General features: G+C 37.3%; 2 protein-coding genes across 2 annotated transcripts; both read left to right on the forward strand.

The window, feature by feature from the left end:
- The first annotated feature begins 37,676 nt into the window (after positions 1-37,676).
- LOC131057126 (L-type lectin-domain containing receptor kinase IV.3) lies at positions 37,677-41,375 on the forward strand. The gene is made up of 2 exons (XM_057991313.2): positions 37,677-38,634; positions 39,673-41,375. The coding sequence occupies exons 1-2, from the start codon at positions 37,782-37,784 to the stop codon at positions 40,941-40,943; spliced, it is 2,124 nt and encodes a 707-aa protein (XP_057847296.1). The 5' UTR covers positions 37,677-37,781; the 3' UTR covers positions 40,944-41,375.
- A 7,326-nt stretch (positions 41,376-48,701) lies between these two features.
- On the forward strand, positions 48,702-51,694 carry LOC131057116 (L-type lectin-domain containing receptor kinase IV.3). The gene is made up of 2 exons (XM_057991303.2): positions 48,702-49,665; positions 50,204-51,694. The coding sequence occupies exons 1-2, from the start codon at positions 48,813-48,815 to the stop codon at positions 51,460-51,462; spliced, it is 2,112 nt and encodes a 703-aa protein (XP_057847286.1). The 5' UTR covers positions 48,702-48,812; the 3' UTR covers positions 51,463-51,694.
- The last annotated feature ends 20,395 nt before the right edge of the window (positions 51,695-72,089 follow it).

The following is a 72,089-nucleotide window of genomic DNA, read 5'->3' on the forward strand; positions in this document are numbered from 1 at the left end:
AACCAATTTTCATCAGATCAAAAAATTTAAGCACAACTACAAATCTGATCAATTGCAGCAAGAACAAAGATAAACACAATAACATAAACACACATAACACCAAGATTTTGACGTGCAAAACTTGGTTAAGGGAAAAAAGCATGGTGGCAACCTACCCATAATAAGATGATACTCTATAGTAGTATGTGTAAATATTAAAATGGGGAATGCACATTCATTCAGGCATACTACCTAGAGCTCACTGCTCAAAATACAATAACCCGGAAGGCTACAACCGTCAGGGAAGTTTCACTACATTACACTAACATTTGGACAACAATCCGGTTTATATGAGCTGAAAGAATGGCATCTCTAAATGCCTGATGATAGTTATGGTTAAGCACATTTGTTTTCTCTACAACACTCTCTGCACAACACTTCACACCGAAAAATGAATTCACTTGTCCGCACTTACACCACTCTCTGATATTGCAGACACAACACCGATACCTAAATTACATGAATATGAAACCTATTTATACAAATCATCAACCTTGACTACAAGGTCAGCTCAACCCTTAAGAACTAATTACAAAATTACATCACATGATATATAAATCAACCATCAAACCAATACAATATCGTGACGACATAGCATGAACCCAAATCAAATCCACAAACACACAACACCACCAAAAATGTCACCAAGATCATCTGCAACACACTACACCACCGAAAATATCGCATAACACGAAGAACATCACCAGACCCATAAGATCCTCAATAATGCAAACAATTATCAATGCAGACCAGCAAAAAAAATAGGACAGGATTAGGAAACACAAAAAAGCACATTAGAACCATCCGCAATAGTTGCACCAACACCACTTAATCAAATCTTCATCGATCAACACGTTGATACTTAAGAACACTTCAACATCAGCAACTAGGATTAGAAAGATAACTTGCAGAGTACTAAATCACGAACAATATGAATTGAAGATACACATGAACATCGCAAACACTCCCAAATCTGTAACTCAAGTTATAGTCATTCCAGAGCACAACAGATCAAATACCAGAACATTGCAACAGTGAACACTAAAAAACCAATCTTCATACCAGAATCCATAACTCAATCAAATCACCACATACCATCATGAAACCAACACATACTTGATTTAGTCTATCAAACAGATAAATCAACAAGATCAACTCTCTGCAATCACTGGAACATGAAAACGTGGGGATATGTTGACATCAATGACAACAACATATCCTAGCAGAAGCAATATCCAACAATCTCCCCCTTTGGTATTGATGGCAACATATGAATGTGAAAAAAAATCAATGAAAAGAAAGAAATCAACACGAGCAATCTCTCCCTGAGATCATGCACACAAATATTCCAAGATAAGGTTGTATTTCACATGCTTCTCTCCCCCTTTGACAAGAATGCCAAAGATCATACAAATCAATATTCTCTCCCCCTTAGAACAAACTCACGTATATAAATATCACACACTGACTACTCTCCCAGTGAAGCAACACTTGCTCATCAATTTGGATAAGAAAATAATACTATTAAGTCCACCGGATTTATCCATCTCAATGCATCTAGTTTTTATCAGGAGGGGCAGTGACCCCTAACTTATCTCTCAGATATATACAAATGTATTTGTAGGCAAAGGTTTAGTAAAAGTATCTATAATCTAATCCTTTGTAGATACATATTCTAATTTAACTTCTTCCTCACTGACTTTCTCCCTCAAGAAATGATACTTGATTGATATATGCTTTGTTTTAGAATGCAGTACCAGATTCTTGGAAATATTAATAGCACTTGAATTATCACAATATATAATAGTAGGCTCATCATAAACAACTCTAATGTCCTTCAACATCTTCTTCATCCAAACTACCTAAGTACAAGTGCTAGCAACAACAATGTATTTAGCTTCTGCAGTAGATAGAGAAATAACATCTTGCTTCTTGCTCATCCTAGAAACCAACTTCTTTCCCAAAAAGAATGCACAACCAGAGGTACTCTTCTAGTCATCAACATCACCTACCCAATCAGCATCAGTATAATCACATAACATGAAATAATCATTCTTCGGATACCACCAACCATAGTCAACTATCCCCTTCAAGTATCTAAAAATCCTCTTCACAACAGTAACATGTCTTTCTTTAGGATCAACTTGAAATCTTGCACAAAGACAAACATCATGCATAATATCTGGTCTAGTCTGAGTCAAGTATAGTAGTCCACCAACCATTGATCTATACCAAGTCTTATTAACTTTTTGAGATTCATCATGCTTAGACAACTTGCATCCAGTCACCAAGGAGTTCCAATAGGTTTGGAGTCATCTTACCGAGACTTCTTCAACAATTCCTTCACATACTTAGAGTGAGAAATGAAAATGCCTTTACCAGTCTATGTAATCTACAATCCTAAGAAGAATTTCATCTCACCTATCATAGACATCTCAAACTCTGTTTGCATATCATCATCAAATTTCTTACTCAAGTCATCATCTCCTCCAAAAATAATATCATCAACAAAAACTTCAACAATCAAAATGTTATCATTATCAACCTTAAAGTATAAATTACTATCAGCAATACCTTTACAAAATCCCAACTTCATCAAATACCTGTCCAATCTAGCATACCAAACTCGAGGGGCTTGTTTAAGTCCATACAATGCTTTCTTCAATTTGCATACCATGTCTCCTTCATTTGATAATTAAAACCCATCTGGTTGCTCAATGTAGACTTCCTCTTCCAAATCACCATTGAAAAAGGTTGAATTTACATCCATTTGATATACCTTGAATTTTTTATAAATAGCATATGCAAGAAGTAATCTAACAACTTCAATTCTAGCTACCGGAGAAAAGGTCTCCTCATAATCAATTCCTTCCATATGTGATTATCCCTTACATACCAATCTTGTTTCGTTTCTAACTATTTCACCGGCTTCAATCAATTTATTCCAGAACACCCATTTTGTACCAATCACATTCTTGTCTTTAGGTCTCGAAACAAGTTCTCGTGTATTATTCTTCTCAATTTGATTCAACTTTGCTTCCATTTCTTTTATCCAATTCTCATCTTTACAAGATTCAACAACATCTTTAGGTTCAATCTTGGAAATCAAACATACCTCTTCAGCAACAATCCTTCTCCTAGTCATCACACCCTTATTTTTGTCACCAATAATCTGATTTTCTGAATGATTTAATCTCACATACCTCGGACTCTTCTGATTATTCTGATTCTCAAGTTCTTGAACTGCTTCACCAACAACAACAATATCTATATTAACTGTCTCTACTATATCATTCTTCTTTAGGATCTCAGTATGTACATCATGATCATCAAACTCATATCCACATGCTTTGATCTGCTTCCCAAGACATTTATCAACCTTCACATTTTCACTTTCTACTATCTTTCTCAACCTCTTATTGTAACATCGGTAGGCCTTGCTCTTAGTAGAGTAACCCAAGAAGATTCCTTCATCACATCTTGTATCAAACTTTCCTATATCCTCATCTCTTTTGATATAACATTTGCTTCCAAAAATTCTAAAATATCTAATTGTAGGAACATGACCAAACCATAACTCATAAGGACTCTTACCAGAATCACCTTTTATATGCACCCAATTGAATGTGTATACAACATTGCTAACAACTTCTCTCCAAAAGGTCTGTGGAACATTCCCTTCAATCAACATAGTCCTAGCAGCATTTAAAATAGTTTTTTTCTTCCTTTCAACAACTCCATTCTATTGAGGGGTTCTAGGAGCAAATAATTGTCTTCTAATTCCATGTTTTTCACAAAATGAATCAAACTCACCAGATGTGAATTCTCCTCCTCTTTCAGATCTTAGATTTTTCAGCTTCAATCTCGTCTCTGTCTCCACCTTAGCTTTGAATATCTTTAATTTCTCCAGTGCTTCTAATTTCTCCCTTAGAAAGGTAAACCACATCTTTCTAGAGTAGTCATCAATCAACAACAAGAAATACATGTCACCCTGCATACTTCTTATTCTTGTAGGACCACACAAATCAGTATGCACAAGATCTAATAATCCATTAGATGTGTACAACTTACTTTTGAATGAAATTCTTGTTTGCTTTCCTAATTGAAATTCTTTACATACCATATTAGAAGGTTTTACAATCTTAGGAAAATCTCTAACATCTTGAGTAGAACTTATCCTAATCATCTAGTCAAAATTAACATGACACGTCCTTCTATGCCACAACCATCTTTCATCTATGTGAGCAATCAAACAACTTTTCTCACTAGCATTCAAATGAAACATATTACCTTTAGTCTTAGTTCTTGATGCAATCTCTATATCGGATGCATTCAGAATCTTACATTTACCATTATTGAATTGCAAATCATATCCCTTATCAACCATATGTCCAACACTCAAAATATTATGCTTCAAACCTTCAGCATATAAGACATTATTAGTATTATTCTTACCATCAACATAAATAGCACCTCTACCACGAATTACACAAGCTTTATCATCTCCAAATCTTACCATACTACCATCATACTTCTACATATTCACAAATTTACTTTTATCACCTATCATATGATGTTAACAACTACTGTTAATTATCAATTCATCTCTCTTCAATCTTAGCAGCCAAAGATTTCTCCTCAACAATGCAGCTTGTAGAATTCATGGGTACCAGATTATCTTCCTTGATAGCAATAAATATAAATTCATCGCCTGAATTCCCATTCTTAGAATATTCATCTATTACACCTACATCAACAGTACATAAAAACATTTCTTCTAATATGTGTACTTTCGGTTAGGCTTATAGGACTTATCATACTTATCATGTTTCTCATATCTATCATGCTTATCAAATTTATCATACTTATCATACTTTGACATTCTTTCAAGACACCTAGAAGTAAAATGTCCTATCTTATTACAAGAGAAACATTTCAAAGGTAAAGTTCCATCATACTTATCGGCTCCCTTAGGCAATCTCCAAGCAATAAGAGCTTCAAGCTCATCCAACTCTCTTTCCTATTCTTCCATCTCTCTCATTTCTCTTTCATAGCTAGAAACCCTAAATGAACTTTCTCCCGGATCATACTTATGCTTCCTGAATATAGAGGCTTTAAATGCAGTCTCAGATTTACCATGTGATTCTCCAAATTCACTCAACTCAAAAGTAGCATGTTTTCCAACCAGCGTGTCTCTTGTCACAGTGGTCATAGTCTAGATCTCATCAATAGTAGCAACTTTAGATTTGTAAGAAGGAGGCAAGGATCTTAACACTTTAGCAACAAACTCATCTTCTTCAAGAGTTCCATCGACATATCTGATGTTCATGACAAGTTCATTCACTTTAGCCATAAAGGATGATATGTTCTCATCTTCTCCCATCTCCAGCATCTCATACTTGTTGGAAAGAGACACTGTTCTAGTGAAGATTGATGCATGAAGAGTTCTTCGGAGTTGTCATTGATGGCAAGCCATTTTAGAATTCACATCCAGTGTATATAGATTTAATTTACCAGAAGTCATATTGTTCATAACACATAAGTCTGGAAGTTGGAACACAATAGCCGATGGAACATGAGTGCAGTGTGCATATTTTGATTTTGATTGGGTAATTTTGGTTGCAGTGATTAAGGAAGATGATTCAAGGTTTGAGGAAGCTTATCTTGTGATCTTGATATCTGGTGTTGATTCATGAGAAAGATTAAAGGTATGGTATCCGAGAATTCAGTTAGAGTAGAGTTCTTTTGGTGTAACGTGTGATGCGAAATTGTCAAGTTGATTTCGGTGATTGGTTTCATGTTCAAGGAGTTTGGGATGACTTGTATGAATTTTTTTATCATTCTATTTGGTTCTGCATTTGGATTTGTGGATGGATTGAGCCGACCTAAGGATACATATTTCATGTTGCATGTTATGTAGTTTCTGGAAAGCCGACATGGTGAATGATTCATTTTGTTGATGTGGATATATAAGACCGATCTAATTGAGAATTTTGATACATAAAAAATGAGTGAGAATTATTTATAAGAAAATTTGTGAAGGTTGGTGAATGTGATTGAAGGTTTAGGTGCTACAGTGTATGACTATGTAGGAAAATAGAGCAACGAGATAGAACAGTTGTAGAAGTTGATCTGAGCCTAATCAGAAATGTTTTTTGGCATATTTAGATGCTATACTTCAGTTCATTCATTATTGTAATTAATTGTAATTTCCTATAAGGCAGTGAGCCTTCCTTTGGGTTGTAGCCCTTTTGTATTTGAGTAGTGAGCTCTAGGTAGTGTACCTGGATGCAAGTGCATTCCCTCTATGTAATATTTACATACTTCTGGCCATATTATAATAATATTGTGGGTTCAAATCCCACCGTGGGTTTTCCCTTTCTAGGTTTCCACATAAAAATCTTGGTGTTATGGTTGTGTGGTTGATTGCTTCATATTTATGCACTTTTCTTTCATACTTATGCATCTGGTGGATAAAGAATCAGCTTAATAAGTTTATAAATTGAAAAACATTAATTCACACCCCCCCCTCTTAGTGTTCATTGACTCCAACAATACTTTCCTTTCAAACTTTGCATTTTAGCAACTCTGACATGTTTATCTCCTTCATCCAAAGTCTCTAACGTTTCCCAGATCTCATGTGCAGTCTGCAATCCCATCACATTAGTCATCTCTGAATCAGTTAGGGCACTTAGCAATGCTTCTTTAGCTCTTATGTTATGTTCAACATCCTTGATCTCATTTGTAGTAACCAGACCATTCTGAGGAAAATTGTAAGTATTCTTTGTAATCTTCCAATAGTCATCTCCAAGACACTTCAAATGAAACTCCATCTGGTCCTTCCATATAGTGTAATTGCTTCCATCAAATCTTGGATTCTCTTTCTTGAAAACATAGGTTTCCATCTCGAAACTTCTCAAGCGTTCAAGCTTCTTTTGAAGGATATAGCTCTGATACCAATTGTTGGCAACAACAATGAAGGAAAAATGAGAGGGGGGGTGAATCAGTTTTCATCGGATCAAAAAATTTAAGCACAACTCCAAATCTGATCAACTGCAACAAGAACAAAGATAACAACAATAACAAAAACACACATAGCACTAAGATTTTGACGTGGAAAACCCTGTTAAGGTAAAAATCATGATGGGAACCTACCCACAATAAGATGATACTCTACAGTAGTATGTGTAAATATAACAATGGGGAATGCACATGCATTCAGTCACACTAACTAGAGCTCATTTCTCAAAATACAATAACTCAAAAGGCTACAACCCTCAGGGAAGGTTCACTACCTTACAATAACATTCGGACAACAATCCGACTTATATGATCTAAAAGAATAACATCATCAAATGCTTGATGGCAGTTCTGGCTAAGCACATTTATCTACTCTGCAACACTCTCTCCACAACACTTCACATCGAAAGATGAATTTGCTTGTTTGCAGATACACCACTCTCTTATAATGTAGACACAACACCGATGCCCAAATTACATGAATATCACACCTATTTATAAAAATCATCAACCTTGACTACAAGGTCGGCTCAACCCTTAAGACCTAATTACAAAATTACCTCACACTATACATAAATCAGCCACCAAACCAATACAATGTTGTGATGACATAGCATGGACCCAAATCAAATCCTCGAACACACAACACCACCATAAATCTTGCCAAGATCATTCACAACACGCTACACCACCATAAATGTCACATAGCATAAAGAACATCATTGAACCCATAAGATCCTCAATAACACACACAATGGTCAATGCAAACTAGAAAAACAAATAGGACACAATTAGGAAACACCAACAAGCATGTTAGAACCATCTGCAATAGTTGCACCAACACCACTTAATCAAATCTTCATCAATCAACATGTTGATACTCAAGAACACTTCAACAACAACAACTAGGATTAGAAAGATAACTTGCAGAACACTAAATCACGAACCATCTAAATTGAAGATACACATGAACATCCCAAACACTCTCCCAAATTTGCAACTCAAGATATAATCATTTTGGAGCACAATGGATCAAATACCAGGAACATTGCAACACTGAACACTGAAAAACCAAGCTTCATACCGGAATTCATAACTCGATCAAATCACCACATACCATCATGAAACCAACACATACTTGATTTAGTGTATCAAACAGATAAACCAACAAGATCAACTCTCCACAATCATCATAACACTAAAACACAGGAATATGTTGACATCAATGACAACAACATATCCTAGCAGCAACAATATCCAACATGGTTCCCACACATGAATTTCTCATTTCCTATGTTTGTTTCACCAGTCATTCACATGCTAACCTTATGTTTTCTTTTTATTTTTTTCTAGGAATTTATGTGAGGTCATATTTGGACTAGAGGATCATGTTCATTACTTGCACACTTTCTTTGGAGCAAGTGGCTTTGATTGCTATGGATAGCTTGTTGCTTCCAAATAGTTGTAATCATCACTTTCTACTTTGGTTTGAATTACTAGGTTATTCCCTCCTCTAGATGAATCCTTTTGGTCTAGTGATATTTTTTATTGTTTTCTTTATCTTCTCTAGGTATTTTTGGGGGTATTGCATCTTAATATTTTAAATATCTAGGTGAACCCATAATAGTGGGTTACACTTTTTTCCAACTTTGACACTGAAATATTCATTTTCAGAAAAAAACTTCAGATTCATACACCTATTACTTCTAAACCGTAAGAAATTTGTAGATCATGTGAACTAGTGATTTGTTTCATTTTGTATGTAGATTATAAAAAAAAAATTGATAATTTTTGCAATCAATTTGCTTCCATTTTTCTATCTCCCTCCAAAACTAGTTTTTTCCAAAAAACAACATTTTTAAAGAGTGATACTCACTTTGTATAGCATAACTTTTTTTCTATAATAGATATGAATTTGATTCTTTTGAATTTGGTTTTGTAACATCCATATCTAGTGTTTTCAATTAGTTTTGTAACATTGTCTTTAATATTTATATTTTATTAAGATTTGAAGTCGAGATAACTGTAATTTTTACATATATCCATTTGATATTACATAACTTGTTGTATATGTAACGAAAATCAATTTTTTTTTTTTTTGAAAAGAGGACTTCAATACCTAGTGCGTAAATATTTTTTAGAATTTTTTGGGTGACGTTTACTATTTTTCCATAAGCATTGAACAAAGAAGTTCATGTTCGATGAAAACCCTACATCCATAAGAAAAAAATAAAAATAGATCAATGAAATTAATTATATTAAAAATTATTCTATTTGGAAAGAATATAATAAGGGCTAAATCCTTTAAAAAAACCTTCTAAATGAATTCATTTGACCCCCCAAAGGCTAATCTAAAGTTTGTTTTTTATCAGCATTTGATAGATGCAAAGGAGACTCCATTGCAAGTATGATTTAGAAGTAGAGAGGTTCTATCCAAGAAATTTTGATCCAAGAGCAATTGATCTAACTCTTTTCAATTAATTAATTCAAATGGTACCTCTTAAAGCTTAAATCACTATATTTTCTAAAAAATGTATGATTTCAACAAAAATTAGGATGTACGAAAAAGTGGGAACTAGCATTGTGAGTTCGCCCATCTTGGTTGTTAGTGTTTCACTCTTGATCGTGTTCTATATTTTTCTATTTTGTTTCTTAACTTTGTTTATTTTTTGGTGCATATATATGGCTTGTGGGTAATATTTAGGCATGAAATTGATATAATTTCTTATGGGTCCCCTGTTTCATACGATCGTGTGTCATTGGGTTTTGAACCCTTGACCTTCAAGTCCCTAAACGCCTTAGTTAATCAATTTTTTCTTTCCTTTTTTGGATCTTGGGTCTAAGTAGGAACTTTGCACTTGGTGTTTATGTTTGTGTCTTTGTTTGATTACTATGCCCATGTGTCTTTTCAAAATTTATTCTTTCCATCCCTCCTTCCTTCCACATTTTCATGACATTTCCTAGTAGGCCTTGGGACTTTATTGAAACCTAGAACATAGCGTCTAGGTTCTTAGTTTCCTTTATTAGCTAACTCTCACAATATTTTTTTCTCCAAAAGATACCTTCAAGTTATAGAAGCTCAAAGTAACCAAGAACTTGAAACTTTGGTTCCAAATCTACATTCTTCCCCTAAACCTAAAATCAAAATCGCATTCATAATAATCTATTTCAGATGTCAGGACCTTATGAGAACCTAAACCTTGGTTCCAAGTTCTTGTCTCCTCCCATAACCCACTATCCACTTATCTAAGAACCCAATTGGTTCATTAACCTAACAATTAGTTTTTAATTTTTTGAATTGCATAACTTGTAAAAGTTTCATTTTGATGGAATTTAATATAAGAATAAATCTTCTCATAACACAAAAATCATAAATATTCAATGGATTTTTCATTTTTTGTTTATAAAAATAACAAATAAGTAAATTACACTTATTTTTAGGAATATCATGAATCACATATAAAATTCAAAATTCTCTATTATAAATCTCATCTCATCTTGATGAGGAGATTCATATCTCAATATTTTTGTAATACAAGCTTTAAAAATAATATTATAATTCCAATTACAATGACCAATACAAATTTATGTTAAATCAAATTTGTCTCTAATAATCTGGTATTTGGCATTCAACTATAAGTAGAGCATCACCCAAGTGCTTTTCCTCCAATCACATACTAGTGATACCACACACACCTTCTTACTAAAAGTAAACCTACCCTTCAAAAGGGTAGTAAATATAGGAAAAATCCAAGGTGATCAAGCCATCTAAGAGTAGTGTTGTGCACTGACACAATTAATCTATCATATAACCTCTATATGCCCTCTATCTATGCATGATAAATATGATTAAATTGTATCTTTAGACATGGTGAACCAACAATGCAAGTAGTGATTTTACATTACTTTGGCCAAGGATTTTATATTATAAATACACATAATCTTACATGGTCGCTATGTTCACACACCTCTTTCTGAAACTAGATATCAACAAATAGATTTCACACAACTACTTTTCAAATGTAACATCTAATGTTTATACTTGAATATCATCATAAGTTTAGTAATTTCTATAAATTCAAACATAGAAGTTGGATTCGTAAATATTTGAGTTAACCTTCTAGGTAGGAGAGTGAGTACATATATATAGGTATCTTGATTATTATCCATCTCATAGAATTGTTTTCTAAGCAATCATCTACTAATATTTTTAGCTGAAAATATTAATACAACATTGTCAAAATTTCATACAATAATTAATTAATCAAATCATGAAAAATAAAAATATTCAAAGCAATGTTTATACAACACTATAGTTACATAATTATCAATGAAATCTAAATCAATGTTTATACAATATTGTTAATGCATAGGAAGCAATATCCCTACAATATTGTTATCCAAATGTATGTGTACATATGCATAAATATAAATATATTTATGTGTATACATACACACATACTTGAATCTTTATTTTGTTCTTGATGTGATAATTCACAAGTCATATTAAAGAAAGCATAAGATAAAATACACTATATTAATTGAAATAAAATATATGAGAATATCTAGTTAATGCTACTCTTACCTTGTTCTAAACTTTAAATTTTAATGCGTAATAATTGATGGAAATGTTGACATAAGTTTGTGTTATCATTGATGTCAAACTTCTTGTCATGGGAGATTGTTGGCAGTTTGCATCGTGTTGTCATTGAAGTAAGATAGTGTTGTCATTGATGTCAAACTTGTTGTCATGGTATATTGTTGAAAGTTTTTATTGTGTTGTCATTGTTGTCACAATTATGTATTAATGATAAAGGTAAAGAGGAAGATGTAGTTGTTTGGTTGTGTTTTCAATACAGTTGTGGTCATTATAGTCAATTTCATTATTGTTTGGTATGTATGGTCCAAAAATGAATGTTTAGATGTTATGGTTTTTGGTGGTAATATTGAGTGTGGTGTTTCCAAAAGGTGAGAGTAGTGGAAGATAAAATATGCAGGAAAGAGTATTTAAAGTCTTTAAGGGAGAATGCTCGAAGCATTATTATTTTATTTAAGATGATGGCTTGCAGATCTAGATTTAACATCTATGTTTTGTGTATGTTGAACTATTATGTTTATAGGTCCTTAGTTGTTCAGGTTTTGAAGTTAGTTGTTACAATGTATTGATAGTGAGGTTGTTTATCAAGACTAGTCCAAAGAACACTCTGCATTTATCTACAATGTTAGTTCAAGTATTATAGCTTGGTGGACATGTTCATATTGCTTGTGTAGTGTTCTAGTTCAAAATTCAAGTGTTGGTTTTCTTCATAGGTGAAGTTATGTTGGTCTATTGTTGGGCACTATTTGTTGTGTTGGTATCTAGCAAACTCAGTTGGGTTATCTCATTTGGATCATACTCTTTTGGTATAGATATGCATTGGAGGTTGAGTTAAAGTATTGTTATGTGTCATAGTATGGCATGTGAAGATCCACATTAAGTAATTTGCATTGGATAATATTTTTGGGTCAACTGATTAACGTGATTTATTGTTTATCTACACCTTACATTTGATGTCAACCTTGGAGGATGTGTTGGAATGTGTGGGTAGTTGGAATTAACTTATGGAGATAAGATATGATGTATTCGGTTCATCTTTATCTCCTGGAGTGGACCGTATTTGGCGTAGTTGATCATGGTGGCCGACTTTGTGTAATGTATGTTTATTCTAACTGCAACCAACCTAGTTGAGTGTTTCGATGAATAAGTTCACACAATTAGATCTACAAATGTGTGAATTGGGGTGTGGATTTATTGAGGATGATGTAGGATTATATGTGTGGAATCAGAAGTGTGAATATTAATTTGTGATGTGTTTATGATCGGGAGATCCTACTTAGTTCTATTCATCTTTTCTTTGTGCTTATTAGAAGATAGTGAGAACTTTTACCAGCTTGCGCAAATATATATCTTGCCTTGGGATCGTGTGTATCAGTACTGCAAGTCCATTATATCTTACCCTAAGGTTGTGTGCCTTAGCCTACAAATATAAATTATGAGCAGTGAACTTCCTTGGCCTTGTACCTAAAAAATTGTAGTCAATTACTCATATTGTGGGTGTGATTCACACCGCATGACATGGTTTTTCCCATATTGGGTTTTCCATGCAAAAACATGATGTTCATGTGTTTGGTGTTTATTGTTTCATCTTTCATTTATTCTTGGTCGATTAAAGATAATTAATAAGTGTTTGTGATTAAGATTTAAGGATTTTCTCAATATTACTGATTCACCTTCCCATCTCAGTCTTGTCGTATATTCAATAATTAGTATTAGAGAAAGGTTCCTCTAAGAAAATATCAATCGCTTGAGGAAGGTCTAGGATGGCATAAGAGAATAGTTACAAAGTACCAGAGTTTGATGGCACAAATTATTTTTGGAAGGCACAAATAGAATATCATTTGAATTATCTATTGCTTGGAATATGGGATATTGTCAAGACTAGTTATACTACTCTGACTAGTGGTCCTTCTAATCTAGATGAGATCAAGGTGTATGAGAATAATGATAAGGAATATAATGAAATTGTCAATAGTTTGAGGGACTCATATTTCTTTAAGGTCATGTGGGCTACAAATCTGCAAATGAAATTTGGGATTAGTTGAGCAACATTAATGAAGGAGATTAAAAGATCAAGCAAATCAAGATGTAGAATCTAAAGTATAAATTTGAGACTTCAAGGATGTCTTAAGATGAGAACATTAAAGGTTACCTATACCAAGTGGATGAGGCAGTAAGTGCAATCATAGGTATGTGCATAAAATTAGAAGAAAATGAAGTTGTGAGAAAAGTAGTGAGGACTCTACCTAGATCTTATAAACCCAAGCTATCTGCTATTGAGGAAATCCATGTCATAGATACATATACATTGGATCAGCTCTATGGATCACTCTCTGTCTTTGAGACATCAGAGTTTGAGTATCAACACAATGTCAAGAAAGAATTTGCATTCAAAACTACCAAGAAGATTGAAGATATACTTGAAACAAGAAATGATCCAGATGATTTGGAACCAAATCTTGTGAGAAGACTAAAAAAGGATCTAGAAAATAAAAAGGTAGTTGCCCTTAAAATGTTTTAATTGTGGAAGAATTGATCATTATGTTACTAGATGTACTTTTAAGGAAGATAACTATAAGAGATCTAATGATGATATCAAGAGAAATGATAATTATTGAAGAAATGATAGAAATAAAAGAATAGATGACACAGACAAGCCTAAAAATTATTTTTGGTCAATGAAGTATTCCTTTGAAGAATAAGATTGTGATGACTCAAATGATGAATCATTATTTTTAGATATAGAAAAAAAGGATAATGAAAGGTCGGGTACTCCGCATGATGAGAACAATGAAAGATCAATGATTTTGAAGACTGCACTACATGCAAAAGTGGAAGCTAAAGCTTGGATAATTAATTTTTGGATGCTCTTGAATCATATGGCAAGTAACAAAAGGAAGTTCATAGAAATTGAAAAGTATGATGGTGGATCAGTGAAGTTTGCCAGTGAGGAGGCTACACCTATCTATGCTAAAGGAATCATATTCATTGATGGTAAGCATAAGACAAATGATGTTTATTATGTTAAAGGTTTGAGACATAATATTTTGAGTGTGTCATATGTATAGTAAAGGCTACAATCTCATATTTCATGAGCCCGAATATGATATCAGAAAATGAGGTTCCAAAAGGTTGGTTGCAAAAGGTATAAGAACAAATGGAAATGTCTATTACATAAATGACAACAAAGAAAGTAGTTGTTTGTTGGCGTAGAAAAATGATGGTTGGTTGTGGTACAAAAGGATGGGACAAATCAATTTTGACAACATGGTGTAGATCAATTCTACTTAATTTGTAAGGCATTTTCCAAAGACCTAAAACTATAATCCAATTATTAATGGTCCCTCGTAGATGTCAGGATATTATATGAACCTAGAACTTGGTTCCAAGTTCTATTCTCCTCCCACAACCTACCATCCACTTCCCACTCCATTCCAAGAATTCCATGATGTTCCAAATCACATTTTATAATTCAACTAAAACCTGGAACCTAGGTTATAGATAATTGGTTACTCCTATCCTCCATCACCCAACAATAATAAAATTTTATTCTCATATATAAATTTTATAGGTTCTTATAAACCTCAAGCCTCAATGAGAACTTAAAAATTAATTCCATGTTCTAATTTTCTCCCACAACCCACCTTTCATCTACTGTAATGAACCTATTAGTGCAATGAACCTATTAGTACCTAATTTGTATGTTTGAGAATCTAATTCCCAAGATCCTCTAGGATTCTTTCAAAGCATTTCTAGGCCTAGAAAGAGATAATTTAGATAACTATCATGCCTAAATCCCTAAGTAATAACTAAAACATTCAAATATGGAATTTTACTTATTTCTCCCATATGCACAATGCCTAAAAATCTATTAAGAAGTTAAACAAATTCCAGGTGTCACCATGAAATACAAGTTCCAGGGAGTCCCTAGGCTCTCAAATATTATCTACAATATCTAAGGCATTATAGATACCAACTTTGGGCCAGATTGACCTCAATGATTTCTAATAAAGTATATGTTTGGGGATGAGGCCACTCTACGATCCAAAATCATTGCAAATTCTTTGTTGGCCCACATTGTTGGATTTTGAGCCTCCCTACAACACCAAATGATGATCTTGGCTTGTGTAGCACACTATGATCTAGATACAAGAATCTCTAGAGATCTAAATGGTATTATTATTTTGAATATTATTTTTGACCTCATAATCAATTCTTCGACCTACCATTTAAGTTATCTTTGAAGAATTTCATAGATTATATACAAAACAAGGATTCTTTGAGACTAATGAGGGGTATAATGTCTAACATCTAATAATTGTTGGCTAAAAAATCTAAGGAAAACAATATAAATGATACCCAACAATTTGACTAGAGTATAATTCTAGGGGGTGATTAGGGATATTATCACTCTATTAAATAGAGTCATACCAAAAATAGAATCCAAGACCTATAATACCTAGATTTATCTATACATTTTTATGATCCTCGAGGATGTATATTACATCAACTAGACCCAATTAGTGAGTGAAAAAATGCATCAATATTTTAACATGGTTAAAACCACCAAGAAGTTTACAATGAAATATTAATTCACATATCTACTTGCAAGGCAAGACAAATTTCCTAGAATGAGAACATAAGGTAAGCTAGGTGAAGGAGATGGAAAAAATAAAGTCTATGATTATTACACTCAAATGGAATTCAAGGAATCCAAAATCATTATAAGAGAGGAAATGATCTTGCTTTATTTATCTTATCATTAATAAATTGTCTAGGGATGATTCAGTGAGTTTTTTTATGAGGCAAAACAATTGGTATCTAGTTAGGGGCATTAATTTATCCAATTCCCTAAGTCAACCTATATTGAAATTTTAGGCTTTATGAGAATACCTTTTAATTATCCCAATGATTTATAGAAATAGGGTCAGTCCCCTCTCCAAATTCCTCCACAAAAGATAGCTATGTCTCCTCCTACTTCACCTTCCCACCAACAAGTACACATTCTTCCTAACTCTACACAACAATAATAATCCACCCTTAGTATAAGTATACAAAGTGTATCCACTAGTCTTACTTGGTTGAAGTTAGATTCACTACCATTCATCACATTAATCATTATCATTTTTAATCCATTAAATATCATTTATCACATCATTATTACTATTTTCTATGTATTTATTTTATTATTTAATAAAATCATAGGTAATTTTATCCATTTCAAAGTAAAATTTTCATTTCCATCTCTTCAATTAACTTATTATTCAAATTAGCAACTTCCTCATGATTTCATTTATGAGTTGAGAATGAGATGTAACTTATGAATTTGTTAACTAGTAGTATGATCTATTGTATTGAGTCATTTGTAATGTGATTGTAAAGTTGAATAGGTATGGATGCAATGTTGATGTAATGATGTGAACAAATAAACATATCTTTTTTTAAATTGTCTATAATTGCTATTAATAACCTATTATGTGAATATATGTGTATTTTAGGTTATCAATAACAATTACACAAAGACAATTTTAAGAAAGGTATGATTATTTTCTCACATTAAATATTTAAGGATTTACAACCATAACTACTCAACTTGACAATCTCATTACAAATGGCTCACTACTAGGTATGTGCAGGATCATGGTGGGCCAAACTAGGCCCTTAAGTGGTGACGAAAATTTAGAAAAACAGAGTTAGGCAACTTGACATAAAAATTTGAATAAGTTATCAACATTATTACAAAAATATGTAAGAATATCTAATCTATGAAAAATGAATTTAGTTTCTAATCTACTAGTTGTTTTTCGAAAAAAATCCTATTTGGTGAAAATTTGAAATTTCAATCCAATAGTAATAAAATTTCAAGAAAAAGATAAGTAGGTGTCTATTTGACCACCCTAACCACAATCAAATCATAATACTTTTTTATAAGATTTTAGATATAAATAGAAGACTCATGTCCCAATGCGACACATATTTTTTTTTTTTTTTTTTCGAAGTAAATTAATTATGAATTATTTATTATTTTTTAAAAATATAAAACTTGTATGTTTGACCACCATAACTTGGTCAAAACTTTATAATTATTTTTAATCCTATAGATGTGAAACATAGAATGTGACACATGTTTCAAATTCAAAAAATGTGATACCATTTGAAAGTTATAGATGTTTTTCAATCAACCTATCAATCAGGACTTTAGTCATAATTAAAATAGAAAATGAGTAATAATTATTTATTAAATTTAAAATAAGGCATAATTTATATTGGTGGAAAGTTGAGAATCTCCTTAAAAAACCCTTTTTGTTTCATCAATTTTGGATTAAAAAAAGTCATGAACCACATGGGCAAAGTCTGGAAAAGCAAGGAAAACTCCTAAACACGTTTTTTGTGTTGACTTTCAAAGTTTGGTATGTCCTGGCCAAATCCCAAATAAATCTCGAGACAAATCCCAAGGCTGCAGATTTTTGTTAAAGGTAAAGGATATTAGATATATCTGCAGGTAATCGATATCCGATTCTTGTTAAGTTTAAATCTGTAAATATAATATATCATAATACATAATATATATTATGTATATGTGTATAAATATTATTATCTCTTATACAATTAAGTATAAAACAGTATATTATATTATTGTATTACTATCATGTATAATATTTAAAATATTATTTTATATATTTTAGTTAAATATAAATATTTATGTATATTACTAATACATATAAAATAATATAATTAATGATATTAATATATTAGAAAACTTATATATATCTCGATATAACATTTTATATATCTCTCTCCCTTTGTTAATACTTCCATTTCTCCCCTCTCCCCTCTCCCCCCCCTCTCTCTCTCTATCCCCACTCCCTTTCCCAACCCCTCTCCCTCTCCCCTTCTCTCTCTCTCTCTCTCGCTCCCTTTCCCCTTCTCTCACTTGCCCACCCTCTCAAGCCCTTTCCCCTTTTGGACTCCTCTCTCCCCTATCCCTTGCCCAACCCTTGTCCCTTTCCCCTTCTCCCCCTCTCTCTTTTTTGATACTTCCATCTCCTCCTCTCTCCCCCTCCCCCTAATTAATCTCTCTCTCTCTCTCTCTCTCTCTCTCTCTCTCTCTCTCTCTCTCTCTCTCTCTCTCTCTCTATATCCCTTTCCTTTTCTCTCCCTATCTCTCCCTCTCCTTTTCCCCTTCTCTCCCTATCCCTTGCCAACCCCCCTCTCTATCTCTTTGTCTTTTTTTGATACTTAGTGGTTTGTTTTGAGCATTCCAATGGTCCCTACATTATTTTTGTAGGTGACAAACATGACTTTTCAGATAGTAAGAGACAATTTTTTTCTTTTTTTAACATCTTTGACACAAATTTGTCATTACCAATCATTTTTAGCATCTTTGTGGAGATATAATGGGAAGCAACAGTCGTCAAAAGCAAAAATATAAAAGAAAACTTGCAACAGACCAAATTAAAGCATATAAACAAAGAGATAGAGAAAGTCATAAGAAGAGAAGATAAGGTATGTCAAATATTTGTGAAGGTGAGGCTTTTTCTCCACTCGTAAGTGTTATTTAAAATGAAGAGGAAATTGAATATACAAATGTTGATCATGATATTGAAAATAAAAATGAAAATGTAGAGATTGATATTGAAAATATTGAGCATGATATTCAAATTGGGAATGAAAATGTTGAAATTGATACTCAAAATTTTCAACATGATATTGAATTTGTAAATGAAAATACTAGGAATTGATAATTTTTAAATTTTTTTTTAGACTATAGGATTCGGGTAGCTCCCTATAAACTGTAATTTTTAACATGGCAAGTGACATTGGCACAACATATCCTCCAGTACCACGTGGGTTGGGGGAGACTAGGCCTCATGCTTTACCAAAAGAAGTTCTCGCCAATCAAGCCAGACCCTCAGCCCAATGTGGTGTGTAATTTATTGATAACCTATTATGTGAATATATAATTATATTAGGTTGTCAATAACAATTACACATAATTTTAAGAAATATGTGCTTATTTGATCGCAATCATTACAATCAATTTTGAAGGCTTTATAACCATACCTACTCAACTTGACAATCACACTACAAATGACTCACTACTTACCAATTTTACAAACACTCCATCCTCAACTTAAACACGAAATCATAACCTCTTCTACAATATGAATAATATTACTAGTCCTCTATACTCTTTTTGTTGAACACACCACAAGACTAAGAGGGGGGATTGGGTGAATTAATCTAGACCTCAAAATACTTTACTTCTGATCTATTAAACTTCAAACCACACTTAGCTTATTACTGCAATTATGAAACATAAAAGCACAAAGCACAAAGCACAACATACACATGAACACCAAATTTATGTGGAAAACCCTAAATAGGAAAAAACCACAATGAGAATCACACTCACAATATGAATAATTGATTACAATGTTTAGGCCGGAGATGAAGGAGCTCACTACCCCTAGAAGGACTTGCAAGGTTAAGGTGTGTAACCTTAGGGAAAGATACAAAGGATTTGCAGTACTAAGACTCACTCTCTCAAGGAAAGATACAAATGAATGCACTTGTTGTCCTCAAAATTTGATTCCCTTCAATGTCCTTAGAATAATATGATCTAAACTGGGTGCAGAGAAGACATCAAAGATAAGGAAATTCCAGAAACAACATATGACAAGGTTTGATTAGACCTTCTACACTTCGGGCTTCCTTGGAGCCCAGGTGGGTATACCTTTGTGAATTAACTTCACACTTTCAAACAATAAACCCACAGCAAACCAGTCCAGAAAACCAGTGGATTTGTTCACCTTGAAATCAACTGAAAACAAAGAATGGAAACTATACTTAACTTCAGCATTTTTGATCAACAAGGTATGCAATAAACAACCTCGATTAATACTAGTGCCTTATCCAAGGTTACAGAGTCACCTAAATTCAAATAAAACTCCTGAAACAATATATCTTTATGCTTCCTGTCGGCTTGGTTTCCACTAATCCTTATATATGCCTGACACATACAAGAATTCAATCATTCTAGACTATCCTCAAAATTCAAAGTTCCTTCCAAAGAATTTACTGGTATGAGTGATCCCGCGTATTTAATTTCCCTCCTAAAGAGAAAAGCCAACAAACACTTATACGGAGATTGCTTTGCAATTCCATTCAAACTAAACAACCCTGGATTATTCAGAATAAAGACAGTAAATAAATTTGTGAACAAAGTTGAAGACAACACATAGCTTTACTCAAAAACCGATGGTCTGTATATTGATATTCATTTCAAGAAATATTACAAGAAATTCTGATTCTCCATTAAACTTTGGAAAAAACTCAGATAAATTTCTGCAGCGTTTTCTTACAAAAAACTTGTGATGTCTTTTCCTCTAGTCCTGGTATCCATTTATAACAACATGGATGCACAAAGCTTCAGACTTCTTGAGGAGAGTTTGTTACAATTATTTCAAAAATTGAAGAGATTACAATTTTTTGCGTAAAAGCAGTTATGCGCTCTTTTCAGCCTCTGTAGTTTGTTCAACGGGCTGTTCGGTTGCAACCTCTTCTATCTTTTCAGGGGCGCTCTCCAACTGCTCCGAATCATGGGTGGAATATTTAACTTCCCACTCATTATATGTCTCTTCTGTCGGCCATGAAAAATTAATCACATCATCTTTAATTTTAGTCAACCTTTTCCAAGAATTTCTCAGTTTGTTGACTTCTGAATTAAGAAAACTATAATGTGATTTAATTTTTTCTATTTCCTGTATTGTTATAACAAAGAAAGAGGTATCATCAAGATCAATGATTCCCTTAACCCTTGCTGATAATTTGACTTCTATCTCTTTCAGCCATATTTGCTTATCTTTCAACTGATCCGGATTGGCAAAAATTCCTGGGAGCAACTCAAAAACTTGATCAATGTATTCCTTCTTGCATAAATTGACCTTTCTATCCACATTATCTACATCTGCTGCCAATTGCATTAAAACTTTAGCGACATCAGAAGTGGTTTTGATAATGGGATTGGCTCTTGCTTCATCACAGGATACACACATGAACTCTAGATCTTGCTCCCTAGGCCTCCATTTGTCAAAAATGGGTGTCAAAATGGCTTTATCTCTCCTCAGTTCATTCCATATCTCCATAAATTTTCCCACATTGTTGTAAAGCAATGAGGCATTTATTGTATCTGCAAAACTGGAGATTGTGGCCCTTACCTTTTCCTCATATTTCCCTGCATACAAAGCCTAAGCTTGTTTCAGGTTTTCTAGTTCTTGAGGAGTAATCTCAATCATTTGGGAGCTGGAAGGTGCTAGAGATAGTGGAAATTCAATGATAGGGCTTGTAGGTGGAGGTCTTGCAGGAGAGGAGGAAATCATCAATGTTGAAGGCTCACCTTGTTGGTGCTGTCCCATCAACTGGCTTTGTAATCTAGCAATGATGCTATCTTTACCTCTCACCTCCTCCTTGGCATTATTATAGGCCTTCAAAACTATTTCCAACTTAATTTGGAGGGCCTCCTTTTCTTTGGCTTCCTTCTCAGCCACTGCAACACTGAATTTTGCAGTTTCTAGCACAGTGCTGGCAGCCTCTACTACCCCTGTACTGTGCACTCTTTTTACCATCAATCCACCAAGGTGACTTAACCCTGGGGTGTTTTTTCCTTTCTTGCCCTCATTTCTCTTGAGGGACCACATAACTAGTGCAGCATTATCCTTATTGAATGTAACCCCTTCCATGGGTTTAGTTTTTTTTCTTACTACATCTAGCACCAGAGCATCAGCAATATCCCACTCTGGTAAGATGAGCACTCCAACTTGTGCTACTAGATCTCTTCCCTGTTCAGGAGTGATGGTTTTTAATTCTTCCATCATCTCCTGTTTTATTTCTTCCTCCACTGAGGCTGGGTCTTTATCAGGCTGCTCGGCCTTCCTTGTCTCACATCTAGCATTATATCTATTTATATGCTGTTTCCAAATGAACTGCATGAATGCTTCTGATGTAACAAAGTTGTCATCAGCTAAAAAGGCACTACTTGCCTTTTTTATCTCTGGATCCCACTCTTGGCCTTCGAGTTCAGTGGAGGTAATATCCATTTCAGCATCAATGGGCTCTTCTGGCATCCCTTCCTCCACTTCATCATAGGTATATGCAATTTCCCCTAAGCTTCCCAACTGCAAGAGATGTTCAGCCGCTTCTTGTTCATCTCCTATATGAATAGGGGATTGGGATGGGGAATACAAGGGTGTATCTGATTGCACTTCCTTCCCTACCCTTTGTCTCTTTGGGCTGTCTTGGATGTCAATAACATCTTGTATCTTCCTCTTTCCTTTGGATGTAGAGGGTTTCCCTGTTGTAGGCACCAACACACTGTAACCTGATTTCTTGTGCAATGTGTAATCACCAGGAGGAATTGCTTTGGTGGAAGCTGATTTGCTCAGGATCATTCTAGCCTTTTCAAGGTTACTCTTAATCACAGCTTCCCTCTTCTCCTTCAGTGTTTGCATCACATCTTCAAAACAAACAATCAAAAATTTTATTTTTTCTTCCAATGGGAAGAAGCTAGACAATGGGTCATAGCTAGCATCAAATTGATGCACAAAATCCAAGGCTTTCTTGTAAGCCACCCACTTTTCTTTCCTTAATTCCTGCTCATCTAAATCAAATTCACTTCTGATGAGGTCTTCAGGAAATTGGAATTGATGAGGCCTACCTCTGCATGCTACCTTCTTCCTGAACACACCGTTGAAGAAGTCCTCTGGATCAGCACACCTGGACACTGCAGTGGATAAATGGTAAGGTTTGAGGAAATCCTCAAAGCAATTCCAGCCTCCCTTTGTAATTACAAATTGGTGGGCTATGGTAGCTGCAGGGAAAATAGTCCCTTTACCTCTGCCTGTTAACTCTGCCTCTTGTAGGCCACCAATTTGTCTAAGGATCTTAGCTATTCCCACTTTGAGAGGGACCTGGTAAGGTAACAAAAATGGAGTACCCCTGAAACCAGAAACTCTGAAAACCATGGAGATTGGATATAAATACATGTCACCCCAGTTATGAACAATTTTGATGTTCTCTGCGAATTCTTTTGGCCTTATGAATTCCAGAAGAACCTTGGGGACTCTTGGGTTATCAGAGCAAAGGAGAGTCCTTATTTTAGATGCAAAATATTTATCAAACTTTAGGAAACTAGCATCCTCTCTGTCCCATGACAACACAGTACTCCATAATTGTACTGACATTTTCTCTCCTTCCTTCTCTTTAACCAGGTCTAGTCCACTGGCGAAATAATCACCACCTTTGAAGAGAAAAAGGTGCATTAAGAGTGAATACCATCTGAAAGGTCTATCCACCTTTCCATTTTTTATTCCTATCAACCCTCCATGGATAGCATCGGCAATGAAAGAAGCATAATCGAATGTGATAGCAAGAGAAGGATTCAAAATCTGAACAATCATTAGCAAGTAGTGATTTGGCATATTTGCTTCAGCATCCTCTCCTAGAACTTGGCAAAGTGCCCAATACATTCCTTTAGCCCTCAAGGTAAACATACTCAATGAGAAAGGCTCTTGTGTATTGGGTCCTACAAATGCTAACCCTCCTATTTTCAGAAAAAGTTCTTTAAGAGGCCCATTCTTGAGATGACTCCTCTGTGCACTGTACACTTGGGCTAATGATGTGAAATTTATGGGTTCCAGGAAGTTTGTGAACTCATTGAGTCCAAATGCTGTCCTAAATTCCTCAGCATTAATTTCCACAAGGGTTTTCCCATTTACATCTCGGATGCATCTTGTTACTGGATCATAATTTAATGCCATTTGGGTTAACAAGTCTGTATCCATGAATACCCCTGGGACTACTAACTTCCCAACATCTAGTTCCCAAATACTGTTTTGAGGGGCAGGAGAATTTCTCATTCCAAATCCGACTTTAAATAACCCCTACCCAGACAGTCCCACCTGTGGGTCTCTCAGCCAATTACCCTTGTCATACAATCCTTCTCCTATCTTCAGACGGGGAGCCCTGGGCACTAACTCTTTGGCCTTTGATGCCTGGTTAGTTGACAATGTCAACTGTTCTAAAAAATCATCACATACACTTCTTTCTAAATAATTAACCTTGCCGGAAAATTCCCTTTTAGGAGCCATTTGAAAACGCAAGAAAATGAATATCACTCTTAAACAATCCTGCAACACGAGAATGATTTTACTTAAAACACCACACAAGAATTGCTACAAAATATGAGAGAACCTGATGCTTGCTTGAAGGAATTTGCTCTGCAACTGAACCGCCTGCTCTGTATCTGAAAAAGATAACTCTGCGTTTGCTCTTCTGCAAAATCTTTTGAAAGATATCTTCACTTGGTTGTTAGGAAATCAAATACTTGTACTCAGGGCCTTAACTATAATATTGATTCCGCATGCTTCGACCGTCTCTTCAAAATCAAATTCATATGAGAATTCATATTTTTCGCTCCAAAGGGTCATAACATTCCTACAAGTGTTTCACTGTTACCTTTTCGTTACTGACGGCTTTGTCTTTAGTCTGGGTCCCACTTTTTTATTGGCTGCATAATACCACATGGCATCAAATCATTGGCCTTAAAATTCCCTTCGCATTCTATTCGATACTGGCCGCGTGTCTTTTTTACAGCGACGTTTCCACCTTGGTGGGCCCACACTTTCTTCTTTGACCACGTGTCATCATGACACGTGGATGGTTCTTGTTCATTCTCGCTATCTCGCGGGCATAAGGAGTGAGCACTTAACCCTTGCGAAATAGCGCCAGCCATTGGATCATCTTTGAAGTCGATCGGCATTTAATCCTCTGAGAAGGCTCTCAGGAATGGTGGGCCCGCTGACTTGTCACGAACACCTGGCACCCAGTCACCTGCGGCGCTGATTTGTCGCTCTGTCATTCGCCAAAAGGAAACCACGAGGGGCCCCACTTTCGTCTCAATAGGTCTATTTCTCACGTCATCATCATGACATGTGGACGGTTCTTGTTCATTCTCGCTATTTCGCGGGCTTAAAGGGTGAGCATTTTACCCTTGCGAAATAGCGCCGACCGTCGGATCATCCCTGCAGTTGATCAGCATTTAATCCTTTGAAAAGGCTTTCAGAAATGGTAGGCCCGTGGACACGTCACTAACACCTGGCATCCAGTCACTTGCGGAGTTGATTTGTCATTTTCTCATTTGCCAGAAGGGAACCATAGGGACCCACAGTTTCCTTTTAGACCGCGTGTCATCATGACACGTGGACTGTTCTTGTTCATTCGTGCTATTTTGCGGGCTTAAAGGGTGAGCATTTTACCCTTGCGAAATAGCGTGGGCCGTTGGATCATCTCTCAAATCGATCACTAATTACTGGGCCCGACAACTTTAGAAGAAAAGCATACAAGGCATAAAATTTTCAAATAATCAACGTAACCGCCTAGGCAAATAATAAGGGGGGACACTTCCTATGACCCCACGACCCATTTCTTAAGTGAATAAAGTAACAGAAGATTAGAAACCAGAGGGTTTAACACAAAAGGATAAAAAATCAAAAACCCTTAAACCCCTAAGGTTTAGAACAAAGCTGAAGCACTTGGGATTACACCCTATTCAAAAAAAATAAATTCAATGAACCATAGCCAATTATGGGAAAAGAAGAACCCAATTTTAAACAGTGATAACAACACTAATTCTCAAAAGGAACACATTTTCTTCTGGCAGGTGAAAAGGATCAATGAACTGAAATGAACAAGATATCTTGATTATGAAATTTTCCTTGAACCACTGTGTTAAGCAACCAATATTATGGCAAACACATATGACCTGAAACACTTTCTCAACACTCTCCACAACTGTCTTTTGCACTTCTTCTATATCAAATCTACTTGTACATCAATCAAATACACTTCACATCAACTCACATACATCCCATAGCCAACTCATACAGTCACACTCTTATATATACAAGATAATTCACTAAAACCCTTAACTAGGTCGACCATAGACAAAATAACCAATATTGCCTAAATTTTCCCATTTGGACCTATAAATCCATTGCAGTCCACTCTAGGAGATTGAGGGGATCCAAACACATCACAACACATCCATTCCAAACGATTGCAATGAACTGCATTGTTGGAAGTTTGTATTGTTGTGGTTGTCATTGATGTCAAACTTCTTGTTTCAGATAGTTGTTGGTATGGAAAGTCTGTGGTATAGAGATATCTTGTTGTGTTGGTGTTGCAGTTGTTCTATTGGTGGTTTCGAAAGTGTTCAGGTCTGAAAAGTGTTGCTGATATTATTTGTTATTATTCTCTTCTTTCGATATAGTTTTGGTATTTTGGATATGATAGTTTTGTGGTCCAAAAATATTGTCATGTTCTCTAGATGTTGTGGCATTGTTCATATCTAGTCGAGATACTCTATGCTAGACCTATCTTTAGGTTCAGATATGATTTTGTGGAGGATTGTTTGATGTGTTATAGGTCTAATCATATTGTGTGGAGATCCGGATTTGAGTTATTTACATTGGAGGATATGTTTTGATCGTCAATTGCTCATATGGATGTGCAGCATGTTAGTATGTTGTTTGTTATGGTCCAGTGATTGCAGATCAATGAAATGATCTTTGGAAGATGTGTTTTGATCCCCTCTTTCTCCTAGAGTGGATTAGTTTGTGTGTTTTTTTATTCGGAAGGTATATTTTATTTTAGGTCGACTTGCTTAAGCTTTGTTGATATATCTTGTATATAAGGAATGTGTACATGATTGAGTTGAGTGTAGAAGGTGAGTAGAATTGTGAGAGTGGGAAGAGCATAGCAAAGTATGTGAGAGGAAGTGTGAGAAATTCACTGAAGAGAAGAGAAGAAGAGTTGTGTTTGAATTATATGCAAGTTGTTTTGAGACTATGGTAGAAATATGAGACAAAGTGTTGATGGTTGAGGTCTGAGTTGTGGGTGTTGATGTTGGTCGCTTGATGTAGAGTTCAAGGACAACTTCATGATCAAAAGATCCTTCTTTTCAATTCATTTTTGTATCGTGCTCTATTGCAGTTAGCTTTAGGTTTTGCAAGTCCTCTTTTGTATCTTGCCCCAAGAGTAGTTAACCTTGGTTTGCAAGTTCGGAGCAGTGAGATCTTTTTATTGTAATCTGGTATACATAGTGGATATATTTTGTGGGCAAGTGCTCATAGTGGTTTTTCCCTGTTTGGGTTTTCCACCTAAAAAACCTTGGTGCTCATGTGTTGGATATGTGTTATTGATTAATTGTTTATGTGTTGCATTAATTTCTATTTGGACTGATTTCACCCCCCTCTTAGTGCTGCCTCCGGTTCAACATGCACATCTTAACACATCCTCTAAGTTTGGCATTAAATGAAACATGTAGATGAACAATGTAGCACGCCAACCAATTGAGCTAAAAATATCTTCCAACACACAAAAATCAATGTAGATCTACACATGTGGTGCAGGAGCACCCTTCCAAGCTCTTCCTCCTTCTTTGTTTTGTTGATGTTATGCTTCTTTAGAAGCCATTGTATATGAATAAGAGCCATGAGCTCTTTTGTTCTAGACTAGGTCCTAGTTTTAGGTCCTTGGTGTTTTGTTGTGATTTCTGTACAGGAGAAGTTGAGTGTGCCTTGGATGTGTGTTAGGCCTTATTGGCATGTTACTTAAAAGTTGTCAAGCAACTTTAAAAAGTTGTCAAGCAACTTTTCCACCCAAATGGTCAAAGACCCTTGTTGAGCATGGAGAGCCCTAATTTTGGCACATCGACTGAGGTATGGGTAGTATAAGTATTTTCAAACCCTAAATTAATGGGTTGGATGTTAGATATTGTACGGCCTAAGCAAAGTGACCTGACTGTGACTGTTTGTTGGTTACCAGTCAGTTTGAATGAAGCAACCAAGCAAGTTAATGGATTGATTTACGTGCAAAACTGTGTGGATTGTCTTCTATGGTGTAAATGCTTTCATTGTGAGCAATTAGATTAGGTTTTTATTTTTAGATTGAGTGTGTTTGTAAATAGTTTGTAAATTGCTTTCTTATTGTCCAGTTTTGGACAGGATTGTGTAAATGGCTGCATAACTCCTTTCCCCATTGTGGAACCACCATGAAACCATGGGGAATGAGAGTGAAGACCTTGTACCATATTGAAAAGCAAGTAGGGCCCTTGAAAATGCAGGGAGGCCATCAAGAGACCCAATCCTAGGCGAGACTGAACAGTGCCTGGCTAGGAAGGGTTAAGTTGCAGAGGTCTTGGAGAGCAAGGTTGGTAAGAGAAGAGAGCACCCTTTGGAGGAGTTGGAGAGGGGTGAGAGAAGCACCATTGGTGTGAAGGAGAAGCTTCCACCAATCTAGACAAGGTGGCAAAAGCAACAAACCCACACTATGACCCTGGCAGTCTTGAAAACCCTCCTAAAAACCCTTAAAACCCTTAAAACCCTTAAAAACTACCTAGGGCACTGTACGACCACTTGGAGGCCTAAAACCTAGAAAATCCTTGAGCCCTTGCCAAATGAATGGTATTCCATTTTGGGAGTTTTGGTTGTTTGTGCATCGTTTGTGAGAGGGAGCCCTAAAGGACCGGGTAGGAGGCCTGATTGGTCAAAATCCTTGTAGCCCTATTTTGTAAGCAAAAACACAAAATAGTGAAATCGGTAAGGGGTTGGAGTCTTGAAACCTCTTGGGGGCACATGTATGGGTGGAAAAACCATGAAATAGCCCTGACCTAACCTTGCTAAGACCTAGGAAGGTGTGGAACAAGCCAAGCCCTTATTAGCCATAGTAAGGGATTTTGAGTCTCATGAGTAGGTGAGACCTTAGGAGGAACATTGCAACTTATTGGTGGGTGGATTGGGAAATGTTAGGGGATTCCTCAAGAAAGGGAAGTCCTAGAGACCCTAGGGTGTGGAGAGAACACCAGATGATCCCAAGGAAGGATCCAAGAGCATAGACTAGGCTAGTCTATCCCAAACCCCATCCCATCAATTTGGTATCAGAGCACAGTTAAAGATTTGTTGGACTATGTATGTCTCTATATACTAGTGAATCAGTAGGGGAGAGCACAATGGTTACTAATGCAGAGCTAGCTAGAGAGGTAGAAGAGCAGAAGGAGAAGAACAGACTCCTTGAAGCAACTATGAGTGAGACAAGGTATAAGCTGCAGGAAGTGGTGGATCATAGGACACATGAACCTTGGGGTGAAGACACCAAAGATAAAGGCAAGAAAACCATTGACATAGATGACATTATACCTGAACCAGATCCCTTGTTTAATGAAGAACCATTTGTAAAAGCTATTAAGGCTTTGAACACCAAAGCTTTTGAAGGGTTGCCACATTTCAATGGAAGGATGGACATTGACACTGTCATGGAATGGATTGAGGGCATGGAATGCCACTTTGAGTGTGAGGGAGTGACAAAGGCTCAAAAGGTTAAAGTTGCCAAATCAAGATTAAGGGGAGCAGCTTTGACATGGTGGAAGTACCTGCAAGAAGAAAGGGTTAGCATGGGGAAGCTACCTATTGTCAATTGGAAGGCCATGGTGAGTAAGATCAAGGAGAACTACATACCAAAGGATTATGAAGTCCAACTTCATAAGAAGAGATAGGGTTTGAAGAAAAAAGACCTTGAGGTGACCTCCTACACCGAAGAATTTCAAAAACTTTGTCTTAGATCCAAAGTCCAAGAAGATGAATCTATTAAGGTCGCTAGGTATCTAAGCGGCCTAAAGTGGAACATTCAAGAGGAGATAAGCCTATGGATGCCTACTACTGTTCAAAAGTGTCATCAGCTTGCTATCAAGGTGGAAGAGAGGAACAAAAGGAAAGGAGACTCTAATAACAGGGGTAGAGGCAGAGGTAGAGAACAAATGAATCACCAAGGTGGTTACCAAAGCAAAGCAAATGAGCAGAGAAACCAAGGAGAAGCCAAGTTAATTAAGTAAGGAAGTGAAACCAATCTCAGAGGGGGCCATCCTAGAGGAAGAGGTGCACAAGGTGGTCCAAGTAGGGGTAGAGGTACCGGCAGAGGTAACTCCTACTTTGCAACTATGAAGTGTTACAATTGTGGTCAATTGGGACACCCGACATATAGATTCCCTGACAAGCCTACCTCATCAAATAGTGGAAAGAGGGTTGCTTATGCACATGAAGACTCTTCAAGTAGCAAGACACCTGAGGTGGACCATATTGAATCAAAGATTAGAGAAAATATGATGTTCAATAGGGTCTTGATAAGACAGCCAGTCAAGAGTGAACCTAAGCATAGGAGAGCATTGTTTAGGGTGAGATGCAAGATACTTGGTAAAGTGTGCAAGGTGATAATTGATTTAGGGTCAAATGATAAAATAATATCAGAGGAGGCAACCAAGAAGTTGAAACTTACAACGATACCCCACACTAACCCATACAAGGTGACATGGTTGAATCATGAGCAGAGTGTGCTAGTCAATAAACAGACTTGGGTAGAATTTCTATTCGAGGATACAAGGATAAGATCCTTTGTGATTTGTTGCCTATGGATGCTTGTCATCTGCTGCTAGGAAGAACCTAGCAATTTGATAGGAAGGTGATCTATGATGGAGATGAGAACTCCATATCATTCAAGAAGGATAGCAAGACCTTTAAGATTCAGTCTTTGACAGAGAATGAAGAGGGCACTTCAAGAACACCTAGTGTCTTAATGGCTACTGGTAAAGAGTTCTTAAACTTGCTACATGAGGAGGAGATAGTGAAGTGTGCCATCTTTGTGAAACCAAAGGAGGAAGTAGACAAGTTGCAGGCATAAGTACCCAAGGAGGTGAAACACATGTTGCAAGAATATAAGGACATAGTGAGTGATGGAGCACCTGCAACACTCCCACCTAGAAGGTCTATAAGCCATCAGATAGACTTTGTTCCCGGAGCATCCCTACCTAACAAGGCAGCATATAAGCTCACACCTGATCAGAATAAGGAAGTAGCAAGGCAAGTGCAGGAGTTATTGGAACAAGAACTGATAAGAAGAGCATCAACCCATGTGCAGTCCTGATAGTGCTAGCATCAAAGAAGGGAGGCAAGTGGAGACTTTGCACTGATTCAAGGGAAATCAATAGGATCACCATAAGGTATAGGTTTCCTATTCCTAGAATAGAGGATTTGATGGACTGTTTAGGAGGTGCTATGTATTTTACCAAGTTTTACCTTAAAAGTGGTTATCACTAGATTAGAATCAAGGAGGGTGATGAGTGGAAGACTGCTTTCAAGACCATAGAAGGATTGTATGAATGGCTTGTGATGCCATTTGGACTCACCAATGCCCCAAGCACCTTCATGAGGTTGATGAATGAGGTGTTAAAAGACTTCACAGGAAGATTTGTGGTGGTGTACCTAGATGACATTCTCATCTATAGCAGAACCAAAGAGGAGCACCTTGAGCATTTGAGGTTAGTCTTAGAGAGGTTGCATGAGGAGAAGTTATCCATCAACCTAGAGAAGTGTGACTTATTGAAGCAAGAGCTGGTCTACTTAGGATTTGTGGTGTCTAAGGGAACCTTGAAGATGGATCCAAGCAAAGTGGAGGCAATCTTGAATTGGCCTGCACCTAGAACAGGGACTGAGGTATGGAGTTTCCATGGATTAGCTCAATTCTATAGGAAATTTGTGAGGAACTTCAGTGGCATATGTGCACTAGTCATTGACACTATAAAAGGAGGCCTTAAAACTAAGTTTAAATGGACTAAGCAGCCTGACAAAGCATTTTAATTGTTGAAGCAAGAAGTAGCCACAAAACCTATCCTTCTCCTACCTACGTTTGATAAGCTATTCACATTGGAGTGTGATGCAAGTGGAATTGCAGTAGGTGGTGTATTGAGTCAAGAGGGAAGACCTGTGGCATTTTTCAGTGAGAAGCTTAATGAAGCAAAGAAGTACTCAACCTATGACCTAGAGGTGTATGCATTAGTGCAGTCTTTAAAGAAATGGAGGCATTACCTACTCCCAAAAGAATTTGTGGTGTTCACAGACAATCAGGCATTGAGTTATATTAACACTCAAGAGAAGCTTAGCAATAGGCATTTGAAATGGATGGAATATCTCCAATCCTTCACCTTCACCATCAAGCATTAGAAGGGGCAACTTAATAAGGTGGCAGATGCATTAAGCAGAAAGTTGTTGATAGTTCAAGAACTACAGTTGTAGAGCATGGGAATAGAAGGTTTCAAGGACCTCTATGAAGGAGATGAAGACTTCTCATCAGCTTACAAGGTTTGCAAAGAGTTTGAGAACCATTTCCATGGTGAGTATGCAGATTACACTCTCCAAAATGGTCTCTTGTTCAAGGGTAATCAGTTGTGTGTACCAAGAGGATCCATGAGGGAAAACCTCATCCAAGAGAAACACAATGGTAGTTTAAGTGGACACTTTGCAGTCAACAAAACCTTGGATTTAGTATAGAGGGACTACTATTGGCCAAAGTTGCCAAGAGATGTGAAGAGGTATGTGGAGCAATGTGGTGTGTGTCCAAGAGCAAAAGGAGGATCAAGCAATGATGGTCTATATCAACCATTGTCGGTCCCAAATAGACCTTGGGAATGCATAAGAATGGACTTTGTAGTAGGACTTCCCAAGACAAAGACAGGTATGGACAACATCTATGTGGTAGTAGATAGATTTTCCCAGATGAGCCATTTCATTCCATGTAGGACTACACATGATGCAAGCTATGTTGCACATCTCTTCTTTAAGGAGATTGTTAGAATTCATGGACTCCCTTTAAGTATTGTTTCAGATAGGGACAACAAGTTCATGGGCCATTTTTGGCAAACATTATGGAGGAGACTAGGAACTAACTTGTCATTTAGCTCACCTTACCATCCATAAACAGATGGTCAAACTGAAGTCATCAATAGGGTGTTAGGCAACTTGTTGAGGTTTTAACTAAGGAATATGGACAGACATGGGACCTAATCATTCCTCAATCAGAGTATGCATATAATGACAGTGTGAATAGGACCACTGGTAGAAGTCCTTTTGAGGTTGTGTATGGCAGACATCCAAGAGGAGTATGTAAGTTAAGAGACCTTGGTAGTTTGGAAATGAAGAGTGGGCAAGCAAAGGACTTCACTCAAACCATCAAGGAAGTTCAAGAGCAAGTCAAGAAGGCCATCCTTGAATCCACTCAAAAACTGAAAGCAAAAATGGATGAGAAAAGGAGAGAGGTTCAGTTCAAGGTGGGTGACTATGTGATGGTCCATTTGAGCAAAGCTAGGATGCAAAGTGGTAAGCCTACCAAATTGCAAATGAGAAGGGTAGGACCTTGTAGAATCCTGTCACAATATGGTAAGAATGCTTACAAGGTTGACCTGCCTTCAGATTTGGCTATATCACCAGTCTTTAATGTTGCTGATCTGATCATGTAGGGTAGGACCTTGTAGAATCCTGTCACAATATGGTAAGAATGCTTACAAGGTTGACCTTCCTTCAAATTTGGCTATATCACCAGTCTTTAATGTTGTTGATTTGATCATGTACAAGGGTGAGATAGAAGGGTAGACTGAGAATCAAGCCAAGGTACTGCATGACCTAGATGTTAATGCCTTACCACAGGTGAAGAAGCCTATAGCAGAGGAGATCTTGGAATCAAGAGTAAATAAGTCCACCAGACACCAGGTCTACATGGAATACTTGGTGAAGTGGGCAGGACAACCTGAGTTGGAAGCTACTTGGGTGGAGGAGAGCAAGTTCAAGACACTGGGCATAGACCCGGCTCTCATCTCTTCTTCTATTTCTTAGTTGTGTGCAGAGGGGGAGTATGGTGCAGGAGCACCCTTCCAAGCTCTTCCTCCTTCTTTGTTTTGTTGGTGTTATGCTTCTTTAGAATCCATTGTATATGAATAAGAGCCATGAGCTAATTTGTTCTAGACTAGGTCCTAGTTTTAGGTCATTAGTGTTTTGTTGTGATTTCTGTGCAGGAGAGGTTGAGTGTGCCTTGGATGTGTGTTAGGCCTTATTGGCATGTTACTGTCCTTAGGATAGCCCAAAATAGGCTTAGGAGTCATGAAAAGCAATAATGGCAAAGTTGCTTAAAAGATGCAAAAAGTTGCATGACAACTTTTAAAAGTTGTCAAGCAACTTTTCCACCCAAATGGTCAAAGACCCTTGTTAAGCATGGAGAGCCCTAATTTTGGCACACCGACTGAGGTATGGCTAGTATAAGTATTTGCAAACCCTAAATTAATGGGTTGGATGTCAGATATTGTACGGCCTAAGCAAAGTGACCTGACTATGACTGTTTGTTGGTTACCAGTCAGTTTGAACGAAGCAACCAAGCAAGTTAATGGATTGATTTATGTGCAAAACTGTGTGTATTTTCTTCTATGATGTAAATGCTTTCATTGTGAGCAATTAGATTAGGTTTTTATTTGCAGATTGAGTGTGTTTGTAAATAGTTTGTAAATTGCCTTCTTACTGTCCAGTTTTGGACAAGATTGTGTAAATGGCTGCATAACTCCTTTCCCCATTGTGGAACCACCATGAAACCATGGGGAATGAGAGTGCATACCTTGTACCATACTGCAAAGCAAGTAGGGCCCTTGAAAATGCAGGGAGGCCATCAAGAGACCCAATCCTAGGTGAGACTGAACAGTGCCTGGCTAGGAAGGGTTAAGTTGTAGAGGTCTTGGAGAGCAAGGTTAGTCAGAGAAGAGAGCACCCTTTGGAGGAGTTGGAGAGGGGTGAGAGAAGCACCATTGGTGTGAAGGAGAAGCTTCCACCAATCCAGACAAGGTGGCAAAAGCAACAAACCCACACTGTGACCCTGGCAGTCCTAAAAACCCTCCTCAAAACCCTTAAAAACCTTAAAATCTACCTAGGGCACTGTACGACCACTTAGAGGCCTAAAACCTAGAAAATCCTTGAGCCCTTGCCAAATGAATGGTAGTCAATTTTGGGAGTTTGGGTTGTTTGTGCATCGTTTGTGAGAGGGAGCCCTAAAGGACTGGGTAGGAGGCCTAATTGGTCAAAATCCTTGTAGCCCTATTTTGTAAGCAAAAACACAAAATAGTGAAATCGGTAAGGGGTTAGAGTCTTGAAACCTCTTGGGGGCACATGCATGGGTGGGAAAACCATGAAATAACCCTAACCTAACCTTGCTAAGACCTAGGAAGGTGTGGAACAAGCCAAGCCCTTATCAGCCATAGTAAGGGATTTTGAGTCTCATGAGTAGGTGAGACCTTAGGAGCAACATTGCAACTCATTGGTGGGTGGATTGGGCAAGGTCAGGGGATTCCTCAAGCAAGGGAAGTCCTAGAGACCCTAGGGTGTGGAGAGAACACCAGGTGATCCCAGGGAAGGATCCAAGAGCATAGACTAGGCTAGTCTATCCCAAACCCCATCCCATCGACATGCCACAATGAGACCCATATCAACCTTCAAAATCATCCACCAAAGCATATCTAGACCAAAGGGGCATGATCCAAATAGGATACACCACCATAGTCAATCAAAAATCGGACTAGTTGACAACACTGAACTCAAACATCATTATTCACTTGACAATCAAACCATCACTAGAAAACTGAATTGGAACACTACACAAACCAAATGAACATGTCCTCCTAGCTGCAACAATTAATCCACAAATCAGAAAACCGCCAAGTATTCTCCAGACTAGTTCTTACAGGCAGTCATTGTAAAAAACAACAACAACCAACTCTACCACCAGAGAAACAGAGGACCTATAAACTTGATAGTACAAAACATACACAAATCATAAACATACCGGAGGAATGCAAAACATTCTTACTAGGACATTAAAAACTCTTTCCTGAATAAGTATAGTTTCCTGCATATTGAAACTTCCATCACACCAATCTTCTGGAAATGCCTCAATATCTTCACCGAACCACAAACAATATCATAACACTCACTTATGGACCATCTACAACACATAGTGACATCAATGACAACACAACACAACACAACACAACAACTTAAGCTTCCAACACTTTCTACTCCTCTTTCAATGCGCATTTAGAATATCAAAAAGAGCATAAAAAATGAAAGAAACAACTATCTCACCTCCACAAGCCCTTTGATGCATTAGAAGTGCTCAAGATGGGATGGAGAGATACAATTTGGATGGAATATTGGTCACCCAAGAGAGATTTCATAATTTGTCAACAAGCACTTAAATTTCTATGCATGGTAAAATGTCCTTGAGAGATGGTTTTTATAATTTTTTTAAATTAATATGAATAATTGAGATTGGATCTTGAATTGGAGGGCTAGGGTGAATTAGGTTGTGATGAAGGGAGTATATTGATGCATGTGGAGAGATGAGATAAAATCAAGTGACCAACTGTCAAAATTAACTTAATTTGCATTGAGAGATGAGATACAAGCAAGTGGAAGCTTGGGGTAAGTGCAAGTGGATGAGAGGGGTTGACTCATTTGATGAATGGTCAATATTACCTTAGTATAGTCAAATTGCAAAAGGTTATCTTTCCACTTTTGTTGTGAAGTTGGAGATAGATTTTTATTTTATTTTTAAATAAGATGAAAAAGAGGAAATGTGCATTGGTATACTTAATTAAATAGGCATTTATTTAATTAATTAATAAATAGAAATTAATTTTATTAAATAATAAACACTATTTACTTAACAAAAAAGTGATGTAAATTAATGTTATGGAAAATAAGAATATGTTAAGTTAAAATGTAAAAAATAGATTTTAAGTTACTATTACAAATAAAATTTGTGCTCACACCAACTATTATTTCTATTGTCTTTTTAAGATGTTGATATGACTTGCAAATAAGAATAATATGACAATTTGTGAAAGAATTGAGAAATTTTAGACTTTATTCTTTCAATAAATCGTCCGAATATGGGACTCTTCCACACAAGAGTCCCCCTCTTAACTTTGTCTAACACAACACCCTTTGACAAATAACTATGAACTAAATATTTTTTAAATAAATAGTGTTTTCAATTTTAATAAAACTGAATCTCCGCCTCTTTCTCTATACATACGTGTGAATGCCCAAAATTTCAAGCCCGGAATCTTCCACCTGCCACCGTTCCACTAGCTGTAATTTTTGGAATTTTTCCGCGAAATACTCCATCTGTGCTATTTTTATTCAGGATGAAATGGAATTATACTAAGAGCTCCACGGCATTGGGTTTCTTTGGAGGAACAATGGGTACCCTTTACCAGCTAAAATCCTGTTTCAACCTACTGCTGCTATGGCTACTGTTTGCCCTACACGCTGCCTACTCCAAGACTTTCAGCTATGGCGAATTCAACAAATCAAGCATAATTCTGCTCAAGGATGCTTCCATACACTCTGAGCGGGTACTCACCCTAACCAACCAAACCCTGCGTTCAATGGGTCGTGCTCTGTACCCCACTCAAATCACAGTAAAAAGCAGTAATAATTCAATGGTCTCCTTCAGTACCAGTTTTGTCTTGTCCATTGGGGTTCCAACTGAGGGTTTAGCAGGGCATGGAATGGCCTTCATCATGGTTCCCAACAAATCTGTAGTGGGCGTCGCAGGTGCCCAGTTCCTCGGACTTGCTACATCTAAAACCAATGGTCTCCAATCCAACCAATTTTTAGCAGTGGAATTTGATACAAATTATAACCCTGAACTTGGAGATATAAATGACAACCATGTTGGAGTTAATCTGAATGGCGTTACTTCCTTGGAATCACAGCCAGCAGCCTATTGGATTGACACAGACCATTTTCAGAATTTAAGTCTGAAAAGTGGAAAGAATTTTCAGGTCTGGATTGATTATGACCATGTTGAAGACCGGCTGAATGTGACTATTGCAGTAGTTGGGATTGAGAAGCCTGTGAAACCATTGATATCTGTTGCTAAGTTTAATCTTTCTGCAGTGTTGAAGGAGGAGGTGTATGTGGGGTTTTCTGCAGCTACAGGGTCTTATGGAGTTGAAAATCATTACATTCTTGGCTGGAGCTTCAGTTCAGAAGGTGATATTGTAAATATAAATGGAAACATAGGACTGAAATGGATTTAGAAATAAAGACTCTGAATATGTGTAAGACCAGAAAGTTTAGATTTTAGATTTTGCTATTTCAGAAGATTAAGAAATTTGCTCATTTCTAGTTAAAGAGGTGGAGGGCTTTTGTGATCTGGGTGGGGGGGGAGGATTGTTGTGAGGACTGAACAGGTTTCTTGAATCTTTATGCCTCTTTAATTCTAATTCTTCAAAGTGGTTTATCTAATTATAGAATAATAACCATAATGTTTAGAGAACCTTGTTATTTAGGGGCATTCCAAATCTCAGAAACTAAACTTGTTATTTGGGATATTCAAATCTCAAAAGATGTTGGTTATACTAGTTTTTTAAGTTATTTGAGATAACCAAAATTTCAAACAACAAACAGTATGCGGAATTGTAGACATCAAATTTTAACAGTCCATTAAATAAGTATGAGATGTTTCTGGATTTGAGTGATGGAAATACTCAGAGTTAAATTCAGAAACATCTCATGCTAGCATCTGAAATTGTTTATATTTTGACAAACCCTCTAAATATACTATGATATTCGCATCAGAATTCAACTGTGTAGTTTTGAATCAAATTCATCGACCTACTACATGTCAATTGATGAATTAAAAGAACTCTATGATGAATGATCCATAAAAGTTTTGAAAACTTCTGCAACTTCTGATTGTAACTTATTACAAAGGTCTAATTTACAGTAGAAAGCCATCCTCGTGCCATTGAAAGGACTTAGCTCTTCCCTTACTAGAAAAGGTTTACCTAAAGGGTGAAATAATGGTATATCAAGATTACTGAAAACTTTATAAAAAATGAAGATGAATGATCAGCGATTTAACTCTTGGAATAAAACTTTCAATCTGTAGATATTGAAATTTATGCAATAGAGATGCTATATTTGTCTAGAGTTTGCATCTCTTCCACTGTGATTTTAGTCTTATGTGATTAGATGGTTTTTTTCCTTCTGTGTTGGTCTATTGATCTGGGCCTATACTTGTAACAGGCAAAGCACCGGCGCTGGATCTCTCCGGGCTCCCTTCATTCAGCAGAAAGAACCCCATAACTAAATCCAAAGGCTTTGAGGCAGCTATGGCTGTAGCATCTCTGGTTCTACTCCTGATAGCAGTTTTCTTTGCATTTCGTAAACTGAAAAACATAAAAGACAAAGAAACGATTGAAGAATGGGAGTTAGAGTATTGGCCTCACAGAATTCCCTACGAAGAGCTAAAAACTGCCACACAGGGTTTCTGTGATGAGCAGCTGCTGGGCCGCGGGGGTTTCGGAAGGGTTTATAAGGGCGTTCTGCCCACAAGCGGCCTTGAAGTTGCAGTAAAATGCATAACAAAGGACTCTACTGAAGGAATGAAGGAATTTATTTCAGAAATCGCGACTGTGGGTCGTCTCCAGCACAGAAACCTTGTTCAATTACGGGGCTGGTGCAGGAGAAGGGAACAGCTATTCATTGTTTACGACTACATGCCAAATGGAAGCCTGGACAAATTGATATTCCCAAACCCAAAGACAAGCAGAGAAATTCTGCCTTGGGCTCGAAGATACGCGATTATGAAGGGCGTGGCTACAGGGCTTTTATATCTTCATGAGCAATGGGATCGCAGGGTTGTTCACAGAGATGTAAAATCCAGCAATGTGTTGCTCGATTCAGATCTCAATGCAAAGCTGGGAGATTTTGGGCTTGCTCGTTTGTACGACCACGCACAAAATCCACAGACAACTCGGGTCGTGGGGACTGTTGGGTATATTGCTCCTGAGATCACAATTACAGGGAAAGTTACTCCAAGCTCCGATGTATTCAGTTTTGGGGTTGTTTTACTGGAAGTTGCATGTGGTAGGAGGCCTGTAGATCTGTCCAAGGATAATGAACAGATTGTTTTGATGGATTGGGTGAGGGATTTGTATCAGAATGGAAGCATCTTGCACGCAGCCGATCCAAATCTTAATGGTATGTACGATGTGGAAGAAATGGAGAGAGTACTGAAATTGGGGTTGCTTTGTACTCATCCTCTGCCAGACAAAAGGCTTGACATTAAAACAGTACTGCAAATACTGGAAGGCCGAGCTCCTCTTCCAGTTCATCAGATTAATTGGGCTTCTGACGATACAAGTCACTATGATTATGGGCATGATATTGTTCATGTTACAGATGAGGGGGAAACTGATGGTCTGTTGGCTTCCGCTCTTAAATCAGTGGAATCTGCAACTACTTCAACGAGCCATATCTATGAAAAAGATTCTGATTATGATGTAAGCAGATGATTTTCTCAGGTACCTGTTGGCCTTGGCCTCATGGATTGAGACTGAAGTTCAGTGGATAGACATGAGCCAAGCATGGCGGCAACCAGTTTTGGACTGAATGGCAGGGAAATATTAATTGTGGTTGTTGCAGTTAATGCTTCTCGAGGGAGGTAGTTTTCTGTATTATTGATTTGGCTTTTTATAAAATAAAAAAATCTTTTATACCTTATAGCAATATGGGACTTAAATTTTCTTGTGTCTTTTTATTTGATCCAAATGTCTTTTTAATAATTTATTAAAAAATTGACTCCTCTTTCTGGATAGACATGAGCCAAGCATGACGGCAACTATTTTTGGCCTGAATTGCAGGGAAATATTAATTGTGGGTTTTGCAGTTAATGCTTCTCGAGAGAGGTGGTTTTCTATACTATTGATTTGGCTTTTGGCTTTTTTTGTTTTTAAAAAAAAATCTTTATAGTTTACCTTATAGCAATATGGGACTTAAATTTTCTTTTGTCTTTTTATTTTATCCGATGTTATTTTATTAATTTATTAAAAAATTGATTCTTTTCAACGATTTTTAAAATATCTTTATTTAAAATTATTTTTGCATTTAAACATTTTTCATCTTTAATTAAGGTTAACACATGTATGTCCTTGTAAAGGGGAAAATTGGGTGACTTGGCAATTTGCAAGATAGAAAGAGAAATCACCATATCACCTATTTTTTTTTGAGATGGGGAGATGCCTTTACATTCAAAAGAGGGGGAAAATCAACTAGATGCAATCACTAATAAGATTAGTACTGAATACTAAGTAGACTGGCTGAAATGGAATGTGTTTGACCCTTTTTTGTAAATTGACTAGTTGAATTAAGATTAAGTGCAAGAAATGAAGGCAAATCTAAGAAAACAATGAGTTGTAAAGTTGGGATTTCGTTGTGTACTTGGATCTGAGAAGTATGAGATGATTCGGAGCTACCTTGCGAAAACTACCAAAAGTATCAGGGACCAGGGTACCCCCTCTTGGTCCTCTAATATTTTCGATCGTTGAAAAGGGTTTTTTCATTTCTGTGTCTAAAGCTTATATCGAGAGTTACAACTGTGCACTTGGTTTTTTGCACACAGAAGGAAAAGGAAATGTGTTGGGGATAGGGGCTTGCCTTTAGGTCAAACCTCGGTTTTGGAATTAACCAAGTGATTGAAATAATGTAATTTAAATGATTGAAAGTAGAGATTCTTCTCTTTGAGAGGATGTTGAATTTATTGAAAAATGAAATGCTTATACCTCCTTGTGAAGTTTTGCTCGCCACCACATGGAATTAAGACTTCATGAATTAGAATGATGATCTCCTCTTCAATGCTTGAAATATTGACTCTATTGTTGCTCCAAAGCTTGAAGGAAGACTAAGAATGCTCAATTGCTCTCGAATTTTTGAATGCTTGATCTCTTGGATGCTTGAAGACTTCATGTGTGTGCGTGATGGATCCTCAAATGAGAAGGGAAATCCCTCTTATATACCTGCATGTCAGATTAATTGACTAATTTTTCGACATGAGCCGACATGGAGGGGTTTTTCTCGCTCAAATTTGAGATGGGTCAGGGGGCCAAAATGGGTCCCCATTAGGGAGGACCAGGGCACCACGCCCTAGTCTTATTTTGGGGCTGGATCAAGGTGGCAATAGGGTGCAACTTTGAGCTAGGTGGTATTTATGACTTGTATGAGCATAATCAGGTCTCTGATCGAGCCAAGGGGAGCAAACAATAAAGCGAAGACCCAAATGCGATCAAAAATTGCAAGGGGTGCAATTTTAGGATGCTACAGTTCCATCGAAATGTCATCTATACAATTAGGCAGGCATCTTATGACCATTATTTCTTCTTTTAATGAATAAATGTGTATTAAGTTTTTTGATCTTTTATTTATTGTTATTTTGTATCAGTATAATTTTATGATTTAGAAATTATTTATCAATTATTTTAGTTACAATTAGTTTGATTTCACATGATTTTTGTTTCTTTCAAATTTGAAAATTTTCAATCTAAAATTAGGTTTTTCAAAATATGATCATTATTTTTTGAAATGGCATGTCATATGTTTTGAGTTTTACATCTAGTAACATGTATTAAGGACATCTTCTAGGTCATTATTCTCATTGATAATTACCATCAGGCATTCATACTTAGAACACTCAATTGTAGTTGCAAATACAATCTCAATCTTAGTTACATTAATTGCATCAATTTTTACATCTCTACTTGATGTGTCTTTGATCTTTGTACATTAAGAAAGGGGTTTGACATCTATTATGAAAGTTGATAGTCTTCCATTTTCCTGACAATAGAATTCATTATTCTTTTTAGCACAAAACCTTGCTCTATAAATAGGTATATAGGAGGTGTGCATGTTTCCAAGGTTGCGTCAGTCCTAAACAAGCCTACCTCACTAATTAGACTAGGTCATATGGCACACCAATCGGCCCAAATATTGAACTTATCACCTAGAAATGACTTCTTCCACAAGATTCTAGCCATAATAGACTATGTAGAGTAACTCCATCCCTTAGATTGGGCTATGTCATGTCCGTCTTAGGATCTTTCTAATTTAAAATTTTGTGTTCCAAGCTTTCTTGATATATATGTATATGTATATGCATATGCATATGTGTAGCCTAATTTTTGGGGACATGGACATGTAATCATAAATGTTGAATGTAATAGATGACAAACACATGGACATAAAAAACCCTAACCACACACACATGCTTGCATGAAAATTGGTGTAAATGCTTGAATGATGAATATGCAACCTTGAATCTCTAAAGATCAATGATATATGTGTATGTGTATGTGTACACACACATACATATATACATATACATATGCATATGCAATATCTACATGTATACACACACATGTACATATATGCATATACATATGCATATGCAATCTACATGTATACACACACACATACATTTATACATATGCATATGTATATGTATATATGTATTTGTGTGTAACATGTAGATATACACATACATACACATAGACATACGCATACACATACACATATATCATTGATCTACCAATCTAGATACATATTCTCACAAGAATGATAAGAGACACAATCCGTTGAGTCTTATTAGAAATCAGTGGCTTCAAAAGAGATAAAGATTGCTTGAGACATCTAGTTGGCCATATATAGTTCTATTAAAGTTCGCTAGATTTAGACATATAACACATAAGTTAGATGAATTTGTAGCCTAGAGTTATAGGGAACACCTTATTGATATTATTAGAAGATGTCACATGGACCTAATAGCACCCTCTAGCCAATATATAAATTCTCTTAATGAGCCATCACAATGGGTTCACTTAGCTAGCTTTATCATTAGATGCTACGTAGTAAACAACATTTTAAAAAAGTGATGTTTATGACATCACACATAATTTTTTTCCTACAAAGGACAAAATTTTGGTTTTATTGAGCTTAGATTTATAACATCAATATATAATGCTTGCATTTGGTTTCATAATGTTTTGTTCAAAAAAAAATTAATTAAGTTTTGAAGTCAAACCAATTGTAATCTAGACATAGACATATGATGTTATGCATAACTTGTTTTGTATGTATCAAAATTTAATTTTTTTTTTATGGAACAAAGACATCAATACCTAGTGTGTAGATATTTTTCAATATTTTTTCACTAATTTACTATTTTTCCACATGTGTAGAACAAAGAAACTTGATGTTCAGTGAGAAAACCTATGTTTAGTAAAACATAAAAAAAATTATAATAAAACCAAAATATATTAAAATTATACTTTTTGGAAAGCTTGTTTCAAGGGCTACACGATCCTATAAGTTGGTTTGTCAAGTCGATTCCATTTGGACCTTCAACCCAAGCTTTGAAAGTCAAATTTATGAAAACAAATTAAAGATGGGGGGAGAGACCTAGTCAAGGATGTTCGCTCGAAGGTACCTTCAAGTGAAGTTCCTTACCTTTGCTTGAAGGTTTTAATATATTTTGACATTGTGAAAATCACCTTCGAATGAAAGCACCTTCATTCAAAGGTGGTCATTCAAGCGAAGGAGCTTGCAAAAAAATTTCCTCTCCACTTGGAAAAAGTTTGTGTAGCAAGTTTTTAACCCATTATTGTGGGTTTACCCTATGTAAACTAGATATCATTAAGTAGAAACCACACATAAATGGAAGTATTATAAAATTTAAAATTAGATTTCAATCCTTAGATCCTTCATATGATGTCTATTTACTTACTAGCCTACACATATTGGACATTCATTTTGTTAAATTAATATAAAAATTAAAAAAATTTGGTGTCTAAGTTGTCTATATGTTAAACATACACATTACAATAAATTATAACAAATGGATAGACCTTGTATTATGCTATAACACCCTTGACCATTGGTTTCAATAAAATATTTCTCTAATGATTTATCTTTATCTTGTTGCAAACCTTATATGAGGTTTATTTGTGATTTACTTTGGAAGATAGCCTCCTTACTAACATAGTTTACTTATCACAAACACATTATCAGGACTGGATCTATTTTATTTAGTTGTATGATGTTGATTTCTTGGAAAATGAATACATGATGTGCATAATTTCTATTGTAAAAAAAGTCTAAAGTGTTAAAATATTTTTCATTGTATTGATGTATTATATGCCACTAGAAAATTTGTAATAAGGAATCATAAGGTCAAGCACATGCAAGTACTACCATTTCATAGAACAATTATTATATATGCCTTTAATTTTTTTCTTACTTGAGAGAATATTATAGTCTTAGGATTTTTAGATCATAAAAGATATAATTTTTTATTAGTATGAATATTTTTTGAAGGGAATTATTAATTACTATTAAGGTGTATAATGATGAGTTGGTTATGAAAATGTATGGTGGTAAACTTTATCTTTAAAGTCTTGGGAAAATGGTTTATGGCTTTAATTTTGAACAAAAGTGATTTATGTGTTTAATTTTAAAATCAATAAATTGAGAGTGCCTCATCATACATGATATATATGAAGAAGTGTACAACAAAAATTTAAATTCAACATGTTTTAAAATGTTACAGCTTAAATTATATTATTATATTTGATTAAACTCCTTAAAAATAATTTATTTATTCTATTAGTTGAAATAGACCTTACAAACATAATTGACATGTAAAATTATTATCAAATGCTAATTTATTATAACAATATTTTATAATCTAAAATATTTTGATTATACAAGACCAAAGTATTCATACTTACTTACTTACTGATAATTGTAATCCTAGTTATGCTCCATGGGTGATAGTAATTTGTTTACAAAATTTATATTCATATCCTAATGTGATAAGTAATAAACATCTGAGTAAATAAAAAATAAAAGTTTTGGACTTGAGGAATTAGTTGAGTCTAGGGAAATTATGCAATACTGTGAACTCGCCTTATTTGATACAAGAACACGATTTTGAGTAAACTAGTTGCATTAAAGGAAAGAAACTCATGTAGGGTACTTTGGCATAAGTTGAATATAACTTTCTATGGAATAAATAACATGTGATAAAATAGGAAAAAAAAGACTTATTTAGTGATCCAATAGTACTAGTAGGTTTATCACAATAGAGAAGTTGCACCAAGGAAATAATGTGATGTCCATGACATCAATGATGATGTATGCATTGACGCAATGTAGTAATGCATTTGTAGATACTATTTTCACAAGTTGATACATGCATTTGATGATGTATGCATTGATGCAATGCAGTAATGATAATTGATATCACTATTTGCTTATAAGTGTACACATGATCCTAGACTCTTAACTTTAGCAAGCTGAACAGTGAAATTTTATACAATAGATTTTGAATATTGAAATTGGGTCTAAGTAGGCATAAGTGTGGTCCAACTTAAGAAATAATACCAGACATGTGGCCTAGTCTAAAAGGGTTGAAAGTCCAAAAGAATAAGATCATTCTTTATTAGAACAATGAATAAAACTATTTTAAAATAATAGATTTAAAATTCAAAATAAACTTGTATGTCCAATTACATAAATTGAAAATTAAACACTATATTTATAAAATATTAAAAACAAATGTAAAATATAATTACCAATCCAAAATATAAATTTTCTTACAAATATCTTATTTATTATTATATTTTGTGATTGTAACATTTTTTCTTTATTTTTTTTTATGTACGGGATCTCAATCTCAATCTCATCTCTTATGATGTCGAGACTTGATCAATGGTAGGTTCATTAAGAACCTTTCAACTTCAGGAACAGACCAAAAACCCATTAACATGATTGTAACTTTTTCACAAAAAACCATTTTCAACACTTTCCACATTTTTTCTACCTTCCAGAAAATTGATGTTTGTTATACCCTCAGTATTTTTTAACATAATTGAAAGAATGACCCAATGAATGAACTTGACAATTGAATGAGTTTGGTGAGCGTTTTAAAACGCTACCATTAATGTGGGGACTAAGTTTCTCACATTTCAACGTCACGTCTTTTAAGGCGACGAAAATTAGGGGACTAAATTCATAGTCTGTTCTGCTTAGTTTTTCCTTTCAAACGGACACAATTAAATGCCATTTTCTTCGCGGGTACAATGCTTCCCACCATTTTTAAAAATGAAAAAATATTTATTATTGTTCTATTTACACACGACAGATGGATTAGAAAGCAATTTTTTTTTAAGTGCAGGGGGTGACGTAGAAGCATTGCCGTATAGAGTGTTGTATTTGTTTCGTTTTTTTTTATAAATAATTATAGTTGTTAGGTATTATTTATTATTCTTATTTTTGGAATCCAATTTTAATGCTACTACCCAGAGAATTGGCTCTTTCATTTGTGGAAGTTAACTTTGAAGTGCAAGATTGGTTTGTTTTGTTTTTCTTAATAATAAAAAAAAATTTATATTATACTATTATTATACTTATAGTACTACTTTCTATATAATAAAATATTAGTATGATATTAATATATTACTACTTACATTATATTTAAACTTATTTATACTATATTATTATTTGTATTATATTATATTATTATTTAATTATATCTATAAGAAGGCATGCCATCTACCATAACATTATTATTTCTCTTTCTCTGAATATCTTTTTTATCTCTCTCTCCCTCCCTTCCTAAAAAGTCTTCACCTCTCTTATCTCTCTACATCTCTATATATCTCTTTGTCTCCATCTCTTTCTTGATATGTCTATGTATCACCTTTTTCTCCCCTCTTTCTTTATATCCCATCTCTCTCTCCATCTCCCCCTCTTTATCTCCCCCTAATTATCTCTCCCTATATCGCTCTCTATCTCTACCTATTCCTATATATATCTCTTTCTCTTTATCCTTATCTCTCCTTTTTTATCTCCATCTCTCTCTATTGTATGTCTCCCCTACCCTCTATCTCTCCTTTTTTATTTCCATCTCTCTCTATTTTATGTCTCCCCTACCCTCTATCTCTCCTTTTTTCTCTCCATCTCTTTCTATTTCTTCGTCGCTCTTTATTATCAACATAAAATGAGTCTATTGCTAATGGAGCTTAATTATATTCCTAATTCAAATGTTTTTGTTTTAATCATGTTTAAAATTGCACAAATACATGTAAAAAGAGACAATTTTTTTTCCTAATTGACCTTCCAAACTTTTTTAATATAAATTTCGTTACAATCATACTAAATTTTGAAGATTAAATTTTGAAACCGTATCCTGCTCTTTATAGGTGTGAACTTATCACACCGTGGTGAAAAGTAATTTCAAACGTGGAAACTTCCTTCAATCTGCAGCCGATTTACTACCTATATCATTGACTCTCTCAGCCCAGTAATCCATCTAATGCTATTTTTCCCCGAGAATGAGAAGGAGCTTTACTAAAAATCCGAGGGAACTGGTTTTCTTCTTAGGAACAATGGCTGCTCTCTACCAGATAAGATCCTGTTTTACCTTAGTGCTGCCATGGCTTCTGTATGCCTCACACTTTGCCTACTCCAAGACTTTCACCTATGGTGAATTCAACGAATCAAGTATAATTCTGCTCAAAGATGCTTCCATACATTCTGAGCGGGTGCTCACCCTAACCAATCAAACCCTGCGTTCCAAGGCCCGTGCTCTGTACCCTACCCCAATCACAATAAAAGACAGTGATAATTCAATGGTGTCCTTCAGCACTAGCTTTGTCATGTCCATTGTGATTCCATCCAAGGGTTTATCAGGGCATGGGATAGCTTTCATCATGGCTCCCAATAAATCCATTGTGGGAGCTGAAGATTCACAGTACCTGGTACTCGCCACACCTAAAACCAATGGCCTCCAGTCCAACCATTTGTTTGCAGTGGAATTTGATACAAATTATAACCCTGAACTTGGAGATATAAATGACAACCATGTTGGAGTTAATCTGAATGGGGTTACTTCCTTTGTATCACAGCCGGCAGGCTGTTGGATTGACGAGGACCATTTTCAGAATTTGAGTCTGAAAAGTGGAAGGAATATTCAAGCCTGGATTGATTATGACCATGTTGAAGACCGGCTTAATGTGAGTGTTGCAGAAGTGGGGTTGAATAAACCTGTGAAGCCATTGATATCAGTTACTGACTTCAATCTTTCAAAAGTTTTGATGGAAGAGGTGTATGTGGGTTTTTCTTCTTCTACAGGGTTTTATGCAGTTGAAAATCATTACATTCTCGGCTGGAGCTTCAGTACAGAAGGTGATGCTAAATGGAAGCACAGGACTGAAATTGATTTTGAAATGAATATCTGTGGATTTCCTCAATTTTGAATTTAGCTTTATATTTTTCAGTTTAGGATTTCTTTTTTAAACTTATGATGAAAGAGGCAGGGGCTTTTTTGTGAGGAAGAGGCTGTGCCCTTGAAAGGGCTCCACTCTCCCACCTTACACCTAAAAGGGGGAATAATTGATGAATCTTTAGTTGCATTAATTTTCTACTGTCTATTAGGTTAAGATGTAAAAGTTTTTGGTATAATTTTTTGAACATTTCCGATCGCACTCAATGATCTATCAACATACCCAATACAAATCAGAAGTTTTTACATCTCCATAAATCTTGTTCAGTGAAAAAGTTTTATTGTTCAGTGAAAAAGTGTAAAACAATGGAATTGATTTGGCCACTGGTTTATTAGTTACATCTCTTGCATTGTGATTATAAGTTTTAATGGGATAAGAAATTTAGATGGTTGCATTTTCTTCTGTATTGGTCAATTGATCTGGGCCTGTACTTTAAACAGGAAAAGCACCGCCGCTGGATCTCTCTGGTCTCCCTTCATTCATCGGAAAAAATCGGATGACAAAATCCAGAGGCTTCGAGGCAGCTGTCACCGTAGCATCTCTGGTTCTGCTCCTGATAGCAGTTTTCTTTGCATTTCGTGAACTGAAAAAAATGAAAAAGAAAGAGTCCATTGAAGAATGGGAGCTAGAGTATTGGCCTCATAGAATTCCCTACGAAGAGCTGAAAACTGCTACACAGGGTTTCTGTGATGAGCAGCTGCTGGGCCGCGGGGGTTTCGGAAGGGTTTATAAGGGCGTTCTGCGCACAAGCGGCCTTGAAGTTGCAGTGAAATGCATCACAAAGGAGTCCACAGAAGGAATGAAGGAATTTATTTCAGAAATCTCGAGCGTGGGTCGACTCCAGCACAGAAACCTTGTTCAATTACGGGGCTGGTGCAGGAAAAAGAAACAGCTATTCATTGTTTATGATTACATGCCAAATGGAAGCCTGGACAAATTTATATTCCCAAACCCAAATGGCAAGAGAGTAGTACTGTCTTGGGATCGAAGATACGAGATTCTGAAGGGCATTGCTACAGGGCTTTTATATCTTCATGAGCAATGGGATCGCAGGGTTGTTCACAGAGATGTGAAATCCAGCAATGTGTTGCTCGATTCAGAGCTCAATGCAAAGCTGGGAGATTTCGGCCTTGCTCGTTTGTACGACCACACACAAAATCCACAGACAACTCGGGTTGTGGGGACTGTTGGGTATATTGCTCCCGAGGTCACAAATACAGGGAAAGTTACTCCAAGCTCTGATGTATTCAGTTTTGGGGTTGTTTTACTGGAAGTTGGATGTGGCAGGAAGCCCATAGATATGTCCAAGGATAATGAACAGATTGTTCTGATGGATTGGGTGAGGAATTTGTATCAGAATGGAAAAATCTTGCAGGCTGCTGATCCAAATCTTGATGGCATGTACAATGTGGAAGAAATGGAAAGAGTACTGAAATTAGGGTTGTTCTGTCTTCATCCTGTACCTGAAAAAAGGCTTGACATTAAAACAGCACTGCAAATACTGGAAGGTCAAACTCCTCTTCCAGCCCATCAGATTATTTGGGCTTCTTATGGTACAAGTCACAAAGAATATGTCCGTGTTACAGATGAAGGAGAAACTGATGGTCTATTGTCTTCAGCTCCCAAGTCTGTGGATACTGCAACTACTTCAACAAGCTATTGTTATGACAAAGATCCTGATTATGATGTTGGCAGATGATTTTCTCAGCTGTCTGTAGGCCTTGCCCTCATGGAACTTTGCCTTCAAATGAAGTGTTCTTGACAGATAATTCTAGATTTTCCTTTTCTTTCAACTCGAGGTCTAAAAAAACCATTTTCTTCCTAATTGTAAATCTCTTTACCCAACCCCAGAAGGTTGGAGGATTTATGTAAACCCTATTTACATTCTTTGTGGAAGAAAACAATGCTTAAGAAATTGTAATATTGTAATATTTGTTTTAAATATTCTCCAGAATGAGTGTGGAGCAGAACCATCTCTATATATTAGGTATTTGTAAAAAGGTGTGTGAAGAGAGGGTGTCATTATGCTGTAGCATTTTTGCTTGTAAGTAGTCTATTATCTTCATACAACACAATTTGTATGTATGTTTGTTCTGTTTATTTGTTGATGCATTCTTAAGAATCCTTGTTTATTTTTATCAAATTGATATAAGAAAATGCTTGAAACATTTCAACTAAGTTTAGTCATGGAGAACAATAGTCTTATCCCACTTTAAAATCTTATTTTAAATGATAAACATTATGATTCTTAAAATTATTAAGTTGAAGACTCAAGATGTGCAAGATTTGGTTGAAAATAAGTTTCTTGAACCATCTAACTGGATAGTATATAATGCATTGACACAATTAGATAAAGAGACATTGAGAGAACAAAAAGGATGTGAAAGCTTTGTATTCCATTCATAGACCATGATCCATCTTCTCTAGAGTTATAACAACAACCAAATCAAAATAAGTATGGGAGAGCTTACAAACAACATATCGAGGTACAAGTAAGGTTAAAATATCTAAGTTGTAAATGCTTAAGAGAGATTTTTAAATTTACATTTGTGTAGAGTCAAAAATATCACCCTCATCACCTTTAGTGGCAATTGCAACATGTGGCGCCTCCCCCACGCTGCTTGGCGGATAGGTCCGCCAACTTGTCCTTTTGTCCACCGAAGAAGTCCATGTCAGCTTCCTCAGAGACGTTACCAATTCTGTCGACTTGGCAAATTCACTAATGTAGGCGCGACACAGAGATGTCCACGCGACACGCTATCGTCCCGCCAACCTACCAGCCAGCATGTGGTCATTGGGACGTTACGACCCGCGCAAGGAAGGAATCGTAATGCCTCCATGCGCGTCCACCGACATCCAGGCTCGTCCCTTAGCCTATATCCTTGGTTTTGGGAAATTTCCAAAGGATCTTTTTAGTAGATTGAAGACTTGCTCTTGGAGATTGAAGCTCTTGGAGACACCACCACCATTGTTGCAGCATCGTCAAGCTACCAAGTTTACCAAGCATGCCAACACTTGCCAAGTACTAGGGGAATAATCTAACTCTATCTTGCATTTCCAATAACTTGTTTATTTCCAATTACCAAATAGCATAGCATTGTCTTTGTATTTGCCTTTACACTCTTCTTTATATCATCTTCCTTTCTCGTGGCTTTTTGGATTATCCGTGGAGGTGGAAACACCAAAATGGGGGTCTGACTTAGGCAGACTCCAAAACACAACTTCCAACATTTTCTCTCTTGCATATGTGTAGGTGTAGCTTTGTGAAGAGAAGATTATCTTGCGGGAGGCTTCATAGCATGGACCGATTGTGAGATTTCTTTATTCTTTACTACTTTCTTTATTCTGTTTCGTAATCCGTACTTTTCATAGTTTTCAGTATCGTTTAGTTGTTTCATAAGTTTCGTCAGCGCATCTAGGACTTTTTGTCCGGACTCTATACTCCGCCAGTACAGGACGATAGCGCGTCGCGCTGGAGTCCCAGCTTCACACGCTCGTCCTGTGGGCAGAGACTCTACAGGGCTATCTAGAGGCGTCTTTAGGGCATCTGACGCTCCTCGCATGATTTTGTTATCCCCTGGCTCAGCGTTGTGCCTGTTCGAAGAGGTAATCTAAAGGATAATTTGTTCTTGAGGATTCATTATCCTTAAGGTGACAAATTCCCTCCATTACATTTTGGTGAACCTGACGTGAAGGGGGATTCGTGTGTGTTTTCTTTTTCTAGTAGAGTTTAGTTGTTTTATTTCATTTCATTTTCCAATTTAGTATAGTTGTTTTACTTTTCATCTCACTCATTTAAAAACAAAAACCAAAAATAGAAAACATCTTTTTCCCTTTCACGTGTTTATCTTAAACACATCAAAATAAAATAGTCCTACATCTTTTTCCAAAGACTTACATAGGTGCCCCTGTTCCGTGATTTGGTTGTTGATCAACTTATTGTTAGGAATAAGGTGTCTCAACCTTGGATAATTCCTATTCTTATTATTTGTTTTGTAAAATGTATTTCTTGCAAATAATGTAATTAAGTGTGAGTGTAATTGTCTAGTTGGCATGTTGATGTGTCGGCATCTTGAATTGTGTGTAAGGAGATCATGGCTGAAACGGTTATGACGGTTTCCTATGACACGTAAGAGCTATTTCTAGGAGATTTCAATGACGGCTATCTTTGGGAGTTGCCCTAAAAAGGAAAGCGCATAAGCGTTTTTTATGGGTTACAGACTGTGATACGAAAAGAGTGTATTGTTGGTATGATATCGTGCTACTGGATTTGTCTTTAAGTGTCGATTGTCTCCTGAAAGAACTTGCATTGCAAGTGTGTTGTAACCGTTGTGTTGAAGATAATACATTGTGCAGGTTTTGGAGTGCTGGTGTTTTTTACCGAAAGGTTTTCCCAGGGTAAATCATTGTGTCATTCTCTATTTTCTGTATGCATGGTATATGGCTGCAATATCTTTGTTAAAGTTGTTAACGAATCTGAAATTGTAAGGATTTAAAAGAATTTGCACAATACTTTCCTCTAGAGATTAGTGTAGGAAGTTGTTTCCGCACCTGAGTTTCCTTACACTTATGAGCTTTACGACCCAGATTGCGACAGGAGTCGTAGTCAAGAGGTCATCCAGGAGGAGCTTCCCTCCTAATCGCTGCAGTCCTCCTCTACCTGGCGCCATGCAGGGTGAACAATCATCCGATCCCAATGAGTTCTTGACCTCTCATAGTCTGAAATCTATTTTGACTGTGGGACCTTCTCCTTCCAATTCGCAACCCAAACCTCCTAGGAGTTCTACCTCATCTTCCCCACCTGCTATCAATCACGATTTTGTTGTCTCTGTCGATTTTGAGTAGAATCTGAGAGATTTTGTGGGATTCCTGAACTGAGAGAACGTCCCCCCCCAGGTTGGGAATGTCGTCAACACGTTGAGAGACATGTTGATATCCGACAGGAGAGGCCTGGAAATGCTGAGGACCCTATCCATGATTGTTAAAAACCATGTGCCCCTAGACAAGGTACCCCATGTGGACACCCAATTTGATCCATTCGGGTCCCAAGTCGGTGTTAGCATCCCGGGGTTAGGAGCCCGCATGGTGGATTCCACCATCCCGAGTATCAGTGCCTCATCTATTCCTTTAGGTTACACGGGTATGTCTAGTGACTCGATTGCTATTTCCACTGCTTCCCATATTGCAATTGTTTATGCCAATACCACATCAGTCAACATCTCGTCTGACAAGGGAGGTGGTGCAACTCCACCACCTCCTCCTCCGCCTACGAACCCGGCTCTGAATACTATATTATAGAACATGGGCCAGCTTTAGTTGCAACTCACTTCTCTGGCTTCTACTTCCGACCAACCATCTGCACCCACGTACTACAGGAAGAGCCCTTTAGACATCACTATCCTAAATGCCATCCTTCCAATGGCCGCCGAGTCATTGAAGTTTGATAGGTTCAGTGGCGATGGTGACCCAAACACTCACATCAATTCATTTATGACCATGTGTAGTGACTATCACAATCTGGACTTTGTTCTCCTTAAGTTGTTTTCTCGTTCCCTCAAAGGGACTGCGTTGGAATGGTACAATTTTCTGCCTGACCACTCCATCCGCACCTTTGACCAACTGATGGATTTCTTTCTCAAGAGGTTTCAGGCTAACATAGGCAACAAGGTCACTATATCCGACCTTGTTCATTGTAAGCAGAAACCAAATGAGAAGGTGACGAGATTTTATCTCACGATATCAGGCGATCTCAACTAAGATCCCCTTTGCCCTGCCGGATAACAACTTACAACATATGTTCATAGGCAACCTGCAATCGACATTGAGGGAGAAGTTGCCCCTAAATTGTTATCAGAACCTTGCCAGCATATGCTCTGCCTTGACCAATTATCAGCACATCATGACGCAGTTCAAAGACTTCTTCGAACCCTCGTGGTGGGTCCTTTCCTGGCACGTCCTGAGATGGGTCTCAGAGGAATAAAGTCGTGGCTAATGTAGCAGCTACTCCTCCAATAGATGCCTCTCAATCTTCGCAAAACCTAGTCTTCACAAAATTGAATGACTCTTATTTGAGTATCATGCATCGATTGTTGCGAGAAAACCTAATCACCCTACTTGAGCCTAAACCTCTATCAGATAGCCGACCCTACCCCCGCTGGTTCAATGGGTCAAAGTATTGTTATTACCATCATGTGCCTAGTCACGACACTGAGAGATGTTATTGTCTTAGACACATTGTCCAAGACCACATTGATAGTGGGGCTATCAAAGTTGACGCAAGGAAACACAAGTCAAACAAGTCCATGGATAAAACCAATAGTGACTTGTAGATCTATACCAACCTGTTTCCTCTGCACTCGACAAATGTGATTTCTACATCTGATCCGGTCTTGGAGGGTGGTCCATATGTCAACATGGTAACCATCACCCCTATCGTCTCCCCCTGCCTAGACGAGGAAGGTGTCTGACGTTCTTATCTCATTCACACCGCTCGATGCCCCATATTGCGGAGAGCCTGCTCCTGTCTATATCCCTGCTCGATTTAACAGTCAAACTGTCACAGGTGTGATGGTTGACGCCTCCAACAAAGTTGATGTCATCACAGAGGAGACACTCTTTGTGAATGGATGGCATAGGCCAGTCTATGACGAGTGTCACACTACCTTGCGGACCCACCATGGATTCTCTATCAGCCCATTGGGCAACATCACCCTGATGGTCATGGTAGGTCCCAAGGCGGTGTCCTCGGTTTTTACTATCATCCCTGAGTCTGACCTCTTCCGAGTCAGAGTTGGGATCCTGTGGTCGATCGTCATGGAGGCGGTTTCTTTCGTGGTTCATAAGTGCTTAAAGTTTCCTCATGAGGGAACAATGCATGTCGTCCAGGACACTGTCTATCGACCATTGATCATCCGTGGGGACTTTTCTTCAGATCACTTATGGCCTGTCCCGATTGGGCCCATGCTTCCCTGTGGTGACCTTTTATACCGAGTGTATTATAAATACAAGATGGGGGAGTTAGCTTCTACGTCGGCATAGCCTGGCGTACCTTTGCCGCCTCCTGCATCAACTTCTGCACCCGAGATCCCAGTCTTGGAACGGGTTGTGCTACATGTCCCTCCATTGCAAGGGGCTGAGGCTAAACCCACTCCCACACTAGGATCTCCTCATCTACCTAGGACCACGCAGACCCCAGTGGTATCCTTTGTTCCTGCAACTGCACCTAGTGCATCCAACGGAAAGGCACCTTCACTACCAAAGTCCACGACCCACCTACCCTTTGAGCTTCCCATCATGGCCAATATCCCTAGGCCATCTCGCTATGTGAAGGGGAAGCACTCGCCTTGGGTTCCTTCGTCTCTGCTTGCATCTACATCATAGACCACGTAGGCGCATCCTATCCCTCCACCCACTCCTCGAGTGAGGCGAGGTCAGGCATATGTTGCTGTGAATGTGGTGCCATTCAGAATGTCCCTCCTGCTTCATCGGTTAGGCCTCCTCCTATCCTCGAGTCGATCCCGAAGGCCTCTCTTATGGAGCATGATGCTCTTGATTCATCTTAGCCTGCGGTTGGTGGTCCCCAACTTCGTCGGAACCAGCGTGTGCACGAGTGTAAACGCTTCCGACGAGCCTAGGCTCGAGCGCGTGATGCTGCCTTACAGTCTACTGGTGCATCCTCCAGCATTGTAGTTTAATAGCCTATTCCTTCCGTGGCTCCTGCTTCGGCCTCAGTTTTGGTTTCGATTCCTGCTGGTCCAGAGACCTTTGATGACCCTCCCCCTAAGTGGGTGCAGGGCTTCATCCCTCCTTCCTTGGAGCCTCCGCTTATCAATTCTCTGTCGGACACTCCACCCTTGTCTGTACCTTTGGATATGCTACACACGTAGGTGGTCTCCAACGCAGCTTTCGCTGCTCCACCTATTATGTCGCCCCTTCAGCATCACAACTTTCTTGGGGTCCTTCATCCTGCCATGGTCGATAGGAGGCCTGACACTCCTATCCCGTGTAAACGCAAGTTCGAGTAGAGCTCTACCTTGGAGTTCCGACATCGTCGGCCAACACAGGTTTGTTCTTCATCCCTTCCTTTGCCTACCTTCGTGCCTGCTGGTTTGCCTATTTTTGTTTGCATGATCAAGAAGGCCTCGCCTTCTCTTGAGTTCGTCATTGCCCCTCTTCCAGAGGTCGACAGTCCTATTCTTGTTCCATCCTCACCAAGTGATTCACCTGCTTCCTCCCCGAAGGCCTGCATGTTTGGCTCCTTGGAGGACATTCTGACCTTGTCTATGATCTTCACACGATCATTGACCCTCACCTCCTTCAAGCTTGAAGACGAAGGCATTGCTTCTACTTTGTCTCTTGTCGTCGCTGTTAGTGAGGCACCTGGTGTGACCCTTGCAATCGTCCCCCTCCGAGCTCACCCCCCCTTTCCTTATGATCTAGATTGGGAGGATGAGGCTCTTCTTCAGGACGATGATCTTCTACAATACGATCCCCTCCTAAGGGTTGATCGTTAGGACTTTTCTTCAATATCTCCATCTGCTTGCATGTATGTGTGGTTGTGTTCCCTCGTGCTTTCTTTATATGTTTGTTCCCTCCCAGAGGACCCAGGTCACTCTGTAGGTACTTGGATACGAGAGGTTAACTGTCTTTATTTGTTATTCTCTCTTGTAAGACCCGAGTTACTCCATAGGCACTCAGATACAGGGGATTTTCTATCATACACATTCCTCTATTTGTTTACCTCCTCCTTCTATTTGTTGTATCTTGCTTTTTGACATTCGGGGATGATGCAAAATGTTGGGGGCATTCTTTGCTTTCTTCCATGTTGACCCAAATTTTTATTTTACCTTTGTCTTCCTATGCTCTTCTTTAGATCCGAGAAATTTGGCACTACGACGATACACTCATCTCGCAATGATCCTATATGTCTTTTTGACACTGCTCTGGGTTCTGATGCCAAACTATCGGATCCCCCTGTCCTCTTGCATTACATCTTTTGATGTTGTGGACATTTATGTGTCATTATTTCTTGGTGGCATTCCATGGAAACATCTTGTTATGTTGACGTGCCACAACTCTTCTTCTCCTTATAATGACATGTCTTCCATGCATATCATTCTAAGGGGGGGGCATCATATCATCATTTTTGCATTTGTGCATTTATTTTCGTGCTTTTTCATGCATTTTCTTTATCATGTATGCCCAGGTGGGGGCAAAACCACTTGATCTGTTCCAAAGATTGCCTACATGGGGGCTAAACCATCTTTCCAATCTGCATCATCTTTCTTGCCTTGGTAGAGGCCAATCTACTATGTTCCAATTCCAATTGACCTATCGCATGGCAATCTAGCATGTCGCTACCCATGTCGGCTAACTTATCTGCCCTATCGCATGGTGATCCAACGCCTTGCTACCCATGTCAGCACATCATTCCACCCTATCATATGGTTATCCATATCGACGTTCCAATTTTCCCTATCATATGGTTATCCATATCAACATTCCAATTTTCCCTATCGTATGGTCATCCATACCAGCTTATCACACCCTATCATATGGCTCTCGGCATGGAGCATCATGCTAATCATATTGACATATCTTATACCAATGGCGGCCGCCCTATCTTGTATCTTTTCATCATCAGGGACTTTCCTCCACAATGAGGTTTGTTCTTGTTGTGCTTTGTTCCAACTTCTTTATCATATCTTATCATCCATTAGGCTAGGGTGTAGCCAACGTGTTGTCAATGTTCCAAGTACCGATTTCCATTTCAAAATTCTAGCATCACATCGTCGGGGACAACTTCGTCTGATCAATGAGCTTCTACTTCCCTATCGCGATATTTTCTCCTCTTCACCTTTTCTATCTTTCCAACTTTAGCTTCGCATCTCTTAACATAGACATGCTTGCTAAAGTGGGGGCAAAATGTAGAGTAAAAAATATCACCCTCATCCACTTTCGTGGCTATTGCGACATGTGGCACCTCCCCCATGCTGCTTGGAGGATAGGTCCACCAACTTGTCATTTTGTCCACCGAAGAAGTCCATATCAAATTCCCTGGAGATGTTACCAATTATGCTGACTTGATAGATTCGCGGACGCAGGTGCGACGCAGAGACATCTGTGCGACGCGCTACCGTCCCGCCAACTTGCCAGCCAATAGGTTGCCATTGGGAAATTATGATCTACACTAGGAAGGAATTGTAATGCCTCCTTGTGTGGCCACTGACATCCAGGCTCGTCCCTTAGCCTATATCCTTGGTTTTGGGACATTTCCAAAGGATCTTTTTGGCAGATTGAAGACTTGCTCTTGGAGACACCACCACCATTGTTGCAGCATCGTCAAGCTACCAAGTTTACCAAGCTTGCCAACACTTGCCAAGTACTAGGGGAGTAATATAACTCTATCTTGCATTTCCAATATCTTGTTTATTTCCAATTACCAAATAGCATAGCATTGTCTTTGTATTTGCCTTTACACTCTTCTTTATTGATGCAGAGCCCCAAAGAACAAGGTTACTCACACACTCACACAACCAATTAGACTCTCCAAACCAAGGACTCAACCTTGAAAACCCTTGACACCCTCTTCAACAACATAAACGGAGAGACCAATACCTTCCCTTTCTTCAATGGGACCCTATGATGCAAAAACAACTCATGGAGTTATAACTTCCCATATCAAGTCTTACCTTTATACCAACCCCTACGTTAGACTACCTATGACCAACTTGGGTATTACACATCTACCATTGCAAAGATAGTGTGGACCCTATAGAGCATCATGTTCTACCTTTATAATACCAATCACAACACAAACAACTTCCCTTTTGATACCACAATACATTCAAGTGGTTTTGTCATCACAAGACACCTATTCCTTATAGCCCTGCCTTGGGACTTTTGAGGGCACAACTTTGTAAACTCCCAAATGAAACCCCAAAATATTTACACTTTTGAACACCCTTTTTGAAGACACTAAACACTTCCAAGTCCCAGGTCTTGATCTTGCATGGAACCGGTCAAAACTACTGCTGCTACAATAGGCCTAATGAGGGTTTTAGGCCACTTTTACAAAGGAATTATGTACCAATGACTTGATACAATCCTGCCAATGATTGGAATAGGTTTGCCACATCTCGAAACACCAAATCCATCATTCCCCAAGGTCCACCATTCTTAGTTTTGTCTCTACACAATTATTTTCAGTCCTAACCGACTAGTCAAATGAATGCTTAGCCTAGGGTTTGCTTTCAAAATTCACCACTTCAACAACCAACTTAGAAACCATGAAAATATTAAAATAAATTGTCTCCCCTACCATTCCCCTGAGTTTGAGCCAATTTGGCTAGAGAAATGTGGGGTTATGAGAGCATTTGCTTGAAAACCCTAGTTTTTAAGGCTTTTCAGACTTCCCTGCACTAAATTGCATATATCTTCCTTATTTATCAGTATTTTCTTGTCAAATAAAAACCAAAAGAACACCAAAACACTTTTCTACACAAATCAAGAGTTTAGTCTTCCCATGAAATCAGTACAAAGCACTGTTGCAGTGAGTTTTATGAGAAAATCTAAGTTTTTATTGAAGTTTGATCACTTGCTTTGCAAACATTCACCATCCACCCTTTCCCCTCGAAATCCAAGGCTTTAAGAAAGGTCTCAAGAACCTTCTCAACCAACTCCAACTAATTTTTGAATTAATTAGCCGTTGGAGTAGGATTATTTACAAATTGACAACTTTTGACAACAAAAGTTGTCACTCAACTTGACAATTAGGCAATTGACTCATCAACCAACCAAACCAACCTTACAAACACATTATATCATGCCTAAAAAAAATTAAGAAGGTCATACATCATGAAAATAATGACAAAAACATGCCAAGGAGCCCCTTGGAGCTATCTTGCCACTCAGGCTCACAAGGTGACTTCGCTTACATTATGAACAAAAGGAACACATTACATGAAACCATGTGTATGAATGAACTTCATGACACTTATCAAAACATAAAACAATAAAACAAAACATTACAAGACTCATATGCCTTATTCAAGGATTATTTAACCATGAAGACCCCTAGGTGCTCCTACACCATTTATCATCTTCCTTTCTCGTGGCTTTTTGGGTTATCCGTGGAGGTGGAAACACCAAAGTAGCGGTTTGATTCAGGCAAAAACCAAAATGCAACCCCCAACATTTTTTCTCTTGCATGTGTGTAGGTGCAACTTCGTGAAGAGAAGGTTATCTTGCGGGAGGCTCCAATTTCTTTGTTCTCTGCTACTATCCTTATTCTATTTCGTAATCCATACTTTTCATAGTTTTCAGTATCGTTTAGCTATTTCATAAGTTTTGTTAGTGCGTTCAGGACTTTCTATCTAGACTCTGCGCTCCGTCCGTACAAGACAACAATGCATCGCGCTGGACTCCCAGCTTCACGCACTCATCTTGTGGGCAAAGACTCTGCAGGGCTGTCTAGAGGTGTCTTTCAGGAGTCTGACGCTCCTCACATGATTCTATTATCCCCTGGCTCAACATTGCACCTGTTTGAAGAGGTAATCAAAAGGATAATTTGTTCTTGAGGATTCATCATCCTTAAGGTGACAAATTCCCTCCATTACAATTTGAATTTTTTTGATTGTATTTTACATGTGCAATGAGTATAGTAAATCAAGTAAAGCTTCATAGTGAGAAATTACAGGATCAAAGGGTAGTAGAAAAAATCCTTAAAAATCTACCTACTAGACATATTAAGAAGAATCATATGTGGGATCTTATAAATTTTCTAAAGGAAAGGATGCAATTAGTGTGAAGTGGGTTTATAAGACTACAATCAATGTAGCACAAATCAATGTTGGTTGCAATTGCAAAGGTTTTTTCACAACCTTTCACAACCCAAAATTGATAACAATGATAGTTATCCTCAAATGGTTGGACTAGACATCACAATGGATATTTTAACAATAGTAGCTCAAAACAAATGAAAAATCCTAGCTTGTATGTTTGTAAATGGTGTACTGGGAGAAGTCTATGCGCAACAACCACCAAGATATAAATTTTGTGTGAAGAACACGATTTATAGATTGAGGGAAGCCTCATATGGACTTTGTGTCATGCAATTTTGAGCCTAATTAGCAATGGAGGAAGGTTAGACAATTTATTAAATATGTTTTAATTAATTAGTGAGGGGATGTTAGTTTGGTAAATAAAATAAATATGATTTATTTATTTAGTATTAAAGAAAAGATGACCTATTTAATTAAATAATTAATTCAAAGATGTGACATAAGACCAATGATGGGGATTGAAAGAAGCATGTCAATGTTAGGTTGAAATATAAAAGTAGATTTTAAGTGTTTGCAATTAGTCTACACTTTGATCTTACACTAATACATCTTGATTCATAGGGCTTTATACATTGAGCTTATATATTGACACATTTTACATCCTAGAGTTACTTGTTATATATATTTCCATGCAATGCTTCTAAAGCTTTTCCTTTGATCCTACAGTGATACATCTACTTCTATAGTCACCCGCACTTTGGGAAACCATCATGATTTTCTCCCATTCCACATTGAGCTTACTTTGCCATAATTTTACATTAGAGGGATTCATATCTTCCCCCACTCCACTTCTTTTTAAGAAAACAGATTATGTGTATATTGTCATATCTTTAGCATTCACACTTCGGAGGTATTATATCTTCCCCTTTTTTGCATGTCACATCTCCTTAGGTACATCTTTCAATTGAAAGACAGTAAGTGTAGAGTAATTAGGATATTGCCTAATTAATTATCTAATTGGGCCCTTATTACTTTATTCACTTAAGCTAAACTTAGGAGTGTCTTTTCCTTTTATTATATTAGACTACTAATAGCTCATGTTGTCTATTTCATTATGACATGGACACTTGGCACTGTTGGCATTTTTGATGTTTATGTTGTGATTGTCATTGATGGACACACACTTGCATTGAGATCTCCTTTACATGTATGAGCTAGAGCTCAACCGGTATATGTTCCAACCGGTATGTTGTATTCTAGTCTTTAGACTATTGGTGATTTTGCAGAATGTGTTTCCCGGTCTGAAGTGGCATGTTGACCCCAAGCAGTTCGTAGATCTCAAGCGGTACGAGGGAGCAAAGCGGCATAACACATTCTTACCAGTCTTCATTTTTGCCAAACTGGTAACTGGTATTTTGTATGAACTGGTAATACTCTATGATGAGTTACCAACCGACATTTTGTGATGAGTTACCAATCCACCGATTGTTTGACGGTGCCGACACACTGATGGTGCTTCTTGTGTCGCGTTACTGAGTATGTCTAGATTCATTGAACCTAGGAAATTGTAATGTAATCCTATTGGACCGACATGAAATCAGATTCCTTTAAAAGGATGTCATGTCTAGGGTTTTAGGTTGTTGCTGAAAAGGTTTATGTTGTGCTAGGGTTTAAGGTGGTTGATGAGTTGTTGTAAGAGTGATCTTATCTGAGAAGATCAACTTGTAACTGAGTGAGAGACAAAGAAGACTGAAGTAATGCTGGAATGCATTAGTTGTGAGCTATACTGGATCTAATCAAGCAATCTGTGTATTAGATAGATCAAACACTTGTTGATTACTCACATCTTTGACAAGTCTGTAGCCCTTAACCGAGTAGGCCCAAAAGCCTTATGTAAAATCCTCTATCAAGGTGGTTCACCTCTGTGAATCTAAAATCCTCTAGCAAGGTAGTCTTTAATCAGACTTATCTCCTAACAGAGATTGAGATTCCTAATAGGATCTGTTCTGGTGAAGAACATTGTAAGACCTTAACTGGTCTGACCTTAACCGGTCTGGTTTCTATTCTGTAGATAGTGACTTGTGAGTTCCATCTCACTGTCATTTTTCCCATTTGGGTTTCCACATCAAATATCTTGTGTTATGGTTGTATTTCTTTTGTGGGCGAATCCTTTATTTGCATTTTGGTTTGCATGTGTGATAACCAGTCTGTCTATTAAACTGTTTTACTGGTTTATCTTCGGACTGTTTAAGTGTTTTAGTACATAGGTTTTTGGCATACTAGTTCACCCCCCCTCTTAGTATTTATCAATTGGTATCAGAGCCTACCTTTCTATAAGTTTAACCACTTGGAAAGAGATATGGGGGAATACACCTTGAGGGAACTTACTCAACGACTCACTCAGTTTGAGCAAGCCTATGATGATCTTATGGTCAAATACAAGGCATCTCAAGCAAAAAGGAGAGAACATGCAGAAAAGCTGATGGAGCTATCTGAAAAATAGTTCTGCAGATGAAGCAGATATGGAAGCCATGATAGAAGAAGTAAATAAGTTGAATGAATCAAACTCCAACCTGAGAAAGGATTTGGAAGGACTGACTATCCGGTTTAGTCAAGAAATTGAGAACCGAAGGAAAGCTGAAGATCTGGTGAAGGACAGAGATCATGAGATCTCCAAGTTGAAACAAGAGATTAGTGCACTGATTGCTCGCCTTCATGAGAGCAGAATGGAAAAAAAGGAGTACAAGATGAACTGAACATAGCCATCTCTAAAAATGCAAGCCTAATGGAGACAAATACTGCTATTTCCAAAGAACTCTTTGAGTCAAAGGAAATACTTGCTAAGTTCAGCAAAAGTATTGTCAAGCTAGAGCAAAAGCTTGAGTCATCTAGACCAGTAAAGAATACCAATGGACTTGGTTTCTCTGGACACGAGGAAGGAGAATCCTTAGGAACAAATGCTGAAGCATCAAAGAAGCAATTGACATTCAAAGGAAAAGGTAAGCAAAAATTCAAATCTGTTTGCTTTAACTGTCTTAAAGAAGGACACACTGCCAATGCATGTAGGAGCAAAGCCTACAATAATTTTCCTTACTTTATTAACAATGTACCTAGATCCAATAAGTTCAATGGTCATTGTTATGCATGCAACAAGTTTGGGCATAGAGCATTTGAATGCAGGTCTGTGATGAATACCACTGGAATATATCCTCAAAGGACCCAAGGAATTGGTCCTGAACCTTTTGTGAACAGGAACCGCAACCGGTTTAATGTCTTCAATCATCAATCAAGAAGCGGTGGCCATCAAGCGGTAACTGAATGGAGAGCAAATTGTATGATCTGTCATGGTCATGGTCACACTGCTACAACATGTAGAAGGAAGAATGGAAACATGAACAATGGACCTTGGAGAGCACCTGGATTGGTTTGCTACCACTGCAACAAACCAGGTCACATTGCAAGATTCTGTAGAAGCAGAAATAGTATATTTGATGATGTACCGGTCACTTCGGAAGGAGAAATTGATGTCGAAACAGTTCAAGCGGACATGGACAAAACCTAGAGGAAGAAACCAACAATGTTGGAAGAGGAACCGGTTTCTGCACCTAGTGTGGAAATATCGGAACTAACAAACTAAGTTTCAAAATGCTTAGGGGGAGCAAAACGGTGAAATGTTTTCGAACCCCCAGTTTACACCGGTAAAAGACCTTAACTGGTATGTGATACTTGTCGCATGGCAGAAGACCGGAAACGGTAAAAAGGCATATTAGGGTTTACGCCCTAATAGAGGAGCATTAATGGCGGTAGGTGAGAGACATGTATAAAAGCATTTTTCAAATCATTTCTCACTATCTGTTTTCGAGGGAAGAAAAGTTTTTCAAAGAGCAGAGCGAAGAAAGGGCGATTTGAGCTGAGATTTCAAGAAATTGACAAATCTTGAAGGAGATTCAAATTTAGTTTGCAAACGGTCAAGTGGAGAACACAAAGCGGTGATTCGACAATCGACGGAGTGCAGAGTGAAGCAGAATCAAAAAGCCCTAAATTTGCGTTTTAAAGGTATTCCTTGAGTTCTTAAAATATTCTACAATGGCGTCCCCATCTCACACCAGTTCTAGTACATCCATTGAGTCTGAAAGCTTCATTCAAAGGAAGTCAAAGTATAATGCCCTATCACAAGTTCCGGCTAGAGTGATAGTAGAAGAGGGAATCTCTGACTATATTGATTGCAAGATTGAAGACCTAGGGTCTCTTTCCATCCACTCTCAACTAGGTCTGTTTTGTGGAAAGGACAAGAAAATCAAACCAGAATATAGTATCTTAGAGAAGAAGAAACTCCATAATGCAGTATACTTTCTGGAAGACTTTACAGAGGATCATATTAGGATCATTTTGAGCAGAGTCCATGGTGACAAGATGTACCTAGAAAGGACGCATGATATCATGCCTCAGGCAATTCATGCAGTCACCGGTTTTTGCAACACAGGGGAAGTGCTAGCCCTAAGAACGATAAGCAAAACTGAAATGGCCAAGCTCACTAGTTCAACAAGCGATTCACGAGGGATGACAATCAACTCCATCAAGGATGATCTTGTTAAGTATGCCTGCATGGTGATAGGCTACAAAACATTCTCTGCCAACAGAATTAACTTTGTATCTGTTGCAGCAGTAAATGCTGCTTACCGGATGATTAAAGAGGATGCATCATTTGACCTGTGCATCGGTATGCAGAGGCAACTCCTGTCTAATATGAAGTCGATCAAACAGGATAATGCACTGAGATTCAAGTTCGGACAACTATTGATTGGGTTGTTCTTCTATTTCCAAGGCTACTTTCCTGGAGTAGGAGATATCCAGTGGTCTCCTGACCAACCGGTAACCAAGCAGATCAAGGAAAGCATTCAAGCTATCAGAACCGGTTACCCTGATGTGCTGAACAAATATTTTGATGAGTTAAGACGGAAAATGAGTCAAAGGATGAGGATCTCAGGTGACATCGTCAAGAAATATGAAGATGACATCTGTTTCACCATCTAGGTGGATAAATGCTTAATGGAGGCTGTTGAGCCTAGAATGGAAGAAGTGGAACCAATGGGCTATGAGGTGATGTACGATATGTTGGAAGGGTATGCCTCAACCCTTATTGCCTCACCTCTTGATCCCAAGGCAAAGAGGACCAGAACCTATTTGGAAAGGATTGCACTGATCGAGGAACCCTCTATGAAGAAAGGAAAAGAACTGACAGCAAAGAAAGCAAAGGCAGTGCTTGTAGCATCGACACCGGCTACTACTGCAACTCCAAGAGTGACCAAGCGGTCACCTTCAAAGAAGAAACCTGAAGTAACACCAACAAAAGTCTTTGAAAGAAAAAGGAAGACTAAGTCAAATGAATTGGACTCTGAAGAGACTGAGTTTGAGGAGACGCCAAAGAAGGCTAGACAGATGAAGAAGATGAAGAAGAATGAACCGGCAACGTCTGCACCGGTAAATATCGACATCTCCTCATATAAACCTTTGACACATTGTCAAAGAACAATAAAGGATATTAGGAGAAAATTACTTCATGATTTAGTAGATTATTATGATGATTTTAGTGATGAGGAGAAAGAAGAAGTACTATAGGAAATTATTATTTATTTATGTAAGAATGACTGGTCGCCATCAGATATTAAATCTCAGACACCGGATTCATTATATAAGGCATTAGATAATAAATGGTGCATTGCCATAGAAAAAGAACAGAAGATTAGGGAGAAAGTCTTTGGACAGTACTTTCCCCACCTCTCAAACTCAGAATTATTTGATGTTTTGGACCAAAATAAAGGACTCTTCTTCACAAGGAGAAGAAGACTCTGGCTGTTAGAGGGAAGAATAGATGACGTTGAAAAAGACACTCATCAACATATGAATCATGCTATCCAAGCTCACAAAGCACATATGGCCAACCTGCAAGCGGAAAAAGAACCGGTTATATCCAAACTGCATGAAGTTTTTGATGTAGAAGGAAACATGGTTGAAGAACCAATCGACACTATTGATGTTGATGCCATGGACATAGAAGATGTCACTCAGGACATACCTTCTGAGGGAACAAAATAGGTGCAACAGGCTAAACAGGGCAGTGAGCAAGCCGAGGATAGATAGGAAGTGACTGAGGAACAGGCAGAGAAGAAGAAGAGGGATGAAGATGAGAAAAAGCAGAAAGAGGAAGAGAAGAGAAAAGAGGAAGAGGAGAAAAGAAAAGATGAAGAGAAAAAGAAGGAAGAAGATGAGAGGAAAAAGAAAGAAGAAGAGGATAAGGAAGAAAAGAAGAAGAAGGAAGAAGAAAAGAAGAAGAAGGAAGAGGAAGATAAAGAAAAGGAAAAGTGGAAGGAAGAAGAAAAGAAGAAGGAAGAGGAAGAGAAAGAAGAGGAGAAGATGAAGGAAGCTGAGAAGAAAAAGAAAGAAGAAGAAGACAAGGAACAAGAAAAGAAGAAGGAAGCAGAGAAAAAGAAGAAGGAAGAAGAAGACAAGTCAGTGGAAGCGATGAAGAGCACATAGATGGAGACTCCAAAGGCAACCGAGAATCAAGCCAAACTGGCTGATATCTCCAGTCCTATCAATCTCCAGTCTGCAAGTGAGTAGGAGCTAATGCAGAGCATCAAAGTTTCTCAAGAGTGCCTTGAAATCATTCGAAGGAAAAAGGAGAAAGATATAATTCAAGTGGTTGTAGACACCCTTACCCGTTTGATCCCCGGTACCAATCTTCCCAACACTGAATCATCATTAGCACAACTTAAGCTACTATGTACTGTAGTGGATGATCAGGTGCATAGCCTGGAAGAAGCCGCTGAGGCAAATGTCAACAAAGAGCATCAAAAGGCTCTTAACATTGCTCTGGTGAAGAAGTTGAATGAACTCTAGTTTGAACTGCTGAAAGACCAAAAGGATATAAGGGACGCTTTGGATGAGGGAAACCTACTACTAAGCAAAATCAGTCAACCCCATCTATTCTACGATGATGTGCTAGCCCAGAAGAAAAAGCTTCAAACGGACTTATAGTCTTACTTAAGCACATTTAAGCGACCTTATGATTCCTTTGCAACTTATGGGCAAACCATTCACCGGTTTTAGATCCAGTCAGCCAAAATGGAGAAAGAGATTAGTACACGGTCTAGAGATTTGTAGGAGCTACAACTAGTTTTACTTCCACGTCTGCAAATTCTTCAGAAGTGTTATCTGAACCTAGATGCCTTGACAGTTATGCAGGAGATTAGCACAGTTGATGCCATGGAAGAATAGGTATCCCAGATGCAAACAGAGAAAGAAGTGGCCACCTCCCTACTTGAGTCCTGGTCTCTATCAATGAAACAATTTTTGCAGGACTATAAATCGGTTTTTGACAAGTATTATTCCTTGTTGTCATAAACTTTTATTATTTTAATATCAAATGGAAACAGGGTTGTTCAGCGGTACTTTGTCATTGTTGGCAAAGGGGGAGAAGTACTCTATCTATTTTGGAGAAGAATAGGGAGAAGTATCTGGCTTAAAAATTTTGATATATGCTTTATGCTCTGATATCTCAATGTTTATGTTCTGTATGCAAAATTGATATACATTGTATGGATTAAGGGATAGTGTATATGCTTAGGGGGAGCAATTTTGTTAATGGCATGTTTTTGTTGTAAAACACTTAGATGTCAAAATTTTATTTTCCTCAGTGTTGCCATCAATGCCAAAGGGGGAGATTGTTGGCATTTTTGATGTTTATGTTGTGATTGTCATTGATGGACACACACTTGCATTGAGATCTCCTTTACATGTATGATCTAGATCTCAATCGATATCTGTTCCAACTGGTATGTTGTATTCTAGTCTTTAGACTATTGGTGATTTTGTAGAATGTGTTTCCTGGTCTGAAGCTGTATGTCGACCCCAAGTAGTTCGTAGATCTCAAGCGGTACGAGGGAGCAAAGCGGCATAACACATTCTTACCAGTCTTCATTTTTGTCAAATTGACAACCGATATTTTGTATGAACTGGTAATACTCTGTGACGAGTTACCAACCGACATTTTGTGATGAGTTACCAATCCACCGATTGTTTGATAGTGCCGACACACTGACGGTGCTTCTTGTGTCGTGTTACTGAGTATGTCTAGATTCATTGAACCTAGGAAATTGTAATGTAATCCTATTGGACCGACATGAAATCAGATTCCTTTAAAAGGACATCATGTCTAGGGTTTTAGGTTGTTGCTGAAAAGGTTTATGTTGTGCTAGGGTTTAAGGTGGTTGATGATTTGTTGTAAGAGCGATCTTATCTGAGAAGATCAAGTTGTAACTGAGTGAGAGACAAAGAAGACTGAAGTAATGTTGGAATACATTAGCTGTGAGCTATACTAGATCTAATCAAGCAGTCTGTGCTATTAGATAGATCAAACACTTGTTGATTACTCACATCTTTGACAAGTCTGTAGCCCTTAACTGGGTAGGCCCAAAAGCCTTTTGTAAAATCCTCTAACAAGGTGGTTCACCTCTTTGAATCTAAAATCCTCTAGCAAGGTAGTCTTTAATCGAACTTATCTCCTAATAGAGATTGAGATTCCTAACAGGATCTGTTCTGGTGAAGAACATTGTAAGACCTTAACCAGTCTAGTTTCTATTCTGCAGATAGTGACTTGTTAGTTCCATCTCACCGTGGTTTTTCCCATTTGGGTTTCCACGTCAAATATCTTGTATTATGGTTGTATTGCTTTTGTGGGTGAATGCTTTATTTGCATTTTGGTTTGCATGTGTGATAATCGGTCTGTCTGTTAAACTGTTTAAGTGTTTTAGTACAGAGGTTTTTGGCATACTAATTCACCCCCTCCTCTTAGTATTCATCAGGCACTAGCTAATTTAATCATCCTCTAGGGTTTAGATCTAAGGTTGCGTCATCATTTCTATAAGGATTCATCCATTCATTGTAATCATAATATTTTGTGCATAAATTCACTCAAAAATGTTGATCATGCATCTAGATTATGAGTTCTCACATTTTTCTCTTGAAGATCTTGCAGTTCCCTTGATTGGTCCTCACTCTCACACATCTAGAGTGCATTAGGTATTTGAGGAGAAGTTTGATTATTTGAACTTGTGTGCTTCCACCATCCACTTTGGTTGTTGAGTATTGACTTGATCTCCATTTGTGACAAGTATTTTTCTTGCAGGTGATTATTGGGCTTCTAGTGTTGAACCAATAAATCCAATATGGTATTAGAGTCGTCTCCTCCACCACTTGCTTCTTTAAAGGTTATTTAAGTTTAATAGGTTGATAGTTCCATTCTAGTTTTAGCTTTGTGGGATTGACTACTTGCTATATATTACATGATTATTTATTGAGTCACACATTGCAAACCTTGGGGATATGTTTGAGGATATTCACTTCCTCTTTGATGAAAACCTCAATTTTCCTATCATCTCATCTCCAGTGCCTTCCGAGGTTGTCCTTCAAGTATATTCACAGTTGTTTGATTTTGCTTCATTTGATTTGACATGTTTTGTTATATACAGTTGGACAATTGAGC

The sequence above is a fragment of the Cryptomeria japonica genome, chromosome 7 (assembly GCF_030272615.1).
Source record: "Cryptomeria japonica chromosome 7, Sugi_1.0, whole genome shotgun sequence".
Lineage (NCBI taxonomy): Eukaryota > Viridiplantae > Streptophyta > Pinopsida > Cupressales > Cupressaceae > Cryptomeria > Cryptomeria japonica.

Excerpts from the sequence above, each read along its gene's own strand:
- LOC131057126 (XM_057991313.2), top strand. The coding sequence starts at position 37,782 with ATGAAATGGAATTATACTAAGAGCTCCACGGCATTGGGTTTCTTTGGA. Across the intron at positions 38,635-39,672 it reads CTGGAGCTTCAGTTCAGAAG|GCAAAGCACCGGCGCTGGAT; the intron begins GTGATATTGTAA and ends TACTTGTAACAG.
- LOC131057116 (XM_057991303.2), top strand. The coding sequence starts at position 48,813 with ATGAGAAGGAGCTTTACTAAAAATCCGAGGGAACTGGTTTTCTTCTTA. Across the intron at positions 49,666-50,203 it reads CTGGAGCTTCAGTACAGAAG|GAAAAGCACCGCCGCTGGAT; the intron begins GTGATGCTAAAT and ends TACTTTAAACAG.